This window comes from Mesoplodon bidens, assembly GCF_964165515.1.
Source record: "Mesoplodon bidens genome assembly, chromosome: 10".
Classification (NCBI taxonomy): Eukaryota; Metazoa; Chordata; class Mammalia; order Artiodactyla; family Ziphiidae; genus Mesoplodon; species Mesoplodon bidens.
The window spans coordinates 19,170,167-19,240,126 of record NC_138172.1 but is presented as its reverse complement, the minus strand read 5'-3'; the positions used below and the strand labels follow the sequence as shown (position 1 = coordinate 19,240,126).

The 69,960-nt window shown below is 42.8% G+C and overlaps 2 protein-coding genes across 4 annotated transcripts; one reads left to right on the top strand and one right to left on the bottom strand.

The window, feature by feature from the left end:
- The first annotated feature begins 21,698 nt into the window (after positions 1 to 21,698).
- Positions 21,699 to 25,217, top strand: GPR27 (G protein-coupled receptor 27). The gene has a single exon (XM_081246910.1). The coding sequence runs from the start codon at positions 21,794 to 21,796 to the stop codon at positions 22,928 to 22,930; it is 1,137 nt and encodes a 378-aa protein (XP_081103036.1). The 5' UTR covers positions 21,699 to 21,793; the 3' UTR covers positions 22,931 to 25,217.
- A 9,661-nt stretch (positions 25,218 to 34,878) lies between these two features.
- On the bottom strand, positions 34,879 to 48,325 carry PROK2 (prokineticin 2; the record flags this gene model as incomplete). 3 transcript variants are annotated; one of them, XM_081246994.1, is made up of 4 exons in its annotated part: positions 34,879 to 35,200; positions 36,864 to 36,926; positions 44,688 to 44,813; positions 48,230 to 48,325. In XM_081246994.1, 4 exons carry the CDS (start codon positions 48,323 to 48,325, stop codon positions 35,096 to 35,098), a joined length of 390 nt encoding a protein of 129 aa, XP_081103120.1. In that variant the 3' UTR covers positions 34,879 to 35,095. The 3 variants fall into 3 exon arrangements, with proteins under 3 accessions (XP_081103120.1, XP_081103121.1, XP_081103122.1); XM_081246995.1 differs by lacking the exon at positions 36,864 to 36,926; XM_081246996.1 differs by lacking the exons at positions 36,864 to 36,926; positions 44,688 to 44,813.
- Between the last annotated feature and the right edge of the window lie 21,635 nt (positions 48,326 to 69,960).

The window sequence follows — 69,960 nt, the reverse complement described above, 5'->3', positions numbered from 1 at the left end:
GTAACCTGCCCAAGGTCACACAGCTACTCAGAGGCACAGCCAGTCTCCATTTCTAGTTGCTTTCCATTGCACTGTGGCTGCCTCAGGGACACGGCAGATGGAGGAGAGGAGATCTCTCCACAGTTCCTAGAAGAACAAGAAAGTAAGATGGAGAGAGCAAGCAAGAAAGAGACGGAGACCTTCAGCGTTCATATGCAATTAACAGGAGCTGGTAATCCCATCGGCCAGACTTTCATCATCACCATGGCAACATGGGTGAGGTGGGTACTGGTTGCCTAGGAACAACTGGTCCTCTGTCTTCCACTCACATCCGGCTCCCTGGGAGTCACAGGAACAGTAGAATGTTGGAGCTGGAAGGGAAGGCAGGGATCCGCACTCAGTCTCCTCCTTTGACTGAGGTTCAGGGCCGCTGTACAAGGTGACACAGCCGCAGAGCTATAGCTAGTGCCAGGGACTCGGTGGTCAGCCAGCCTTTCCTAAGTTCACTCCACTTACTGCTATCAGATCAGTGTGGAAAGGGAAGCTTCACTCAATAAAGACAGAACGTGGCAGGGGAATGGCAAGTGGTCCCCAGGAGGTATTTCTACTGCTTGTCTAAACGGTGGCAATTCTGCACACGAGGCCTGGCCCACAAGGGGTGCTCCGCACAGTATGAAACACAGGGTCTCTGAAGTCAGAGCACCTGAGTCAAAAGCCAGTTCTCCCCAAACCTGGAAAGCTTCTTATCCCTCTGCACCTCTGTCTCCACATCTAAGAAATGGGCATCCTCATAGTCCCCACCTCTTGACATGTCATTAGGATTAAATGAGAAAACGTACACATCAAGTGCCTGGAATACAGTAAACATGCAGTAAATGTTAAGCGTTTATTCCACTTTCAGTAAACATTTGTGGCATGTCTGCTATGTAAATGCCACTGTTCTAGGGCCTTGAGATTCATTAGCGAGCAATACAGACAAAAGAAATCCCTATTTCAGGAAGCAGTGGAATGAATATTTGATACACACACACACACACACACACAGAATACATATATCTATTTAAGTGTTTGTTGAATGGGTGGAGAAACTCATTGGCAATATGCTATGTTTATGTTACTGGGCTCCTTCTCTAAGACTGAAAAGTTTCCTGTTTACAGGGTGTGATGCTATAAATATGCAGGCCTGTCTTGGATGTGGAAACTCCCGACGTTTTCCTTTCTTTTAAAAGCTCAGAGGAAAAAGGAAGGCAGTGGCCACTAGATGGCAGACCTGTCTCCCCAGATACTGGGCCTGGAGGCACAGGCCAGGGGCACAGACCCGGGGCACAGACCCTGACAGACACTTCCAGCAAAGGCAAGGGCTGCAGTTGGTCCGTCCCAGGGCAAGGCTAGGAGGGGTGGGGGAGACTAGAAACGCCTCTGGGACACTGGGGGTGTAAGGGGAGACTGTAGTGTGGTGTAAGACTGATTGCTTTAGTGAGACTGAATCCTGCCTTCACCAAGACCTTGCCCCAGATAAGCTGTATGACCGGGGGAAGTTGTATTCACCTTGCTGAGCTCCAGATTTCTCCTGTGGAACAAAGAGGTAATAACAAGAGCTCCCTCTTGTTGCTGCTTTAAGGCATGCATGAGAAAACATGTCTAAGGCTCCTTACAAGCTGCACATGGAAAAAGCTCAAGCAATGTTACAGAATCTAAAAGACCCCTGAAGGTCTGGTTCAGGGTTGCAAGTGGAAGAGAGAGGGGTAAGGGAAAGACCACTTATTAAAGCCCTTGTGATGAGGAGATGGCGGTCCTCCCAGTCACTGGGCTTGGAAATTGTGACATTGAGGTTCGGTTGTCCCACCTTCCACCTCCCCGTCCACCCATCAGCCCCAGAGTCCTTGTCCTGTTCTTCCTGCCCTCGCGCTGGTCTTCCTCTTTATTCCCAGGGGTGGCACCCGCTCCCGGGCCTCACCTGCTGAGGTCCAGCCAAGCACACTAGTCTCCCTGCTTCCGGCACCAGCCCCCCTCCAACCCGCTGTGGGACAGCAGCCTGAGCAATTGTCCCCAAACACCCATTTGACCATGTCTAAAGTGCTCCACTGGCTTCTTACAGCTCCTGGGAGAAAGCTCAGACTCTTCCCGGTGGCCACCAGGGCTCAGCATCTTCTGGATCCTTCCTGCCTTTCCAAGTCCGTGGCAGCGTTGAGGCATCGGCCCCTGTTGGTTCCTCTCCTGAACCTCCAGCCCCTCTGTTCTGCACAGCGGCCCCTTCTCCCACACAGGCCTCCTGGGCAGCCTCTTCCCCAGCCTCCCGCTCTACAGCAAGTCGCCTCCACCCCTGATCATTTCCTTCCCAGCACGTGTCCCAGCCGCACTGACCTAGCGCATCCCACACCAGAACATCCGGTCCCAGAGGGCCAGGCCCCTGCTCTGCTCTGCTGTGCCCACGGCCGGCCATATGTATGACACATCACCAGGATCTGTTCAGTAAATGAACTGGGTATACCACAGCTACTGATTGAAAGGAACAGTCTGTGCATTCATCTCCGTTTCTAGACTTTCTCTCCGGTCAGTGTATCCTTTGTGGGGATGGCACATTAGTCTTCCTAAAAAGCAACTCCGACTGCTGGGCATTTAAATTGTTACCAAGGTTTGTGCCCACTGTGTGCCCTCCCCTCCCTGCAATAAATATACGCCGCAAACCACTGACTCCTTATCAAAGAGTAGTTATTAATGCTCCCCCAGGCCAATCAATCAGCCAGAGAGGTGAGGATGACGCAGATGAGAAACGGGACCCGAAGAGGAAGGCCAGCAGGCTTCCACATGGTCTTTGGAAGTGTTTAAAGGACAGGAAAAGACAGACAGTAGAGAGGCAAGGTGAGCTGCCCACACCTAACAGCCGGGTGATTTTGGAAAACTGAGTCAAGCTCTTTGCATCTCCTTTTTTCTCATTTGAACAGTGAGTGCCCCACGAGTCCCCGCCTCGCAGTGCTGTCTGGAGGCGAGGCTCTGCGTGAGCCCTTAAAATGCCCCGCGAGTGCTGGGCGCTGTTTCCTGATGACCGTTCCTGGCGGGGAGAGCCGCACACCTCCTGCGCTTGTTTGAACACGGGTGTTCTCCTTCGCACTCTGGACAGTTACAGAAAAATGTGTAGAGCCACCGACTGTCCTGGCTTGCCTGGGACTGGGGCACAGAAAGTCCCGGAAAACCCCTCCTCGGTCCTCGGCAAACCGGGGCGGTTGGTCGTGCCAGGAGCACGTCCACAGAGCACGGGTCCATCGTGGAGGCCTCCAGTCCCCACAGCGGCTGAAAACTGCTGGTATAGTGGGAGTGTATTGCTGGTAGAGTGACCAGCAACCAGCTGGTCACTTCTTCACGGCTAAGAAGCTCGCTGCTTTACGGATAAGATCTCGTTTGGAGCTGTCAGTCTATGGCTTAAGAAATCCTGATATAGAAAATACCAACTTCCTCAGCAAACTATTCGGAGGTGATGAGCCATGTTACGAAATGACCACCTCTACCTTATTTTCCACATTAGCCTAAGTTGCTTGAGGGTGGGAAGCCTACCTTTGTGGTCTCCACAGAACAGATGGCTCGTGTAGCGGATACTCAATAAATACTGGGATGATGAATCCCTGTGTGATTAAAACATTCATGAAATGTTTTGTAAGTCATTTACTTCTTAAGAGCTGAGTAGTCTAAAATTTGAGAAGCTGTTATCAACTGATGGGCGATTAGAAAAGGAAAATAAGCAAGTTTTGAAATGAAACCACATTACTTGTTTTCTAAAAAAAAAAAAAAAACCAAAAACCTGTAATTGCATAAAATTCTTAGAACAATAACTACCGTGTGCAGAGTGCTACATGAGGAATCACGAAGATGCTTTCAAACAGCATTTTAGGCCAATGAAACCTTGCAGTCATTTAATCTCTTACCATCAGCAGGAACTGCATGCTCCCAGTAAAGAAAGATATTGTCAGTTTTTTACTTCTTTCCTGTTGATGTTCATTTGTTACATATTCTGTGCATGATGTTAATTTGCACGTTATGGTATTTCTTTAACAGTTTCTTGGTTTTTATGGTAAGATGGTGTCTCTTTCTGGGAAGTGAAGGATATGCACATATTATTTACACAAAGTGTGTTACAAAACGTGGTCCCTAGTGGGAGTTATGAGCAACATGGTAGTCCACAGATCACCTTGCATGTGTGTCTTGTGTCATAAATATTTACTATGTTGACAATGATCTTGGAGGTAATTAAGAATCATTTTTGTCCTTTCAAAACCTTCTAGATCCCTCAGAACTAAACTCTGAATTATCCTAACTTTGAGTTGATTCTCTATCATTCCTAAAATACCCAAGGGTCATCTTTTCTATTGTATGAAACATAATCTTGTCAATAAAATACAGTATCATTTCTTTCAGATGTTGCAAAAGCATAGTCAATGATGCAAAGAATCTCCTATCTTTCATTCTGAGGGAAAACCATTAATAAGACCATACTCTTTGCAAGAATCGAAATTTAGCAGTAAGAGGGCGCAAACCGTCCATAAAGGCAAGACATATATTGGCAGTAAGGAAACAAGCCTAATGATTATAATGTCCAGATGGAAATGAATAACTGAATCATTCTCTGTCAAATCAAATAGCATCTTAATAAGTTGCTGCATCATCTCTGTTGATTTAATTTAACTGGAAGATAGGAGAAAATGATTATGACCTGCAAAAATATCTTCATTTCCCATGCTCATTAACATTTGCCCTGTGAAACCCCTCCTTTTATTTTGAAGGTGAAGTTACCTCCAAAATGGTCTTTAGGTTTCTTTCCCTCAGAAGCAGCCCATGTCAAGAAAACAAAAAAAAAAACAAAAAAACAGCCCCAAACTGGAATGAAATTATTGGAATTAAAAAAAATGGAACCCCAGTGTTTGGTCAAATCTTTTATCAAAGAAAGAATTCAAACACTTCTTTTGCAGGCAAGCTGGTAAGTACAAGTTGTCATGGAAACAGGATGTATTCAAATTATACTAGGAATGACGTTCTTCATCTAACTAGGTGTTCATCTCCTCTAAATGGGGAGAAATTGTTGTAGCTGAAATCCATTATATTTCTTTCAAATCTGCATTAAAAACAATCATTCCCTTTATTTTATATACAACTACAAAGACACAGAGCCTCACTCTCATAAAAGGGAGAATTAAAATTACTTGCAAAAGAACTGGGGTGTAAATAAAAGGCATAAAATGAAAATGAATCCCATGATATAAATCTATTGACACACAGTGAAGTGGTGAAGGATGGAAATCAGACAATATAATACCACCTTCATTAACAATAGGACATATTTTTCTTCTATAGCATTAGTGACTATTTTTTACAGAATGATCTAGGCCAGTTCTCTGGAAGTTGGGGTGATTTGTTAACAGGTGTACTGTCACTGCTGCTGATTACAGCACAGGCCCTTGTTAATTGACACGCATGTAAGAAAGACACAGAAAGAAGAAAGGCAAGGCTGTGATGAGCAGTCATTTTCCAATACTTAGTAAGGCAATCATCAAGAAACAAATGGTACAAGCTAATTTTGTGGGGAAAGATTCACACAGCATGGAAGGCCCATGAAGTCACAGTATATCTAAGAGGTAGCTGGAAATTCTTTTTGGATCAAGATGTTCCTTTGGGAACATCTTGGAATTTTTTTCAGGTGAAGATAATTTCTCTACCTCCTTCCAAAAGATGAAAAAAAAAGATTTTTCATGTTTTGCAGCCTAGAATGCTGAGGTCTCAACAAAGCCTTTGTCCAAGCACTTAAGACAATGATCATTCAAATTAAAATGCCAACAGTTCCAAAATATACAAAGAGCTCTTAAAACTCAACAGTAAGAAAATGAACAACCTGATTTAAAAATGGGCAAAGACCTGAACAGACAACTCACCATAGAAAATATACAGATGGCAAATAAGCATATGAAAATATGCTCAACATCACGTGTCATTAGGGAATTACGAATCAAAACAACAACAAGATATGAGTACACACTGATTAGAATGGCCAAAATCCAAAACACTGACAACACCAAATGCTGATGAAGATGTGGAGCAACAGGAACTCTCATTCATTGCTGGTGGGGATGCAAATGGTATAGCCATTTTGGAAGACAGTGGCGATTTCTTACAAAACTAAACATACTCTTACCATACGATCCAGCAATCATATTATTTGATATTTAGCCAAAGTATTGTAGTTGAAAATATGTTCACACAAAAATCTGCAGATAAATGTTTACAGCAACTTGATTCATAATTGCCAAAACCTGGAAGCACCCAAGATGTCCTAAAGCAGGTGAATGGATACATAAACTGTGGTTTTTATTCCATTAACTGGAATATTATTCAAGGATAAAAAGAAATGAACTCTCAAGCCATGAAAAGACATGAGGAAGCTTAAGTGCATATTACTAAGTGACAGAAGTCAATCTGAAAAGGCTACGTACTATATGATTCCGACTATATGACACTCTGGAAAATGGAAAAACATGGAGACGGTAAAAGGATCAGTATTTGCCAGGAGTTAGCGGGGAGGGAGGAAGGAATAGACAAAGAAAAGAGGAATTTTAGGGCAGTGAAACTACTCTGTACGGTACTCTAATGGCAGATACAGGTCATTATACATTTGTCCAAACCCAGTGAATGTAAAGCACCAAGACTGAATCCTAATGTAAACTACAGACTTTGGATGACAAATGATGTGTCAATGTAGGTTCATGGATTGTAACAAATGGACCTCTCTGGGTGGGATTTTGACAGTGGGGGAGAAAGTGCATATGTAGGGGTAATAGGAGTAACGGAAGTCCCTGTACCTTCTGCTCAATTTTACTGTCAACCTAAAGCTGCACTAAAAAATACAGACTACTTAAAAGAATACCAACAGCAATAATAGCTACAATTTCATGACTGCTTAACTACGTTCCACATTTACTTATCTCAGCTATTCCACATATCAACTCTATGAGGTAGATACAATTATCATCCCCATTTTACACACTGGAGGCTCAAAGTGGTTAAAGAACATTCCCACAATTACACAGCAAGACGTACAGAGTTGAAACCCAAGTCAGTCTGGTTCCAAGCCTGTGGTCCTAACATGTACAAACTCTTCTCTTGAGGACAAGTTTCACCTCCCTGAAGACGTCTCTCTGTCATATGAAAAATGAGCTCGGCCTTTGACTTAGGGAAGGATTCGAATTATGCTCCCAAATGCTAAAAACAGAACACTGTGGAAAAAGTGTACAAAGACTATAGATGCTTATTAAGTAAACAATATGGGACTAGTAAACATCAGAGTTCAACTACAAATTAACAGCTGTTTTAGCATTTGCTGGAAGTTTGGTAGAACCACCTGCTTCTCGAGAGGGACTGTTTAAGAGATATAAACCAACAGATCCAAGAATCTCAAGGAACTCCAAACACCAAAAACATGAAGAAAATCACACCAAAGCAGAGCATAATCAAATTGTTCAATACCAGGAAAAAGATACGCTATGAACAGAGAAACAAAAATAAGGATTAGAGAAGATTTTTCATGGGAAATAATACAAGCAAGAGGAGAGTGGAGCAATCTCTTCAAAGTGCTGAAATTAAAAAAATGTCATCTTAGAATTCTAGGTCCAGTAACACATCTTATCAGAGACAATGGAGAAGAAATATGCTTCCAGCAAGATGGAGTAGAAATGCTTTTCTCAGTTTTTCTCACGGAGTACAGTGAAAAATCCTAGACATCATATATGAAACAAACAGAAGGTTTAAAGAAGGTGGCACACCAGCTAGGCACCTTGGGACCCAAGGAATGACATGATGGTGAGGTTTCTGGGATTTTTTTTCTTCTCCTTTTTTTTTTTTTTTTAATTTTTATTTATTTATTTATTTATTTTCGGCTGTGTTGGGTCTTCATTTCTGTGCGAGGGCTCTCTCTAGTTGTGGCGAGCAGGGGCCACTCTTCATTGCGGTGTGCGGGCCTCTCACTGTCGCGGAGCCCAAGATCCAGATGCACAGGCTCAGTAGTTGTGGCTCACGGGCATAGTTGCTCCGCGGCATGTGGGATCCTCCCAGACCAGGGCCTGAACCCGTGTCCCTGCATTGGCAGGCAGACTCTCAACCGCTGTGCCACCAGGGAGGCCCTCCTTTTTTTTTTTTTTTTGGCCAAGTATATCCCAGATTTGGAGCTGGAAAAGCTGACAACCTGGAAACGACAATGGGTACAGACAAGAAAAGCCCCAACAAAAGCCTTTCTCCCTAACCAAAGGACACGGAAAGGAGTAGCCAAGCAAGATAAACACTTTTAGACAAGAACTACTCTACACCAGCCAAACACCATGAGAAAGACTGTGACCCTACCTCTACCCAAGCCAGCAAGGCCAAGAGGGGAGCTTAGGCTTCTACCTTAACCAGGCAGGCAGAGTGACTCAAACAAACAATGACATGAGCAAAAACCCCATGATCCTACAATATCTTCTATACAAAAAATTCACTTCAAATACAACATGGTTACATTGAAAGGCAAAGGATGGAGAAAGATATACCATGTAAATATTAATCTAAAACAAAAAAGTAAGAGCGGCACTCCTAATATCAGATAAAATAGATTTCAGAGCAAAGTTTACTAGAGACAAACGACATTACCTAAGGATGAAAGGAGCAACCCACCAGGAAGACATAATGACTCCAAAAATGTGTGCACCAAACAAAAGAGCCTCAAAATACACAAAGCAGGCCCTGAAAGAGCAGAAAGGAGAAAGGTAATCCACAATTATAGTTGAAGACTTAAACACTCCACTCTCAGCAATTGATAGAACTATGAGACAGAACATCAGCAAGGGTAAAGAAGAAATAACAAAATCAGTCAACAATATCTAACTGAAATATACTGCACTTTAGCAGAATACACATTTTTTTCAAATGCTCTAGAATGTTCACTAATATAGACTACATCCTGGACATAAAACAAACCTTAACAACAACAACAAAAAAAAAAGAGCAGAAAGTCAACAGGACAGAAGCAGGTTAAAAGTAAAAAGGAGGGCTTCCCTGGTGGCGCAGTGGTTGAGAGTCCGCCTGCCGATGCAGGGGACACGGGTTCGTGCCCTGGTCTGGGAAGATCCCACATGCCGCGGAGCGGCTGGGCCCGTGAGCCATGGCCGTTGGGCCTGCGCATCCGGAGCCTATGCTCCGCAACGGGAAAGGCCACAACAGTGAGAGGCCCACGTACCGCAAAAAAAAAAAAAAAAAAGTAAAAAGGATAGGGTTTCCCTGGTGGCACAGTGATTGGGAGTCCACCTGCCGATGCAGGGGACACGGATTCGTGCCCCGGTCCAGGAAGATCCCACATGCCGCGGAGCGGCTGGGCCCGTGAGCCATGGCCGCTGAGCCTGCGCATCCGGAGCCTGTGCTCCGCAACGGGAGAGGCCACAACAGCGAGAGGCCCGCTTACCACACACACACAAAAAAAGTAAAAAGGATAGAAAGTCTATTTTTCTTTCTGTGGGTAATGCACAAAAACTTTCAATTTAACAAATATTTACTGAGCACCTCCCATGAGCCAAGACTATATGAGAAAAACTGTTAAGAAAACAAAAGAACTTCAAGAATTCATTTGAAACCACACACCATGTACACACGCAAACACACACATACAAGCAGACATCCTGAAATCCCAGGCATAGACTGTAAGAAAATTAGACATTACATTGATCCTTAGCTTGATTTTATGAGCATATCCTACCATGAAATAAATTTTTAAATAAAAAAATAAGACTAGATAAAAGATATACTGTGCCACTTCTAATCAAAAGAAAACTGGAGTGGCTATATTATTATCACACTAATTAAATTTCAGAGCAAAGAATATTACCAGGAATGACAATGGTCAATTAATAATATAAAGGAGTTACTTCATCAAGAGGACACAGCAATTCTAAACATGTTGCTCCTGACAATAACAGAACTCCAAAATACACGAAGAAAAAACCGTTAGAAGTGCTAAGAGAAATATGAAAATCCATAATTATAGTCTGAGATTTCAACACCCCTCTCTCAATAACTGATAGAACAAGTAGACGGAAAATCACTAAGAGTATAAAATATTTCAACAACATTATCGACTGACTTGGCTGGACATTTATAGAACATTCTATTTAACAACCACACAATACACATTCTTTTAAGTACACATGGAGCATTTAAGTAAGACAGACCATATTCTGGGCCATAAAACAAATCACAATAAATTTAATAGAATTCAAGTCACAGGCATATGTTCTCTGATACGATGGAATTAAATTAAAAATTAATAACAGCAATACCCCTGGGAATCTCCAAATATATATATATAAGTTAATAACACACTTTTATATAACCCATGGTTCAGAAAAGCAATCAAAAGGGAAATTAGAAAGTATTTTCAAATGAATAAATATGAAAACACATACATCAAATTTGTGGGAGGCTGCTAAAATAGTACTGAGGGAAAATTTTATAATAAGAATGCTTAGAATAGTGGTCTCAAATCAATGAACTCAGCTTCATGTTAAGAAACTGGAAAGAGAAAACTGGACTCAAATTAAGTAAAAGAAAGGAAATAATAAAGATCAGAGTAGAAACCAATGAAGTAGAAAACAGAAAAACAACAGAGAAAATTAATGAAACAAAAATATAGTTCTTAGAGATTTTAAAAATCTGACAAACCTCTAGTCAGACTGCTCAGGAAAAAACTGAGAAGAAACAAACTACCAAAATTAGGAATGAGATAGATGATGTCAAGCAGACTCTACAGATAGCAAGGGAATTCTAAAGAAAACAAAGGGCTGATTAATAAGTCTCTGAAAATGAATTAACACTGATGAGATGGAAAAATTCCTTGAAAGACACAAACTACCAAAGTTTACTCAAGAAATAGATACTAACTTGAATAGCCATATATCTATAAAAGAAATGTAACATGTAGTTAAATACCTTCCCACAAAGGAAATTCAAGGCTCAAATGGCTTCACTCATGAATTCTACCAAACATTTAAGGAAAAAATAATACCAACTACATAAATTCTTCCACTACACAAACTACACACACAAAAAAAACTGTAAAGGAGAGAATACTTTCCAACTCATTCTATTAGGCCAGCCCCACTCTGAAACAAAAAACAGACAAGCCAGTACAAGAGGAGAAAATTAGAGACCAATAACCTTCATGAATATAGATGCAAAAATCTCAAACAAAATCTTAGCAAGTAGAATATAAGAAAACATAAAAAGGATAATACATCATGACTAACTAGAGGTTCTCACAGGAATGCACATTGGCTTAACATTTGGGAGTCAATTAATATAATTCATCATTTAACAAACTGAAATAGTAAATCACCTCAAAAGATGCAGAAAACGCATTTGCCAATCCAACATTCATTCCTGATTTAAAAAAAAAAAAAACTCTCAGGGAAGTACGGATAGAATGGAACTTTCTCATCTACAGGCATCGACAAAAACCTACAGCTAATATCATGCTTAATGGTGAAAAACTGAATGCTTTTCCTCTAATATGGGGGAAGAGACTAATGAGGCCCATTCTCATCACTTCTATTTAACATTGTACTTATTGCCAGTGCAATAAGGCAAGAAAAAGAAATAAAAAGCATTGGAAAAGAAAAAGTAAAACTGTCCTTATTCACAGACAACACAATCATCTATATACAAAACCTGATGGAATTTACCCCAAAAAGCTACTAGAATTAATAAGTGAGTTTAGCAAAATCTCAGGATACAAGATCAATACAAAACTCAATAATATATTTATATACTAGGATTGAAGAATGAAAAATGGAAGTTTTTTAAAATACCATTTATAATAGGATCAAAAATATGAAATACTTATGGATAAATGTGATGAAAGATGTGTAAAAACTGTACACTGATAACTACAAAATATTGCTGAAAGAAATTAAAGACCTAAATAAATGGAAAAATATACCTTGATCATGTATAGGAAGACGGAGTATTGTTAAGATTTCAATTCTCCCCAAATTGATCTATACACAATCCCAATTAAAATCCCAACAGGCTTTTTTGTTGAATTTGACAAAATGATTCTAAGATCTATATATAAATGCTAATAACTCAGAATAGCCAAAACATTCTGAAAAAGAAGAACAAATTTGGAGAAATGACACTCCCTGATTTTAAAAGCTTATTGAAAAGCCACACTAATCAATACAGTGTAGTATTGCCCTCAAGATAGATGTAGATAAACTGAACAGATTAGCGAGTCCAGAAATAGACACACATATATATATGAACAATTGATTTTTGACAAAAATGCAAAGGCAATTGAGTGAACAATAGTAGTTTTTTAACAGAGAGGGATGGAACAATTGGCTATCCATATGCAAAAACAAAAAGAACTTCAATCCATACCTCCCATACCTCATACCATTTATAAGACTTAGCTTAATATGAAACATAAAACTAAACATAAAATTCTAAGAAAATAAAACCTCTAGAAGAAAACGCAGAAGAAAATCTTTGTGACCCCGATTTAGGCAAGGATTTCTTAGATATGACAGCAAAATCAGATTCATAAAATAATTCAAAATGATAAGCTGGACTTGGTGAAAATCAAAATCTTGTGCTTGTCAAAAGACACTATTAAAAGAATAAAAAGAGAAGCCACAGACCAGGAGAAAATATTTGTGAATCATATATCTGAAAAAGAACTTGACTCCAGAATATATTCTTAAAACTTTCAAAAATCAATAATAAAAACATATACAAATGGTATCATGAAAAAAGGGCAAAAAATTGAACAGATTTATCGGCAAAGAAGATACAGAGATGGCAGATAAGCACATGAGAAGATGCTCAACATCATTAGCCATTATTTCCAACCTAGGAGAATTCTATTCCCAGCCAAACTATCAATCAAGTATGAAGGTAAAAAAAGTGCGGTTTCAGATATGTAAAATCTTACTGAGATATATACACCACATAAAAAGAAATGAAAAGAGGGCTTCCCTGGTGGCGCAGTGGTTGAGGATCTGCCTGCCAATGCAGGGGACACGGGTTCGAGCCCTGGTCTGGGAGGATCCCACATGCCGCGGAGCAGCTGGGCCCGTGAGCCACAGCTACTGAGCCTGCGCGTCTGGAGCCTGTGCTCCGCAACGAGAGGCCGTGACAGTGAGAGGCCCGCTCGCCGTAACTGGAGAAAGCCCTCGCACAGCAACGAAAACCCAACACAGCCAAAAAATAAATAAATAAACTTATAAAAAAAGAAATGAAAAAAGAAAGAAAGAGAAGGAAAGAAGAAGAAAAAGATGTGGGCTACAGAAAACAGAAGCTCTGACATAGGAAGGTAGTGAGAGACAAACATGACGTTGAAGGGAAGTGCCAGGGCAACAGTCGTGCAGACGGCTGTTCAGATCAGATTGAAGAGAATGAAGGTTCCAGGAGAGATGTCTCCAAGGACAAAAAACAACCACCGGATTGGATGATGAGTTTGGCTGTAGTGAGTGAAACTGTATGGTTCTGTCAAAACGTTGGAGTGGGTTACAGGCACACATCACTTGACGGGGAGGAAAAACCACAATCATTAGCTCTAAGGAAAACAAAAAAGGTGTAGAATTCACAAAGTGTAGTGATCATGTATGATTAAGCTGTGAACTATACTACACAGGATGGAATTTTACAATTCCACAGCGCACTGATGCCAAGCTGACTCTAACTAACTTGGATTCATTAGAGTTCTATGCCTGTCAGGAGAGTGGAAGAAGAGTGGCAGCAGGGGGTGGGGTGGTTCTGAGAAATGCAGCTGTTTACTCATAATGCCTGTGACACTGAAATCAGACCTTCTTAAACTCACATGGAAGTCTAAGGAGAAATGTGCCAAAGTCATACCTTTTATGTGGCTTGTTTCACCATCAAAATCGGTCTGCCTTGTCTCTGAGGTAAGCCCACCTTTTATTTTTGCAGATACTCTCCCTAACAGTGGTAAGAATTCTGGCCAGTGAAAGATTCTATACTTCACCTAAATCAAAACCCAGTGCAAAGCTTGGGCGGGCGGAGGAAGAATTTATGTGTGTGGATACGAACGTGTATAGAGGGTGGGTATTTTAAAGAGTTAAACGTTCATTTTTCATTACAGGAAAGTTATTGGATAACTGGTAAAACAGAAAATCAAGAAAGAGTAGGTACATCCTTAAAGGTGTGTCGTATGGGCCTCAGTACCATAACTTAGACCATTATATAAGGATGTACTCCAAAAATCTGTATCTTAAAAATTATAGTCTCTATAATTCTCTAGAATAGAAAATAACAACAATCAATGCGCTATGTGATTTTTGAGTAAATAATAGAGGAGGGGGAGGAGAGGATTATAGAACTAGTAGCTCTGATATATACTAATTACATCATGATGCCATACACAGGAAGAGGACATTTAAGCAACAGGTTTGATCCTATCATCTTTGGCACTCACAGTAGCACCCTTGTCCTGATAGTTGCATTCCATCTTTCGAAAGCGAAATTTAGGATCACAACATGATTTAACCCTAGAGGAAGTTGAAGCGGCTATTAAACATTATATAATAGAAAGGAGAGGGGCCACATAAAAGGCTTTTTTCTCACTTGCAGCCATGGCTATAACTCTTTGACAAAAATATACTACCAAAATATCAAAAATGAGATTTTAAGTGGTGACAAGTGTATATTTTTGTTTCTTCTAAATGTTAGAAGTGTTCATTTTCAAACGATTAAAATACCGCCTATAGCATAATGGTTTTTCTCAATTCTGTACCAAGTAATACAACCTTCAGTTTAGTATTTATTTATAAGATATTGATAGGTTTTTTTCCCCCAATTATGTATTAGTCAATGCAGCCCTGTATGTGTACTTATTAAGAATTCAGCCTTTCAGGTCAGGTAGACCAGACTTTAACCTTGCTTTACCACTGTAGACTATGTAATTAACTCCTGTAATTAACACAAGACTCAAGGTTCCTCATCTGTAAAATGGGGGTATAGGGTTTTATAGAAGTAAACTAGACAGTGTATGTAAAACACCTTGGTGCACTAATGGATCTAAAAAAAAAAAAAAATCTTTCCCAATGGGTAGACACTGTACTGTAAAGCTAGTGACTGAATAAGAATTTCTTAATCCCTCCTCCCAAGTTCATTTTGGCATCAAAGCATGTAAACAGTGAAGCAAACCAAAGACACAACCCTTGTACACATAACCATATGGCAAGACATACTGATTTCTGTGACCAACCCCAGGGAAGGGCCCAAGAGTTCACACCTTAAAGGCTTATATTCACTCAGGAAGCAATGAGGAGTCCATGTCACTTTGTAGGCCGGCAGCACTCCTTTGATAAGGATATTTCCTAAAGTTAGAGGTGACCTGACTTTAACATGAAATATGGTGTTTTTTTTCACAATTATGTTATTTGCTTAGGACATCCAGAGTTGTGCAACTATCATCACTACCTAATTTTAGAACAACTTCATCACCCCCAAAACAAATGCTCCAATACCCATTTGCAGTCACTCTTCAATCCCCTCTACCCCAAGTCCCTGGTAACTACTAATCTGCTTTCTGTCTCCATAGATTTGCCAACTCTGGTCATTTTATAGAAATGGAAGCGTACAATACATGGTCTTTTGCATTTGACTTCTTCCACTTAGCATAATGTTTTCAAGGTTCGTCCATGTTGCAGCATATGTCAGTACTTCATCCCCTTTTATGAGTGTGTAATATTCCACTATGTGGAGAATTCACATTTTGTTTATCCACTTATCCACTGACAGACAATTGGATTGTTCTCCCCTTGGCTAGTATGAGAAATGCTGCTATAAACATCTGTGTACAAATTTTGTGTGGACATGTTTTAATTTCTCTTGGGTATATACCTAGGAGTGGTATATACTGCTGGTACATAGTGCTGGGTCATAGGTAACTCTATGTTTAACTTATGAGAAATTTCCTAACTATTTTCCAAAACAGCTGCATTGTTTTATATTTATACACCAGCATTGTATGAGGTTCTAACTTCTCCACATCATCGTCAACACTTGCTATTGTCTATTTTTTTGATAACAGCCATCCTACTAGGTGTGAAGTGGTATCTCACTATGGTTTTGATTTGCATCTTTCTAATGATTAACGATGGTAAGCGTCTTTCCATGTATTTATTGGCCATCTGTATATCTTTTTGAAGAAATGCCTATTCAAATCCTTTGCCCAATTTTAAATTGGACTGTTTGGCTTTTTACTGTTGATTCATAGGCATTCTTTATATATTCTAGATACAATTCCCTCATCAGATATATAACTTGAAAATACCTTCTCGCATTCTGTAGGTTGTCTTTTCACTTTCTTGAAGGTGTTCTTTGAAGTGCAAACTTTAAAAATTTAATAAAATCCAATTTATCTATCTTTTCCATTTTTTGCTCATCCTTTTGGTGTCATATCTAAGAAACTATTGCCTAATCTAAAGTTATGAAAATTCACTCCTATGTTTTCTTCTAAGTTTTACAGTTTTAGCCCTTACATTTATGTCTATGATCCATTTTGAGTTAATTTTTGTATATTATATTTGTGAGGTAAGGGTCCAACTTCATTTTTTTGCACATGGAGAAAACTGTTAAAAGAGTTTTCATTAAACCAACCATATTTTGCTTATTAGAAGTGTGACGGTATGCCATGCATGTACACATAAATGACATATTCAGTCATTCATTCAACAAATATATACAGCAAGGACAATATTTTGAGAGATGACCTGATAATTTTTCTTCCTGTTTTTCCCTTTCCTTCCCCACACTGAAGCAGATAGCAGGGTCCAGGCTTCCTCGCCAAGGAGAGGTTTACGGAAGGCAGCTTCCTGACTTTTGTTTTCCCAAACACCTAAATTCTGGGACCACCGATTCCCAGGAGAACTGATCAATTACACTATCCAGAAGAACAGAAAGAACAGTATTCCCCAATGCTGGAGTAGACAGGGAGTCCCCAGAGACGAAGGCAGAAGGGAGGAGCGAGAGGGTACTGAGAGAGAGGGGATCTGCACCGGGTTTCCCAGACATAGTGCTGAGAGGCATCTAATACGATATACATCCTCAGCCCCTATTCTCACACCCCAAGTCTGGCATGAGACAGCTAAGAATCACCAAACCACAATGGCTTGTAAGGACAGAAACAACATGGCAACAACTGACCAAACATCACTGACCTCCCATACACATGCACACACTACCCTGAATGACTGTGTGCGGGGCAATCTGGGCACTAGCCTGGAATTATGGCACATCCCAAAGAAGCAAAGGTCCATGATGAAACCCCAGAAGCACCAAGTTTACATGTTTTTCTTCACCATCAATGCAAAATGGCAACTCAGTCAGAAATTAAGTTTCTACGAAGCAGTTATATTTCTGGCCCCCTTGAGTTTATAGACTGACATTCACACCTGCCACACAAATATTGAGACATATATATATACACATATATGTGCATGCGTGTGTGTGTGCGTATGGCATCCTCCTAGGCTAGGTTGAGAATATAAAAGTCAATCAAGCATGGTTAGCCAAGGCACTTATAGTCTAGTAAGAGCAAAAAATGTATTTACCATTTATTACACACCATCTGGGTGCACACCTTGCGTTACACTCTTTTTTGTAAATGGATTGCATTTAATGGAATCTTCCTCGCAAAAGGCCTTTGAGGTTCAGAGGATGTAAAGGACTTGGCTAAGGATACATGTTAGTAATTGATGGGACTCGGATATGAACTAAGGTATATTTAACTCCAAGTCCATTTGCAGTCCTGAAGTTATGACTCCCTCCCATGGAGAGGTCGATCTGAGTAATATCCTTTGATAAGTCAGCATCCATTGGACACAGATTTTGGCTCATGTTTTCTAAGAGTTGGGATGAGACTAAGTCAAACCAACCTTCTCTAACTTGATGCTCAACATGCCCATTGGCAGATGACTAGCCAGAAGCCTGAGGCTGGACAGAAGACATCAGCCAAACTGGCTCCCGTGATTATGGGGACCGTGGCCTTGACTGAATCTGTCAAGGTCAACCAGTCTTCCAAACAGCAGACTTCCATTACCATTCATATCACCTACATGTGCAGCAAAGAAGTAACAGAACTAATTTGGGGTGGAAACCCCAACTTTTCTATCTATGTGCAAAAGGAAGCAATTTTTCTTAGAGAGAAGAATCCCACCGAGCTGTTATGCTTTGAGATGTTAACACTCACATTGGTGCCTAAGAAACTATTTTAAATTCTTCAGTGAAGCTTCCTAGAAACAATAAAGGGATAATAAGTTGATTCTGGCAATGAAATGTTAATAGTTTTTCCTTAAGTATTAATCTTCTGAACAAATGGTGACAATGAAAGAAGCAGGCATATAACTGCTGTGAGAGCCATGATTTATCTATTTCCTATTGCTGCTTCTGCTATTTGATCCTGAGAAGATGACTAAACCAAATCCCAAATCCCAAAGAGAAGCATACTGAGCCATGGAGAGGAGTAGAAAACTTAGAGAAACCTAAATCATAAGGAACTAATGTCTCTCCTTTTGGGTCTTTTAATGCAGAATAAATCTCTCCCCATTCGGGATTGTATAACCATTTGCCTTTCATTTTCTCATATACAAACTGAACCTCAGAGGTGAGGACCCTCTGAAATCATTTGGTCCAATTTCTGCTTTTGTAAATGGGAACATTTGAGATTCCAAGAGGTTAAGCGAAATGTCAAGTGATCATTAGAACAAATAATATGAAGATTTCATCTAAGTGGGAAGGGTACTGACCCAGGAGTGAGAAGACCTGGATTCTACTGCCCACTCAGCCATGTATGAGTTCACAAAATGAAACCACTGGATGAGATGGTTTTGAAAATCTCTCCCCTCTTTGAAGTGGCTTTAATTCTGTGAACATCAGTAGTGTTTGGTTGTTTGTTTTTAGAAAGGTAGCACCTTTTTTTGCACTTACGGTGAAGGGGCAATACGTATGGTGGTTGTGAGCGTGGGCTCTAGAGTCAGACTTCCTGCCTTGCAGTCCCAGTTCTCACACTTACTTTTGGTGAGAGCCTGAACAAATTAACCTCTCTGCCTCATCTGCAAAATGGAAATTGTAACAGTACCCACCCCATAAGGCCCTTAGAATGATGAAACGAGGTAACACATGTCAAGTATTCAGCACACTGCCTGGCGCATAGCAAGTGCTCAGAGAACACATGCTGCCCTTAACAGTGTCATAAAGGAACCAGAGTTGGTATCTCCGTGTGCGTTAAAAGAAGGCATCCCTTCCTCTGGGCACAAGCAGCCCAAGTGCTAAGGTCCACATCAAGGCTGGAACTCACTGTCTGTGGCTATGTGCCTGGCTCTAAAATATCAAAGTAGGAAATCACTCCCCAGTATCCTTTGCTGATAGTGGTACCCAATGAATATGTGTCTGTTATCATGTAGACCTTCTAGAAAACTCTTCAGCGGAGGCCCACTTAGATGGCAAGGACACTTTTGCTCTTCTTTTCTTTTCCTTCTTTCTGCCTGGAATGCTGAGGGAATGGCTGGGGTGTCAGCAGCCTACTGATCACGAGGAAAGGGCTAAAAGAATTTCAGAGACTCAGACTTATAGCCAATAATTCAATGCCATTAACCTCCAGACTTCTTGTTTTATGAAGAAAATAAACTCATGTACATTTTTAAGCTACTATTATCAAAATGCAATTCCTGACCAAAATACTCTCCAAAATCTACTTCTCTTTTCTGTCAACAAATATCTGTAGACTTGCCTGGTCAGCCACTTGTCCCTGGCCACTTAGGGGCCCTAAGTTAGGCCCTCATTGGCCATCACTTAGATTTTTACAAAATGTCCAAATGCCCTCAAGGTCCTTGCTATTCCAAGTGTGGTCTGTAGACCAGAGGCATTAGTGTCGCCTAGGAAATTATTAGAAAGGCAGCATCTCCAGCCCCATCCAGACCTACTGAATCAGGATCCCCAGTGATTTCTGTGCACATTAAAGGCTAAGGCTCTGGACTAGACTTCCAGACTCTGCTCTGTCATTCCTCTTAAACACTACTGTCAAAATAATCTTCCTGACGCACATCAGTAGTTTTCTAATCACAGCACTTTCCTCAAAAACCTCCAAGGGCTCCTGACTGCCTATAGACTAAAGTTTAGACTCCTCAGTCTGACAAGGCTTTCTATGATCTCGTGTCATCCTAAAAATGCCCATCAAAGTGCCTGCCATGCCAATAAATAATATTCTGCATAAAACAAAGCAAAAAATGAGTGTACCTGAGAAAGAACATATTTCTTAATTCCGGCTTCTCCATCCTAGGCATTGGGGATACAGTGTTAGGAAAAATCAGACACAGTCCCTTGCCTTCCTGGAGCTTAGAGATCAGTTGAAAGGACAGGATCTTCAAAAGCAATAAAAATACGTAATACCAAATATTAAGTGCTAAGAAGGAAATGAATGGGCAATGGTACAGAGTAAGCTAGACTGGTCAGAAGAGTGGCCCAGAGGATGGGGAGCCCGTTGAGGGGCTCGTCCAGGCAGAGGGAACAGCCTACACAAAGCCTAGAGAGAATTTGGTGCAGCTGAGGATCAGAACAGGGGCTGCCCTTTCGGGCTTCCCAGAAGACTGACATCCTGGGAGGAAGGTGGCATGGGATTCACCTTCCAAATCAAGGGAAAATGCTGAATTTCTTTTCCCTGAGAGATGCCTTCACTGGGACCACGAATGGGGCAGAGAGCAGCGTACGCTTCAGGGTCGCTGTGAGTCCAGCCGTGGAAATCAGACCGAGTGACATTTGAATCTCAGCTCTACCACTTACCGGCTCTCAACTCCCCTGACCTCCACGCCTCTGCTTCCTCAGATATAAAGCGGTTTAAGCATAGAACCAACTTTGTCATTTCTGTGAACGCTGAGGGCGTAAAGCTCCCCAGAACACTGCCACCCACATCAGTGCTGACCTGAATACTAGAGGTTACAAGGCTGTGATCACGACGATGACTGTGAATTACTATGAGCTTGCGTGCGGAGGGCTCATCCCAGATCCTCCGGTCCCACACCCCGCCCCCACGCCACGAGGCCTCCCGACCCTGCCATCCCAGGCAACCTCCCCCCGCGCACGGCCACCTCAGTGACCCCAGGGCGGGCGCCGGGCACCGCCGCCGGACCCCCGTTACCTGGGGCCAAACGCGACCTGCCGCCACCTCGCGTCCTGGGCCCTGCCTCCCTCCCGGCCGCCTCCCGGCCCCGCAGCTGCTGCGGCGGCGCCCCCAGCCCAGCCCGGCCCGGCCCGGGCGGCGCGGGATGCCTCGGCGGGGCTGGCGGCGGCGGCCACGCGGCGCGCTCCAGCAGAGGGGAGGGGGCTCCGCGGCGGCGGCGGCGGCGGCGGCGGCGGCGGCGGCGGCTGTCCCGGCGAGGGGCAGAGCCCAGAGGCGCGGCGGCGGCGGAGGAGGAAGAGGAGGAGGAGGAGGAGGAGGATGCAGGAGCTGCGGGCGGTGGCGCGGCCCGGTCCGCAGTGAAGCCCGCGGCGCCCGAGGCGCAGGGAGTGGCCGTCGCCTCCTGCGCGCACCATTCCTGAGATGGCGGCGACGCGGCGGCAGCTCGGGGAGCCGAGGAGGGGTCAGCCGGGCGCGGGCTGAGCCCCGCCGGCCCGGGAGCTCGCCGGAGACCCGCGCGCTTGGTTGAGTTCCGGCCGGCCGGCAGGCCTGCGGAGCGGCGAGGCCGGGGACGGCCCCGGAGCGGAGCGCGGCGCCCGGCCCGGGGAGGCCGCGATGGCGAACGCGAGCGAGCCGGGCGGCGGCGGCGGCGGCGGCGAGGCGGCCGCCCTGGGCCTCAAGCTGGCCACGCTCAGCCTGCTGCTGTGCGTGAGCCTCGCGGGCAACGTGCTGTTCGCGCTGCTGATCGTGCGGGAGCGCAGCCTGCACCGCGCCCCGTACTACCTGCTGCTCGACCTGTGCCTGGCCGACGGGCTGCGCGCGCTCGCCTGCCTCCCGGCCGTCATGCTGGCGGCGCGGCGGGCAGCGGCCGCCGCGGGGGCGCCGCCGGGCGCGCTGGGCTGCAAGCTGCTCGCCTTCCTGGCCGCACTCTTCTGTTTCCACGCCGCCTTCCTGCTGCTCGGCGTGGGCGTCACCCGCTACCTGGCCATAGCGCACCACCGCTTTTACGCCGAGCGCCTGGCCGGCTGGCCGTGCGCCGCCATGCTGGTGTGCGCCGCCTGGGCGCTGGCGCTGGCCGCGGCCTTCCCGCCCGTGCTGGACGGCGGCGGCGGCGGCGACGACGAGGACGCGCCGTGCGCCCTGGAGCAGCGGCCCGACGGCGCCCCCGGCGCGCTGGGCTTCCTGCTGCTGCTGGCCGTGGTAGTGGGCGCCACGCACCTCGTCTACCTCCGCCTGCTCTTCTTCATCCACGATCGCCGCAAGATGCGGCCCGCGCGCCTCGTGCCCGCCGTAAGCCACGACTGGACCTTCCACGGCCCCGGTGCCACCGGCCAGGCGGCCGCCAACTGGACGGCGGGCTTCGGCCGCGGGCCCACGCCGCCCGCGCTCGTGGGCATCCGGCCGGCCGGGCCCGGCCGCGGCGCGCGCCGCCTCCTCGTGCTCGAGGAGTTCAAGACAGAGAAGAGGCTGTGCAAGATGTTCTATGCCATCACGCTGCTCTTCCTGTTCCTCTGGGGGCCCTACGTCGTGGCCAGTTACCTGCGGGTCCTGGTGCGGCCCGGCGCTGTCCCCCAGGCCTACCTGACGGCCTCCGTGTGGCTGACCTTCGCGCAGGCCGGCATCAACCCCGTCGTGTGCTTCCTCTTCAACAGAGAGCTCAGGGACTGCTTCCGAGCCCAGTTCCCCTGCTGCCAGAGCCCCCAGGCCACCCAGGCCACCCTCCCCTGCGACTTGAAAGGCATCGGTTTATAAGTGGCTCTCCCGCCACCTGCACCCTAACCCGGCCTCTCCCTTTGGCTTGGACAGTGACGTCTTTTCTCCTCCTTCTGCCCCCTTTTTAATCTTCTGAGCTGCCTTCAAAACAGCTCTCGAAGTGCATCATCACTAGGATTGTACAGACTCCTTTTGGGGGAGGGTTTCGAAGTCCCAGCCCCACCCCAGCTTCTTGCGATTGTCCTCCTAAATATATTTTCATCCTGACAGTAGGCCCTGGAGTCTTTGTACTGGCACTGATGTCTTTTATTCCATGAGTTACTTTTTTTTTTTTTTTCCTATAAAGGCTAAACTAATTTTCTTCATGCAACCTTTCCTAAAGACCATGGCCAGTTTTCTACAGAAGCTATTTTTGACAACCTCAAGTGGCATTACATTTTGCAGTGAGGTAGAGGAACCCAGGGGGACATCACAAGTTCGATTTCTTGAGGGTCTTCTGTTGGCAGCAGGAGAAAGAGGGAAAGTTGTCTCAAGTTCCCTCTGAATTGCCATCGGTGGGGTCAGTTGGATGGCTGTGGTTCTTTGAAGGCGTTGAGAATTTTGTTCAGTATTGATATTGAATTAAAAGGGCAGAAATGGGAACGAGCAGCAAGGCAGTCATTTTTAATCAGTAACAAGTAACACAAGATTTGTTTCCTACCTTGCTTAATACTACTAGGAAATGCCCATCAGCGACAACTGCTCTTTGTATCATACCAACCTTGAGTGGAAACATTTCTGTAAAACTGTACCTTTCAAAAGAGTAAAAAGTGTTTTGGTTAGTAATGGTGTGGAGAAAATACAGTATTGCATGTTTTTGTATGTACTGATTGTGGTTCACGGATTGGGAGGGCTCAGAGACAAGCAGAGTACTAAATCAAAACTGGTTAGGTATTTTTTGCCAATAAAAATTAAAATAATTTTAGGGGAACAGTTTGTGCTTTGAAGAGCCCAGTTCTATTCTGTCTTATGAAACTAATTGCCACTTTGAAAATTGTTATTCTTTTGTTCATGGTATAAATGGATGGAATATAATGATACTCTATGAGACAAAGCATTTCCTTAAAATGTTTGCTAGGTTAAGCTGTGCTATTCTCCTGATGGTTATTTTAAATTAATAATGAGAACTATAATTTTAAATACTGTTTCTTTGTTAGACACATTGTAACCTTAAGTTGAAAGACTAAATTCTGCAAGTACTGTATTTTTTCGCTTATAATGCTACATTTTTATTAACGTATCTTCCGTTTTGAGGATTTATATCTGTATTTCTCTTTGCATTATATAAATATACCAGTATTTTCATTCTGGAATGGGTTTTTGTTCCTGTTGTTGTTTGAGGCTGTGACAGGTGGTAATATGCGTCTAAGTAAGGTACTCATGTTTTTATTATCCTTTTAGTGCATGCTGTTTAGCTGGCCATAATTTCTAAGACATTTGGAGGCTTGTTAACTTAAAATGCAAGATAAAAAATCTGCAGATCTTCTCTTCAAGGGAAGAAGCAGTATATATATATATATATACTGCTTCAAAACTTCTTTATGAACATATAAAACATGAATGTAAGCAAAGTAACCATTTTGATTAAATAATAATTAAAGTGGGTACAGTAAAGATATTGAAATTTGAGTTGCACATAATATAAACTATTAAATATTCAGTCCAAGATGGATAAGTCATAATAAGAGGGTGTGGCCAATTTATCGCAGGCGAATGGTCAGCATTATTTTATTTTGTCCATAAATGTCAATCAGTCTATGCAGACAGTCTCCTATTTGGAAAATATGAGTAACTATCAGCCTGTTTCTCCCCAGATCATACGACCACGTAGACATTAATTATCCAAGGGCCACTCATCAGAAATCTTAGCTTATCTAAAGACAGGCCCAGGAAGTAAATCTCTCCTCATCCAACATCCCCTCACCGGCCACAAGTGATCCAAGTTCAAAAAATAGAAGTCACTAAGCCTATGTGATGGTCAGAATTTTTAGCACCTGCCATGGCATAGGAACTAGGCTGTCAGGGCTAACTCCTGTTTTTTGTTTTGCTTTGTTCTGACTGGATGGGAGATTTCTAATGAGAATTCGAGTGACAAGTAATGAGAAATGACGGCCAACTGTAAAGGAAAAAGAAGAACCAAGAGATGCAGAGGAACTAGCTGTCCAGAGGAATACCTGTGCAGAAGCAAAACTCCCCTTGCACCTCAACAGCTACTGTCATCACTGAGTTTATTAGCCTGTACTTTGATTGTTAATTATATTAATAAAGAGTCATCAAGAGAAGGTTACTTGTATTTCAGAACACTCTACTCCTTGTACCAGGACAGGAACAATGTATTTGGGGGAGACTTCCATTAAAATAGCTCCTTTTCTGTCATTGAAAAGTTAATTTAGCACAACTCCTCTGCCGCTCCTCCGCAGGTGAACTAAATGGGTTATGTCTATACTTGAAGCAAAAGAAAATAGATTGCTTGTCTATAAATCTCTGCATGTCCTGGCATGGAATGATTGGGTCCAAAATATGCATTTTTAAGTCTTTTGACACCATATGTCAAATCGCTTTGCAGAAAGACTTCTATCTACTTTTAGATTTCCACCTGACCCGTGTTCATTTTTTACAAATTGAAATATCTCAAAGTGGGGAAGCAAATAACAAATCAGTAACCATAATGACGAAGAAGAACCTCCATATGCACCGTTCAGCCTTGCCACATTGGTTTCTACCTTTCCTTTTCTCTTTTCTTTCCTTTTCCTTTCTTCCCTTTTTCCTCTTCTTTCTTCCCTTCCTCCCTTATTCCTTCTCTCCCTCCTTCCCTCCTCTTTATTTTCTTCCTTCCCTTTCTCTTTCTCCCTCTTTTTGAAAGAAAGAAAATACAACACAATCATTTCTGCCAAGGCTTTGGGCTCACCATCAGCCATCTACATTTTCAAATGCCGGGCCCCTAAGAGGTAACAGGGTCCCAGGTCCTGGGGCTGAGTCAGGATGGATCATTGGGTTGGCAGGATTGGTCCTACCCTTCACTGTCTTTCCATGACCCATACAAGTGCAAAATTCTGGTTTGCCACAGAAGGCCTTTTATGGTCCGGCCCCTCCACCCCCCTGGCCTCATCTTCCCCTTGTATTTCCATCTCTCCCTTCTCTCGTTACCTCTGTATAAGCTCTCCCTGGAAAGCCCGTCCCCCTAGTCGGCCTGGGGAATCCCTCACCAACTCCTCTAGAGCAGAGGCAATATTCACAATATGTAATAACTGGGATGGCACGGGCATAACTAACCTGTACAGCCGTACCCCTGGGTCTTGGCTGAACATCAGGTTTGTGCTGGACTCAGATCCAAGACTTCTGGAAGGCCTTCCTGGCCCAGTCACCCCTCTGCTGGGCTCTCACGGTGCACACTTGGGCTCCTGGCTCCCCCGCTGGTCTCACATCCTCCCACTGCCTACTCAGGCTCTGTGCTCCAGCCACTGCAAGTCACTGGCAGTGCCCTGAACAGACCATACTGGGTCACACCAACATGCCTTTGCTGCGTTGTTTCTTGTGTCCAAAGACCTTACTTCCTCTTTTCCCAACTCAACCGCTGTTAAGCTTTCAAACATAAAGGCTGAACTCTTAGACATAAAGGGTGAACTAACCTCTACAGAGAAGGGGAGATTGTCCCCGTGCAGGTCCTGAAAAATTTCCAAGTCTCCAAACACAGTCATTAGATCTCAGTGCCACGGTGGGCTGAGTAGCAGGCTTACTGGCATTTCAAGTTGTCCATGAACTGAGATGGCTGAGGTTGTAGAATGCAGTGGACTCAAAACACTGTTCTCCATTCACCTGGTAGATGTGCCACTCTGTGTGACCCTCCAAGACCACTGGACTTCAAGACCCCCTCTGTGAGGGGCAAAGGAGGTAATGGAAAACTGTCTCCACCCATCCATATTCTAGACCCATATCATTATCCTTTTTTTTTTTTAATTAATTAATTTATTTTTTTGCAGTACGCGGGCCTCTCACTGCTGTGGCCTCTCCTGCTGCGGAGCACAGGCTCTGGACGCGCAGGCTCAGCGGCCATGGCTCACAGGCCCAGCCACTCTGCGGCATGTGGGATCTTCCCAGACCAGGGCACGAACCCGTGTCCCCTGCATCGGCAGGCGGACTCCCAACCACTGTGCCACCAGGGAAGCCCCATTATCCTTTGCATTGTTTATTAGCTATTTCTGGAGTAAACAAAATTAAAAGCAAACTTGAACTGAGTCCACGGGGTTCTTTATGCTTTTTCTCCAACTTGGACAAGACTTTTGGGATCGACTTCAGCCTAAGAACAGAGCCCTCTTGCCCTCCCTTTTCCTTCCTTTTGGGATGTTTTTGATGAGGTTGTAATGCTTGGAGCCACAGCAGCCATCTTGCAACCATGAGAAGAGATACTGTCAACATGGTGAAAATAGCAGACCAGAAAGATAAAAAGAGCAGACATCTGTTTTAAGATTGTTGATCTACTTACCCAAACATGCAACCTCATATCTCTAGATTTTAAATTTCTGGTCTTGAAATAAAAACTGCTATTGCTTCAGGCACTAATATTCAGAAAGCCTATTATTTGAAGCCACAATTAACTGCAACAATACTTAAAACAATTCCATCCTCTCCACTCCCTTGACAGATATGCCTGATATCCTGGAACTGTAGCCACAAATTTTTTAAAATTAGGCTTATTTAATTCAATTCACATTTCCAGTTATCAGATCATTCAGCCTGCTGTTAACTGTTAGATTAACCTGGCTCTGGAAAAAAATAATACAATAGATTTGACTTGATTTCTTAGATTGAAATAAATCTAGAAGATTTTTAAAAATAACTATTACAAGGCTGGTTCTATTTAATTGCACTTTATAAAAACTGTTACCATGATCAGTGTATTTTTAAGCTTTTAGTATGATAAATTTAGTTATAGAAATCTGGAAAACCACCTGAATGAATCCATCTAATCCACAGATATTTAAGTGAATAAGAAGCCAGTTTCTATGTTGGGAAGTGCAGGGGAACACAGAGGATACGAAAGGTCCAGTTCTCTTGCTGATGAGTTAGCAAGGTAATTGGAGAAACCTGGCAAATGTGCCCCAAACCATAAATCAAGGCAGAACATGAGATACACCAGAAGAGAGATCGAGAAAAGGAGCTCGGGATGATGAGGAGAACAGACCTCACAGCCGATTGCCTGGAAAGGGCCCTTAGGCAGACTATCTCTGGTTGCCCTACTGAGGGAAGCAGGAAAAACCAGAGAGGGAACAAAAAATAGTCCAGTTTCCATCTTCCCCATCTTTCTGATTCCCACATTCTCCTGACTCTGGGGTCCATTTTCAAAATAAGTGTTTCTAAGGGAAATAAAACCACATAATTCTCTCTTCAAAGTTTTCTGTTCCAACTCTATGCGAATGCTCAAGTGCCAGTAAGGGATGTGGTCGTTTCAATGGAGAAAGTTTGTTACCTAAAATCTTTTTGCAGGGAGAGCCAGCAAATCAGGTTAGAAATGTCAGAACCGAACAGAAACCAAACAGGTAGCTCTCCAGGAGACCACTCTCCTCTCTTTCCAAAGGAAGGAGGAGTAGCAGGCTTACCCTACAGAAAAAGGTATTTCGTGCTTTTGCTCAAGGGAAAAGGAGAAGAAAAGTCTTAGTAAGTATTCGATTCACCCTACATACTGGTTGCAGGCATTTAAGATAAATAAACAGCTTGAAATTTACATCTGAAAGCCTGAAGACTCAAAGTCACTTCAAATTACACAGAGAAAACATGCACAAATGTTTTAAGCTGCACTGTCAAGGCATAAATGCAACTCTCTTATTTCTCGGTAACATTAAGGAGACAGGTCAATTAAAGCTATTTTACCACTTGGCTTCTAGGAGGAACAATTTAGTCATTTACAAATTAAGTTTTAAGTGGCCAGCCTATTCTAGGGTAGAGAAGATGTAAACTGGTAGGAAAGTGTATATTTTAAAACATCACTCGAGATATTTTTATTACCTGAGTTATACCAGTCTGCGTAGCTTTCTGGGATGGAAATCTCGCTTTCTGCCAGGATGTGATATCTGAGAAGCACACACTGTTTTTCGGTTAGAACCTGTGTTGGAACCTGGAGGGTGCAATAAATGGTTTCACTTTCTTGAAGATACGTAGATGTGCTGTAATTTTGAAAGGCTTTGAAAAATTATTAAAGTTGCAATGCTGACTTAATACACGCCTTATTAAAATATTCTCTAGAGATCATAAAATTTAAAATGCATGAGGGGATGAAACTTGTCCTCACCTTTTTCATTTAACGTATTTATTTCCCCCCGCCCCATTATATTTTCCCCCTGTTATATTTTCCCCCTATAGTCCCTGAGTCCTGACCAATTTGCATTGCAATGTGCTTAGCAGAAGAAAAAAAGGAAGAACAGATAGGAAAGAACCCCTGTCACAGGTATTCATTCTGGAGAGTGACATACTAAAGAGTTTAACTGTATAGTATGTAATTCTTTTAACCCACAGTCACGATCCAGTTCATTTGCATATCTATCTTGAGGAATTATGGGATACCAAAGCTATTTCTAGAATTTGATTTGCATAATTGTTCTAATCCTTTATGAGTAGGGTGACATGTGGTCTGACAAACGATTTTTTTAAATTTGTAAGTTACTTTATAAGTTTTATAAAGATATTAGAATTCAACACCTTTAGATATATATTTATTTAATACCTGCTTCTATTAAAAGGAACACAATTATACAAAGGCGTGATTAGTCTTCTGCTAACGGCATGTTACTTTACTTTTTGCTAGTTGGGAAAACAGCTTCGTTCACTGAAAGTCTGTCTTTTGAAGTGTATTCTTTTTTTTCTAGCACCTCTTGGTGAGATTAAAATTCATTTAAACGTCGTAAGAAAATGTGCGGTTGTAATGAGCCTCAGTGACTCTGTCTCCCGAATTTCTTAATCCGTGGGTAGATGACATATTTGAGTTTGAAACAGTAGCAGCAAGAAATATATTTAGGGGCTTCCCTGGTGGTGCAATGGTTGGGAATCCGCCTGCCAAGGCAGGGGACACGGGTTTGATCCCTGGTCTGGGAAGATCCCGCATGCCGCGGAGCAATTAAGCCCGTGTGCCACAGCTACTGAGCCTGCGCTCTAGAGCCCATGAGCCACAGTTACTGAGCCCGCATGCCACACCTACTGAGCTCGTGCGCCACAACTACTGAAGCCCACGTGCCTGGAGCCCGTGCTCTGCAACAAGAGAATCCACTGCACCGCACACCGCAACGAAGAGTAGCCACCGATCGCCACAACTAGAGAAAGCCCACACGCAGCAACAAAGACCCAACGCGGCCAAAATAAATAAATTAAAAAAAATACATTTACACATTTTCCTAGTGTATGGAACAGGAATGCTCTTGTGACCAAAGAATGTGAATTTAACCATTTCTGATTTGAAGATTCTTCTTCCATTTGGTTATCAGTTTCTCATCATGGTATTTTTTCAGGACTGCGATAAAGATGAAAACTCCATTCTGGATGTTTGAGCGCTGACCATGCGCCAGCCTCACACTCTCCTCTCTGTTCTTCCCCGCCCCAGCAGGTAGGAGTTCTCACCCAGCCCTGCCTCCTGACCATAATAAAAACGAAAACCAACCAAACTGCCTCGCTGTTGCCGCTTTGGGCTGACGTGCACCTGCTCTGTCCTCACCAGAAAATCCCACGACGTGAGCCATCAATGTTGTCACGTCTTCCCAGTGTGTGTGGCAGCATCTGTCCCAACATCCAAACCAATGTGCGGGGGTTGGGGGTTGAGTCCACCTTCTGCAGGGTAACCACTGTGCAAGAACACCAAAACAAAGTCTTTCAGATCACAGAAAGAGGTATTAACCAAATGATGCACTTTTGAAAGGGATGATTCCATACATATCGATTAGGGGAGAAGCGGAAGTGTTTAACAGAGCCCTTGAATCGGCTGAACTGCTTCTCTGGGCTGCTGGGTGACTGCTTCAGGAAGTCGTTCAGTGACCCACTGGTGGGTTAGCCCTACCTTCACTCTCTGGGTCCAAAGGAGCCAGATTCATTTCTGCATCTCCCTGCTGGAGAGGAAGGGGAGTGCAATTTACTTTTAAGGCAGTGAGGCATATCACTTCTGCCCACGCTCCACTGCTAAGTCATATCTGGCTAAGGGTTGCTGGTAAATGCAGTCTCTAGATGTCCAGATGAGTGACCGGGTACCCAGGTAAAACCTCTTGGGGGAGGGGCAAGGGGAAGGAGAGAAAGAAGGGAGAAAGGAGGGGGGAGGGAGGAAAGAGAGAAAAGAGAGAGGGACGGGGGAGGGGCGGGGAGAGAGAGAGAATTTGAGAATGAATGAATGAATTGTGGAAGACAATTGGAGTCTACCAGCCATACCTTCCATTCAGGGATTTTCCCCCTCCCTAACCGAATCCAGGAGAATTAACAGGGAATATTTAACATCAGTTGTCCAACGGACTAATGATAGCAGACAACATTTAACTCCCAGAACCCAATCACAATACATAGTTAGCAATATTATTGTGAAAATTTCTTACTTTGAGAAGCAAATATTTTCTTTTAAAATTTTATACAAGAGTAAATATTCATTCATATATGCACATCCTGGGTCTGAAAATATTTTGCTCCTCCATTTTGAACTCCAACTTGGGATTTCAAAAATATATCTTAAGAGGAAATGTTTAGGAGGACAGGCTGATCAGTGAAAGGGCAACATCTAAGCAGAGAGCCGTCATAAAAGAAGGATTGATGTTACTACCAACACACAAGGCTGTGCCTGTCCATCTCACAGTGGACCCTATGGAGAAGGGACGAAACTGATTTGATTCGAGACAAGACAGGAGAGGTGAAGGTTTGAGGGTGGGGCAGGAGGTGGGTAGAGGTGGAACAAGACTGGCATTGAGACGCTAATTATTGATAAGATGCTGCATGATGGAGATAGAAGCTTCCTCATACAATTTTGTTTAGTTTTGTTGATGTTTAAAAATTTCCATAAGAAGAAGTTATTGTTTTGCTTGTTTGCTTTGAAGAATGAACCACACACACTCACGCCAGCCTCAGTACTGTCTCTAGGGAACAGGCTTGTTCTCAGTCACGTGAGAAAACGCCACTTGTGAAAACCATTAAAATGGTCCCTGACTTTATAATCTTCTGAAAAATGAAGTGAGAAAAGAGTGGGGTAAGATTTCTGAGGATAGAACCAATGATGAGTAAAGTCTGTTTGTGTTTCATCTATCACTGGTCTGGTTTGGTAAAGCTCCAACAAAAGACACAGGGATATGCCGGGAAGGATGAAGGTCTTCAGTTAGATAACCGGGTTTGTAAGGGCACAGTTTTGGCACATACTTTTCTACAGTTAAAAAAAATGCTGCTCTTAAAAAAAGGCTCAAGTCAGACATGATAGTTTTCATGAAAATCAATGTTTGCCAAGAAATCCAAAGGTCCATTTGAGTTTGGTCAGTAGCTTCTGGCATAAGGTCTATTTCTACCCTAGAAAGGATAGAATCCATTCACAATATTTATATCAGACTAGATAGTTGACTTAAGTTTTCTTGCATAAATTCTCACTTTACCTTCCTTTTAGAAATTCTGGCCTACGAAGTTCCAGCTTCAGTGAGTGATTGTCCCAGGGACTGGAAGAAACAGCACCACCTTCTTTATAGCCCAAGACTTTGTGTGCTTTGCACAGAATTATTTTAAAGGCTCTCCATGAAACATGATCATAAGGTTTTTGAAACGATGGTTTGATAGGTGCTAACTTTGGTAACAAGTTAAAAAATAATAACCAAATAGCAGGGTACCCTCCTCAATAAAAATAATAACGAAGGAGAGAGGTAACAAATGACAAAGATCTGTTTTTCTTTGGATCGTAGTGAGTCAGTAGGTACAGTTCTAAGTTTTCTACACAAGCTTCACATTTGTTCTCTTGGCTGTGTACATGTAGTCTAAGATTTTAGGTAGCGATTTAAAATATTAAGTTGGTATATGTAAAAGCAAAATTTTATAGAAGTTATATGTCTTTTAACCTGGGGGGAAACGAATGATGGACCCAATCAAGTTTTCACCACTTATGAAAAAGGACATGTTGAACATTATATAAAAAGAGCATTGAGCAAAATTATCCATAATTCCACTTGAAGTCTATTTTTCTTTTCCAACAAACTGACCAAGGAATGTTTCTTGAACCCAAACTAAACTGAACCAAAAGTAATCCTTCTATGACCAAGTATGGTACTTAGTACAGCAAAATCCCATACACTCATGGGACACGTTACTCCAGAGGTAACGTTACACATAATGTGCATTTGTAAGCCCTGGCTGAATAAATAACTACAAAATGGACAATTTTTTTTTGCAACTGTTAATGGGTTAGCACGGCCACTTTAGTCAGTTAAACACATTCCAGAAGTTGTTTATTTGCAACGTTGAATCCATTTACAACACTTGGTGGGTTTTTCAAGGCCAGGCTACACTGGCATTGCCGTACGGCCAGCACCTAGCACCCTGCCTAACCTCCCGTGATCAACACCCTGTTACTATTTGCTGAATCGAGACAGTGAAATCCTGTGAGTCCATTCCTGATTACAGTCAGTTTTGCATGTCATAATTTTCCTTCATGCTCCAAAACCTCACTGATTTAACACATTATTTTTATACTACCTTAAAACTCATGCAAACAGAACTTTCCTGTACGTAAAATGAAAACGTACACACCGTTAGTGCTATATTACCAACTTTGGAGTCTTTACCCATTTTAGAACGTGGGCTATATAGAAATCTGCTTGTAATAAAAACTGACAGCTGCGACAAAAATAAGCATATGGTATTAAAAATAAATCAAATGATATATAGTACCATCATTATTCTGATACAGAATTTTTACACAGCAATATTGATACAGGTACAAATGACGGGATGTCAGGCAATCCGTTACAACAGACCTTTGGGTTACAAATGAAGTTTAAATGACAACTTAATACCGATTTAAAAATGATAACTAGTGTTATGCCAGATTAAAATCAATACTTCCTCTTCAAGTGACATTTTCTAGAACATCTCTAACTAGGAGATTTTCGTTAAAAAAAACAAAAAACTTTATAAAAAGGAAAAAAGGGGGCTTCCCTGGTGGCGTAGTGGTTGAGAGTCCGCCTGCCGATGCAGGGGACATGGGTTCGTGCCCCGGTCTAGGAGGATCCCACATGCCGCGGAGAGGCTGGGCCCGTGAGCCATGGCTGCTGAGCCTGCGTGTCTGGAGCCTGTGCTCCACAACGGGAGAGGCCACAGCAGTGAGAGGTCCGCGTACCACAAAAAAAAAAAAAAAAAGGTAAAGAAATAAATGTAATATTGTACTGGAAAAGTCTTTAAAAAAAATCCCAAATCTAGAAATCTGGACTAAATTAATTTGACTTCCCATTCTTTCTGTCCTCATACTAGTCAAACCGCAGACCTGAAACCCACTTGCATAAGCAGGTTCAGTTAAAGTTCAGAAGCACCCCTGCCTCCACTCCCTATAAGAGAAGTTTGGGGGGTCTAGTTCAACTACACATTCTTTTTCACTGTTTAAGTATCAGGCAAAAAGCTTGATTCTCATCAGTGATTCTGCCAGCAAGCTCAAGGATGTGGATCCCCACTTTAAACTGCTAGAGGGTCAGAGGGAAATGCAAAACAATAAAATGAGAGTCTTAAAACTCACTGAGGAGTGAGGGAAAGAGACCAAGATGTGTGTGTGTGTGTGTGTGTGTGTGCGCGTGTGTGTGTGCGCACGCAGTGGGGCAGGGGTGTTTTAAGAAAAAGAAAGTTTCTGTACCAAAATATCAAATTCCTATTCTCCGCACTTCTGTGAAAATGGACAAGTTATTGGCATTAAAAAAAAGCCAAACCAAAACACAAACAGGAAAATGAGAACTGGTTCCATAATGCCTTGCACTTTACATTTCTGTTCAAAACATAAATCCGCTTTCGATTAAAAAAAAAAGAAAAGTAACACATCACTTAAAAATCAAAGAGGAAAACGTTACTTGGAAAGTTGAGGAAGCAATAGCATTTCTTTCTGGCATATTATTTGTTTGGCACAATCACAGGTAAACAGACTTTACGGACATCGTGTGGCTGTTCACATTTAAAGTTTCTCCTCTAAAGTGGTTACTTTCGGGCTAAACAAGTATATCGGTTAAACGAAGTCCGTGAACAGGCTAAGCCAGGCAGGCATGGACACGTGTGATGCATTCTCCGTCCAAAAAATGGAACCTAAAATAAAAAAGAAAACTGAGTCAGAGCAGGAAATGTTAAAAAAAAAAAAAAAAAAAACTTTGTTGAGAAATCTTTGAATAATAATAGCTAGTGTTTATTGAGTATTAACTATTCATCAAACTAGCTCAGCACTTTTTTAATGTATTATCCTTTTCCATCCTTACGACCACTCTGTGAAGATGGCAAATACTTTAATTTACCCATTTTACAGACAAGAGACTGAGGCACAGAGAGATTAGGAGCTTGCCCAAGGTCACATATCCAGAACTTGAAGCTTGGCTGGCAGGGGGACCTGAGGGACCAAGCTTTCAACCAGTAAGCTACACTGCCTTCTACTTGTTCTCATTTTAATTCTTTTTAGAGCGTCCTGTGACTGAAGCTCCTTGACAAGAACATAACGTTATGGGCACAACCACATGTATACAGTGAGCAAATAAAAATTCACTGATAATGAGAAATATATAAATTCATACATTTGTGCAAATATGTGAGGGAGTTCCCTGGTGGTCTAGTGGTTAGGATTTGGTGCTTTCACTGCTGTGGCCTGGGTTCAATCCCTGCTCAGGGAACTGAGATTCCACAAGCCGCACAGCGCGGCCAAAAAAAAAAAAAAAATCTATAAAAAACCCCCAGAGGGCCTCCCTGGTGGCGCAGTGGTTGAGAGTCCGCCTGCCGATGCAGGGGATACGGGTTCGTGCCCCGGTCTGGGAGGATCCCATATGCCGCGGAGCGGCTGGGCCCGTGAGCCATGGCCGCTGGGCCTGCGCATCCGGAGCCTGTGCTCCGCAACGGGAGAGGCCACAACAGTGAGAGGCCCGCATACCGCAAAAAGAAAAAAAGAAAAAAAAAAACCCCCAGAAACCATACCTCCCCCCGCCAAAAAAAAGATGTGAGACGAAGTCAAAATTCTGGGTGGGGCAAGGGGATAATAAGAGGACAATTAGGGAAGGAGGCAAGCTCGATTTGCAGAAATGCAATAAAGCAAATCTGGGCTTAGGGAGAACCAGCAGTGAAAGGTCAGCTTCATTCCAAGAGCCGTTCAATTGCTATTTCTAAGAGCCCTGCTCATGTCTTGGGTGAAGCTGGGTTGAGGAGGGTCAACCAGCAACTGGTGTGGTGGTTCTCTGTGCCTCAGCAAGTGGAGGACCCTCGAAACACGTATGCTTTCTAGAGGCAAAGAGCAAAAACCATTCTTCCCCCTGTAGGGGTGGTGCCCTCTTGAGAACCTGCATGCTTTGCAAGTGATAGGGAGAAAGTTTAACCCCAGGCCTGGCTGGAGGCAATGGATATTCAAAGAAATGGGATGGCAAATTACCCAATTCAGGGTAACATGAGAGAGTCTTACAGACTCATGCCTCTGGGATCTTTCTACCTTCGGTATCATTCTAGCGTATTTCCTATTCTTTCCACCAAAAGAGGCCGCCCCACACCAGTGATCTGTCCTTAGGAGAAAATCTGAGATGCAACTTCCAGATGCCCTCTAAATCATTTCTTTATACATCAAACAAAAGGCTGTCTGCAGACAGTGGCAGAACCATTCTAACCTTATTTTTAGGTTGAACTGATCGGAGGGACCCAGTTCTATGGGTGTCCAACAACGGTCAAGGCTAATTACTCTGGGCATTATCTTTGGGTGCTCCCATGCTCATGTTCTCCTTACCTCCTTTTTCCTTTTTCTTCTCTTCCTCTTTCTTCTTTCCTGCCTTCCATTTCCAAAATGGTTCTGGAAGGGCCAGGGAGATGGTTGAGATCATAAATACACAGGGAAGAAAGGGAAGCAGTAGGACGGCAGGGGAGGTATGAGGTGAACAGGCAGAGCCATTCCGCTTCCGTTGTCCTTTTGCAAGGGCGTTATTTTCAAGGCTCTAATGACAGCGTCTACTCAGGGGCACCTTGGCCATCGGCTCCATGCAGACGCGTGCTAGAATGGTTCTGTCACTGTGTGTGCCGGAAGGCCCACGGATAGCTGGCTCATTTGTTGCCACCGAGACTATGTCAGAGGAGGTGGAGGCGGCAGGAGTGGCCTGGACAATTACAAGTGGACGGTATGAGGCGCTATACCTATGACCTCCAGGATCCTTTCCGGACCCTGAGGTCTGAGAGATTCCTTGCACCGAGCCCCAAACTACTACACGAACCAGTGGTTCTCAGTTTGGGGCGACTCTGCCCCCAGCCCCCCAGGGGACATCTGGTAACGTCCAGAGACATTTTTGTGTGTCACAAATGAGGGGAGGGGGCAGACCGGCACCCAGTGGGTACAGGCCAAGGATGTTGCTAAACATCCCACAGCTCACAGGACAGTATCCACAGCAAAGAATTATCTGGTCTAAAAAAAGGTCCAAAAAATGTCAGCGGTGCTGAGGTTGAGAAAAATGAACACAGACAGCGATATCCAAGGAGCCTGGAACAAGTGAGCTCTAACTGTAATAAGGGTGTCCAACTGTATACATGGAGAACACCGAGCATGTGTCTTTTATTCATTCATTCAACAGGCATTTACTGAGTGTCACCAACATATCAGACCCTATTTTTGGTGCTGCAGATACAGTGACGAACCAAACAGGAAAGGCCTCTGCCCTCCATGGAACTTAAATTTTAATGACAGATACCCAGTAAGGTAGTTTCAGGTACTAAGAAGTGCCCTCTTGGTTTCAGTGTGGTGCTCTGTGCATCTCGACACCATGGTCACTCTTTGGCCTGTCACGTGGGTCGTCCTCAGCAAAAGCAGCAGAAAAAAGAAATAACGCTGGCAGCCTGCCACGGGCCGGGCCACATCAAGGCATCATCTATGAATGTCACACCAAAGCGGGAGCCAGATTTCTGCCTTGTTTTGACACAAGCCAAGTGGCCTCCTCTTTTTTTTTTTTTTTTTTTTTTTTGCGGTACGCGGGCCTCTCACTGTTGTGGTCTCTCCCGTTGTGGAGCACAGGCTCCGGAGGCGCAGGCTCAGCGGCCATGGCTCACGGGCCCAGCCGCTCCGCGGCATGTGGGATCTTCCCGGACCGGGGCATAAACCCGTGTCCCCTGCATCGGCAGGCAGACTCTCAACCACTGCGCCACCAGGGAAGCCCCCAAGTGGCCTCCTCTTGAGGTGAACTAACGCACCTGACTGAGGTTACCCAGATAGAAAAGGAAAGTGTCACAGTCAAACCCAGCTCCATCTTCTTCCGAATCCCACCAGGCCCAGACTCCAGGCTCTGGGAAGAAAGGGACTCTTGTCTCTGAGGACACAGCACTCTGCTTGGCACGTAGGCATTTAACAAATATTTTCTCGAATGGGTCCTATCTCCTGCGCCCACCACAGGCTGTGACCTCCCTGAAGGTAAAGGGGTGAACTTCTCAGGTCCTGGAGCTCCCCCTTCACCCCGAGCCCCCCTGCCTGGCACTGATCAATGCCACCGAACTCGGAAGCCAAAGGCTCTCGCTTACATAGGGTCCCTCCAGGGTCTAGGAGGGGCCCTGGCAACGTGCTCACTAGGTCGTGTGCTTTTGTGAAACCTTCAAAAATATCTCTGTGTTATTCTTTTTCTTACTGAGAGCACCAAGATTGTGGAAGCGTCAACCTAGATCTGCTCCAACTGAACTTAACATAATGATTAGATTCTCTTGCAGGTCCCTTTATACCTGAATGCCCTTTTCTTATTTTTATGCTTTTTCAAGATACAGTCTGTGTTTCTCCCTCCTTCCTCTGAGCCTTTCGTCACTGGACCAGCCTGTAGCAGTTTTCTCCTCCATCTATGGGCTCTTAACCACACAGACCTCGATTTCTGACACGATACACCCCATAGATAACTTGCCCGTTTCTTGACTGGTCCATTCACTGCTAGCTCTACATTCACTGTATGACAAATCTAATAGGTGTCTGACAGTCACACATGCATGAGAAAGTGTTCATGGAAGATGCATCTTCGGATGTACAAATAGAGCCAAGGAGCTCATCACTCAGTACCAACGTGATGGTTTACTTTAGAATCAACTATACACTCAAGCCAATGTTTCTAACAGTCTAGGTTTCCAACCAGCAAATTCTAGAAGTTACCGACGCAGAACCTTCAGCACTCTTGAGAAGGCATGATTCCCAATACATTCACAGCACTTTTAAAGAGAAAACAGTCCTGATATGAAACAGAAGTACTATTCGTGCTGTCTCTCAAAACAGAGCCAATTGTGTTAAAGAAGGAAACATAATGGGATACGTGCAGAAAAGCCTAGTCACGTGACATAAAAAGCACTGGCCCTATTACAATTTTAATCTTAATAAAACCAGGCTTGTTACAACTTTTTCAATAGAAGTACATAGCTCAAAAAAATTCAAATGGTGTAACAGTGCATAAAATAAAAATGACAAGTCCCACAGCTTCTGGTTTTAATAGCTATGAAGAGTGCCACTGTATCTTAATTTGGTAAAGTTCTAAATTGTTTCTTCTAATTTTTTTGGAGTATATTCACATAACCCTAAATCATGCAGTACTTTATCTGCTCCCATCCTGTGAGTAGAGGGTTAACCTGGGGCCCGGGTTGATGGAGGCCGACCTGACACGGACCTGGGCCTCCCACTGCAGTGTGTCCCCAGAGAAAGTAAAGAAAAGCAGGCAATGGTGGGTCAGCCTCACTGGTTGGGTGAAACTGCACTTGAGTTGGGGGAGCCTTGAGCCTCTGGAACTAGGGGGATCATAAAAGATTTGCAAGAAATGAGTGGTAGTTTCTATGAGTCAAGGGGACCCCCCCAACACACACACACACGCGCGCGCACACACGCGCGCACACCCTGGCAATCATGCACGGCAGCCACAGCACTTGTGTGGACGAGAGGGCAAAAGAAGCTGTGTGCTCGGGGAGCTGATGAGTTCCCAAGGAGGCGAAGATGCTGTACCTCCTATGCTGTGTCCTGTAAGGCTATGTAAATGAAGTATTAGACAGGCATGCTCAACCGGGGTGATTCCAGCCGCCTCCAACACCCCCGTCCTCCCCGCCCAGGGAACGTGTGGCAAGGTCTGGCGGCACTTTTGGGCACAGCTGGGACGGGGTGTTACTGTCATCTAGGGGGTGGAGGCCAGAGGTGCTGCTAATAAACATCCTACAATGCACAGGGCGGCTCCTACAACAAAGCGTCATCCAGTGTAAAATGTCAAAAGAGCCCAGGTTGAGAAACCCCGTATTAACCTAAAGCATATTCATGTCTTGTGAGTCTCTCTGCCAATCTGAACCTGTAATCATGGCCATGAAGCTGTCCTGAGAGAGCAAATGCAGACAGTGGCTCTTGGCATCTGTGACAGCAAATGAGCATACTTTGTATTCTTCCACCCATCTTTCGCTAAATTTTGCACTTATATTAGTTATATTTTAGTCAGTATTTAACAAAATTTTATACTCTATTCGGAAATTATGTCTATAACGTTTCACCATAAGTTGGTTCTGAAATAGAAACAGCGAATCACTTTTTAATTCTTCCTTTTTTTTTTTTTTTTTTTACATGAACAAGACCCAGGTTTTAATCAGAAATATTTTGCTTCAGGAAAGGAAAATGTATTACTCAAGTTTTAAAGTGCAGCTCAAAAATAAAAATAGAAAACCAAAATGAGGGCTAAAAATGTTAACATAAAAAATGGAATGAAATTTAAAAACAAGATTAATTTTTTGAAGGAAACATAGTTGTTTAAATTTAAAATTTTTTCATAAAATAATAAGCAATAAGAATAAAAGTACTAGTCACATAATTCTAAACTTCCAAAGCCAATGAGTAATCAGAATGGGATGGACATGGCTAATCTTTATAAACTCTAGAAGTGTGGGTATTAATAGAAAAGAATGTTTCTTAAACAACAAAGTATTCCCAGTAGACATATGATTTAGTAATGCATTCTTAATCATTAAAAAACTAATTGTTAAAAATCAATACACGTTAAAACTATTATTTGCCTAAAAATGTGTTTAGAAAACATGCATCCTATTCTTTTTAAGTAGACATATTTTATTCTATTTTTTAATTATCAAATGTGAAGTTAAAAACTTTACAATTACAAAATCATAGCCTAGCAGTGACTGTAAACTCTAAAAGTTAATTGATACATCTGAAACAAAACAGTAAAATAAACTCAGGGGCTACCAGTTTCTACTTACAGGTCTCAGTTTCATTCAACAAATACTGTTCACTTTATCAAAATAAACAAACATCTGTGGCTAATGTCAAGACCAAACCAGAATGGAAAGTTTAAAATTTGAGCAGGTGTAGTCCTCACCTATTCACAGCCCGCGTTTTTAAAGTACCAATACCCGGGACCACAGTCAGAGTTAATCTACTTTTTTTTTTAACCAAACAAAAAGAAAACAGGGAGGTAAAAATAATAAACACATCGCATTAAAAAGAATTTTCTATCTACGTTTTTACTATCTACTAATGAGCTCTAAAACTTCAGAGTGGAGTTTCACCAGGATACGTTTATTAAAAAATGTTTGTTCTTGAGTTGTTTTGAACAGAATATAATTGAAAGATACTCTTGAAGAACTACATTTTCACCGGGATAAATTTCGCCCAAGACAAGTAACAACTCTGGGACTAGAACTCGGTCATTGAAATGACCTATGAAAATGTGTTTTCAAGACAGAAAAATAACCAATATGAAAAGCTGTAACTTTGAGGTCTAGAAACACATTTCAAGTGGGCATCTGAAAAAGGGGTAAGTTCAGATCTGACATTAAAATCTTATTTTTTCAGGGCTTCCCTGGTGGCGCAGTGGTTGAGAGTCCGCCTGCCAATGCAGGGAACGTGGGTTTGTGCCCCGGTCCGGGAGGATCCCACATGCCGCGGAGCGGCTGGGCCCGTGAGCCATGGCCGCTGGGCCTGCGCGTCCGGAGCCTGTGCTCCGCAACGGGAGAGGCCACAGCAGTGAGAGGCCCGCGTAACGCCAAAAAAAAAAAAAAAAAAAAAATCTTATTTTTTCAGTATTTCAGTTTTTTTATCACTTAATTCTATTAGGAAAACACTACTCTGTTATTATAGACTTCGTTATTAAGTGTGATAAAAACACAGCACAGAGATGTATCTGGGTTTACGGCAGGAGAATGACTTTGTTTCCTTTCAGAACTGACCTTGCACTAAACCTCAACTAGAAACTAGAGGAACCCGGGGAGGCAGAATCTGGTTCTCTTGTCAAAATATCTCAGATTTGGAAAACTCATCGGAACTACAGGATGAGACAGGTGCCAACTCTGGACCATTGTCCCTCACCTCAGTGAGCATCTTCCCCACACAAACCAGTTTGGGTTAACTGCACTGAAAAACATGTTCAAATTAAACACGACGACAGCTTTCACGGATGTAGAAGAATATAGTGGTTAAGACCACACAGAAGATGGAGCATCAGACAGAAGTGAAATCCACAGCCTGCCCTCTGACCTATCACCTTGGGACCTCAGCCACTTACTGAGCTCCTCTGAGGCCGAATGTTGTTGCACGGAAAATAGGACAAAAGTAAATCTTTCTTCGCAGGCTTCCTGTGAGTATTACGTGAGAAACACATCCACAACACTTAGTATCCAGTGTCTGGTACACCACTGCATCCAACGAGCGGCCGAGCGGCACCCCAGAATGTGTCACTCTTCACTCGCTTTAGCAAACTGGCCCCAAGATTCTAGTACCTGGGGCACGTGAGGTTATACTAACACTGTACGAAAACAACGTAAGTCTTTTTGGTATTTTTTTTTTTTTTTGCGGTACGCGGGCCTCTCACTGTTGTGGCCTCTCCCGTTGTGGAGCACAGGCTCCGGACGTGCAGGCTCAGCGGCCATGGCTCACGGGCCCAGCCGCTCCGTGGCATGTGGGATCTTCCCGGACCGGGGCACGAACCCATGTCCCCTGCATCGGCAGGTGGACTCTCAACCACTGCGCCACCAGGGAAGCCCGACAACGTAAGTCTTAAAGGAGGGTGAGTTAAGAGTCAACTTTTCAGCAACAGCGACTCCAATGGACAAAAGATGACTCTCGTTGGATAAGGCTGATGATAAAAACTGAGATCAAGGTCAAAGGCGGCTGGGGCTTCACCACCCCTCCCCACCCGGGGTGGGGAGGCGGGGTGGAGTCTGGCACGGAGCCAGACAACTAACGGTTTAAAACATTTCCTGTCTCAAAATGGCCAAGAATAAAAGGTGCATATCATGCTTACAAACGACAAGACCGGCTCACGGGGAGGAAAGGTCTAAACACAACAGGAAGTGTTTCTCAAGGAAACCACAGGAGAGCCCAATGCCGTCCTCAGATGGGTCCAATCAACCAGGGTCCCCACTACAGCGCACAGAGCGAAACCCAAGCCAATATACGTCCTTCCTTATTTCATTCCAAGAGAGTCAAAATATTAGCTGTTATCTGTAACTCTGGAGGCTGGGAAAGATGTTTGGCGCTACTACAGTTTTAAACCCTAAGCCACGTGTGGGAAAAAAAAAAAAAAAAGCAGAAGGTGGAATCCAGCTTGCTTTGAAAACGGTCAACCTATTTTAAGACGAGAGGATACCACGTGTAGAGAGGACACTGCAGGGGACTGAACTCGCTGCCAACGAGCCACCAGGCCTGGGACTTGTCCTTCAGCACACATCCCTGCCCCTGCACCCCACATAACTGTTGGGTAAATGAAGATGTACCACTAGAAGAGCAAGGCACCTGCAACCTGGCATCCCTGGGGGATCTGGCTGTACACATACTGTATTTCAAACGTTTTGAATCTGAAGGGCAAGGATTCTCCAGGCTCCACAAACTTCTCTGCTCTCTCCTGCCTGCCACCCACCCCCTTCCAGAAGTCACGTACAGCTGCCCGACCCCTGCAGTCAGGAGAGTCTGCAACCCCTGGGGACACAACCTCTAAAGCCCTGTCCAGTCCTGCCACCGGTCCTGCCACTTTTTGGCAATAACTTTTCAAAAGTGGTGTTCAGGGCATCGTGATATTGAGCTGTTAGATCATAAATTGGCAAGTTAAATATCATGAACCTCCATGGTTGTGAACAAGGCATCCTGTGGAGAGAGTCAAAATATAGGACTTTCAAGTTAAGATACAAGAGTGATTGCATCATGGATGATTTTCTGCAAAAACCAAAACACAAACTTATTTACTTCTGCCTTTTTGGTAAGTCTGACGTTAAAAGTCTTTTCAAGAGCTTGCATACTCTGATTTCTGCAAAGAAGCATAAACAGTATATACATATATGTATCTCCTAAAATTTTTTAAGCAAATTTAAGTGTTTGAAATTATTTTCATGAAATGTTTCTAATGCCACGAGAAGCATGATATGTAAATGATTAATAGAATAAGCATGGTAAAGGATACAATTCTCTCAAATGGAAAGGGAAAGGAGTGAGGAAGTGGTTTTCCACTTCAACTTCTCTGATTCCCAACTTCTAGCACGTTACCCTGGGTTTCATGTCACACAGGCCTTGCTCAGAGTTGAGTTACTGCAATGTAAGAGAACCACCAAGAACACAAATACATATACTAACTTTACGAGTCAGCGGATGGCAGCTGTCTCCCACTTTGCCCATCGGTGTGCAAATCCGTATGCTCTTAACCCAGATACTAACAGCACAGCACATGCCTCCACCACACTGGGGGTCCTTGTCGCAGGCCTGAAATGTAATAAGCAAACAGATAAATACAGATAACAGGAATGACTCAGGCTAAGGGGATCTAAAATTAGCAGTAAAAAAAAATGCCCTTTTAATATCCAACCGCTATGATTTTAATAATCTTACATATAAAAAAAGAACTGTTATCTTCATTTGCTTGAACATATTTACAACAAAATCTGACCAGAAGTGATTTTCCCACTTGGGTAAAAAAAAAAAAAAAAAAAAATCGCCTAAATAATGGCCCACACATTATGAAAATCTTAAACCACAAGATTTTTAAAAAACAAAATGAGCTCTCTTTTTCTTGTGCTTCATGGATGAATCGGCTTTGAATTTGAAGAACATGTCTATATTAGTCTTTTACCATACATGGCCATTAGGAACTACATAAATCGAATCACAAGATCTTATGACTATTAACTGCAGAATACATTGGGCCCAATTTTAAAAAGGGATTTAAATCGTCTCTAAATCTGGCATGAAATGCTCCAGACCCATAAAGGCACTGATGTAGATTTTTGAAATACTACTCATTTTCTCTTTCAAATATTTGCATTTTGGTTCACGAGATTTGATGTTTCTTACACCACTGACTTAATTTTCACCATTTTCTTTTGAAAGAAAGAAATCTCACAGGTTGAGAATGGACAGACCAAGACTTTTTGCCTTATATTACTCTTTTCCAGGTGAGTAACCTGCAAAAAGGAAATTATTGGCTTAGGATATACATATGTGTACATTACAAAATTACCTGAACTATCCTATAAGACCCATGCAAGCGACAGATGCAATTATCAACAGTGATTACTCAAGACCATTGTTGCTGATATAAAAAATTGTAAATACATATAATCAAAGAATTAACTATGGAAGAATTTCCATACTTGACTAAATAGAAGTAAATAATGAAGTCTAAACTTATTTGCATGAAAATAGATCTGAAGAACTATTCTTCTCTCCTAGAACCAACCATAAATAGGATGCTTTGTTTGAATGGTGTGCAGTAATGTTTTGCTAGTGATAAGGTAAAAGCATCCTGTACTATATACGTAAGAAGCTAAAAAGTGTATAATTTAGACACAAATTTTAAATGTAGATTTAATGGAAACAACTAAAACACTTCTTCAGAGTTCTTGGTTGTGGGGACAGCTATAACTTCTCAAAATGGAAATATATGGGCACACTCTTATTCACTATTTTTTCGTCAAAAGTGATCAACTATCTTGCTTTAGAGTTGGTTTTCTTTCCTCCATAAGAATTTTTTCTCGAGCTATTTAAAACAAATATCTGGATTTAAACTACAATTTTCATCTTGGGGTGTTTGAACATTTATAGGAAAATATATAAACATACCTACTTTTCCAATTTTTATTTGAATGCCAGAAATCTCACATATGTAGCCATTACATTCCATAAATGAGACGTTCAATACACAATCTTTTCCAACACTGCTTTAACAAATTTATGTGGCCATACAAATCAATTTAAAAATAATTACATATACTACCCCCAAAAAAGTAAATATTTAAGGTGGAGGTTTCAGGCAATATTTTATTTCAACAGATGCTCAAGAGCAGGAATTCTGAAGCCCCACTAGCTCTTTTAATATGACAATCAAAATTCAGCCAAAATCTCTTAAAATTCAATCACTTGGACGTTTAACAGCCTAGAGATGACATATCTAGATAAGTTATTGAGTTTTTTATTTGACTCCAGATGGTTCCTGTCATGGAAACATAACTACATTTCTTTATTGCCATGTTGTTTTAGAGAAATTTTTTAAATTCTTTTTTTTGTAGCACTGATTTAAAACAAGAAAAACAGCACACATAATTATATAATAAGCTCAGTCTAAACCTTAACAGATAAACATTCAATGTGATAAAATTTCATTTTGTAACACAAAAAGCTTCAGTTCTCAGAAATACAAAGAATTGCATAGGTTTATATATTTTTAATTAGACAGCTGTTTCCTAATGCCCTTCATATTTAACCCACTGCTGATCTATTCAAATAGCGTTGTTGTCTTGTGAATGGAACAAAAAGATACTTATATCACAAAGGAATCTGGGACTCAGAGGATTAGGAGAAATTTAAAATGAGCCAGCAGGGGAAGAGGGGGAAAAAACCCCATCAGGTTTCAATTCTCATGTATTCGAAAGACCTGTAAAAACTTTTTCTCAACCACAGGGACTGACAAAGCTATTCAAATACATTTGTAAAAATCTCTACAAACTATTCTAATAAATATCACAATGCTTATAATTAAGCATCTCTTGGCTGTAACCCAAATATCTATTAGCTGCAACCAAATACTGTTCTAGTATGAGGACTTTCAATGGGCTATAAGCCTATTAACTAACATGGAGACAACAGAGCTTAATTTTCTCAAGACAATGACATTTCCCTTAAAGTTAAATGTTATTTCATTATCTGTGTATCATCATTTCAAACACAGAAGTTTTATTTAAACCCTATTGTGTGCACTTAGATATTTGAAATAATTTAATGGAGGTGTAAAATAATTTCAGATTTAAAAAAGAAGAGTTAAGCATTTAACGATCAGGAAATGGTAGCGATTTTGCATTGTTGACGTAGACTAGACATTTTTATCTTGTGCTGTAAACTCATCCTTCGGATCCACACAAAGAAAATTGTTGGTGGACGCAGAAGAGAACTGAACTAGTTCCTACTTCTACAAATGATGAAGACACCTCTCTAAACTCAACATCTACATGGCAACCTACTCCATAATTAAGCCAGAGCACTGGAGGTGCTTTATCAATAACTGGAAGTGGAAAACTTTACAGGGAGAACCTCGGGACGCTGGAAAAACAAAAAACAAACCAAAAAACCTGGAACCCAGAAGGCAGCGGCCACATTGCTTTTCCAAGTGCACATATGTGCTCGGACCAAGTTATTTCCAAGGGTTTTTGCGGAGGATGCTTCGGGGAGCAAACTCCTTGACTACAGAATTAAGGCTCCCGGGACTGGGGGGTACTGGTCTTGCCCCTCTGCATTTCAGGACACTAAAATTTTAAGGATAGAGCCTGGAACGTCTGGGGAAAGTGCTTGAGAAAACCGCGAAAGGAAACTTCTTTCAGCTTAAGAGAAAAACAGACCAAACACGAGGAGAGAGGGGGAAGCAAGCGGGAGAAGGTGGTGATGAAGGTGGTGAGGTGAGACTGTGGTCACTTTTTCCTCCAGGGAGCGCCCGATGTCCCGGCCGTCCGCGGCTTTGGGAGCAGGGCACTTTTTCAACTGCGCCAAAGGGCGACTGGAGCAGGAGTCCCCACCCGGGATGACCCTCCCGGTGGCCCCCGCCTCCCCGTTGCGGTCGCCACCCCGCCCCCCACCCGGTGCCTCTCGGGCGCGCGCGGCCCGGGCGGACAGGTGCACCGGGGGCTGCTTACCCCGGTGATGACGGCGGCGTCCGCCGCGGGGGGCTTGAGCAGCAGCGGCGGCAGCAGTAGCAGGAGCAGCAGCGGGGCGCAGCGCGGGCTACTCATGGCGCCCTCGGGCCTGGGCGGCGGTTGGGGGGCCGTTGGGGGCGTGCGGGTTGGAGCGCGGAGCGGGCGGGCGTCTCGCGCGAGCCTGCCGGCGGCTATAAAGCCGAGCCCCGCCGTGACTCACGCCGCCGCCCGGGCAGCCGCACGCGCGGGGCCCACGGCGCGGGCACACCTCCCGCGCCCACCCGGCCCGGCCCGCGTCCTCACCGCGCACGTGCTGCCGCGGGCCCCCGCGCCCCCGCCCCGGGCGCCACGCAGGCAGCGCCCGCCGCTGCCTTCCGCACGCGCCGGCATGGCTTTTGTGGTTGGGGACACCCTCCTCTGCTATCCTGGTTCCCCCAGTTCCACGTGCTCAGTGCCGCAAACTTGCAGCTCATTTGCTCTCCAGATGTTTAGGGAGCGCCTACTACGTGCTAGGCGCTGTGGACACACGGGGGGAGCAAGGGAGGTGATAAGAGCCGCTCAATTCGTTCATTTTTGTATGTCACCTACTGCCCCTGGGTCCGTCCTTAGGGTCCAGTAACCGAACAGAAAAAGACATCAAACAAACGCCCTGGGAACGTGGAAGACGGGGTGGGGGTGGGGGAGAACAAAGGGAGGGCAAAATTATCCCACATCCCTGACGACACTGAGGCGGTCTGTCCTCCCAGCTGTGGGAGTCCAATTTCTTTCTTTCATTTCAAATGCTGTTCCTTTCTGCTCACATCTGTTCCCGACCCTCTGCTCTCTGATTTTCCTCGCATGCATTTCCTCTCTTTAACATCGCGCCAGCTTCAGGCAGAGCAGTTCAGAATGATGCCAAAGCGGAATGAGATCGCCAGGCTTCGGATGCCAGCCTGAGGCCCCTTAAGCTCTAGGTAGGCAGCTCTCTCTTTTACTTTCTAGCCCAAGATAATCACCCTTCAGTCTTTATAAGATGCGATACGGCGGTACTGGGATTCGTTCATTCCTGTCAACATGACTTGAGTGCCTACTGGGTTCTAGGCCACCTACGAGAGGACCAGTGACAGATTTGCCTTCCACCTGTGACCTCGAGCCTAGCTCCAAGAATCTCAGACTGTTCTTCCTCAACGAAATTGATTTCAAGAATATCTAGGTGTGACCATACCAAACTTGCGGCCACCGAAGTTTTGGGAAGCCCAACTTTCTTCCTGAAACCTCAGCTTTCCCTGGTCTCAAAAGGACCACAAACTGTTGAAAAGCAGATGCGTCTTCCAGCCTCTGTAATAAATGCAGTGAGGAGAGTGGAGACAAAGTCACTTTCAGACTGTGGGGCTCCCCCATGGCAAAGCATTCAGACTAAACGTGGAAAAACAAAACAAAACAAAACAAAACAAAACCAGGCAATTATCCGAATGAACACAGCTGAGTATTTGGAAAACTAGATCTTTGACTGATTTTAAAAAGCTTTTTCATGCGTGTTTTTATGTTTGAGAAATGTCTTGAAAGAGAAAGCAAAAAAGCATCAAACTTTTTTTTTTAAGTTTTAAAAAATTCTTAAAATTGGATCCACGGTAAAGTAAGTGGAACAGTAGCAAGTGACAGATTGGTGGAAAGTTTCCTTTTCCAGTCTCCATGCCAACGTTAGCATTGGAATGCTGCCGAGTAAACGTAAAAACCAGTCAACATGGATTTTAACATTCCTACAACTTTTTTTTTTAATGGTCTATTTCATATTTGTTACTACTGAACGCCAGCTTGGGTATTCCCTGCTTCTCCGAGTGTAGAAAACCAGATACGTATTCATAGGAAAATCAGTTTTCAAAAGTAGATGGCTTCATACACTGCTGTTTGGAAAACAATCCTCATAAGGCTGTTTTTTTGTTGTTGTTGTTTTTTGTGGTATGCGGGCCTCTCACCGTTGTGGCCTCTCCCGTTGGCGGAGCACAGGCTCCGGACGCGCAGGCTCAGCGGCCATAGCTCACGGGCCCAGCCGCTCCGCGGCATGTGGGATCTTCCCGGACCGGGGCACGAACCCGCGTCCCCTGCATCGGCAGGCGGACTCATAACCACTGCGCCACCAGGGAAGCCCCATAAGGCTGTTTTGAAACAAGGTTGGAAACACTTAACAAATAGGGTTGGTTTGGTTTCATATTGATTCTTTTGATCCTGCTGTTTCTTTGAATTGTTTTAATGCTTTAGAGGAGAAATGAAGGCCTCTGATATGACAGATCTTTGCATCCATGGCCAAGTTAGAAAACTGAAGTCTGAAAGTTAGTTCCATCTTAGAAAGATGAAAGGTTGAGTTTAATTAGTTCATAAATATCAGCTAGGAAGGCCATTACCGAAATAGAAATGGATGAGTAGTTTAACTATTCTGTTCTCTTCCTTACTGTTAACTGTGCCACATGATCAATGCAGCCATGGGATAACTATAGAAGGAGAAGCAAACTTTGTGTAGTTCGGAGTGTAGCCTCCCGTGTTCTAGCAGACCATCAAGGCTCAGCTGAATTGAAGGGGCACTACAGGAAAGTCCACAGACCCCAGGTTTGTGAATCAGACTGACCTGGATTGGAATTCTCAGGGACCAGTGGACAAGTTGCTTAAATCTTTTTAAGCCTGTTTTCTTAGTTGTAAAATGGATAAAAAATACCAACCTCAAGGTATACAACCTCCATGGGGTTTAAAGATTATAATACCTTAAAGTGCTTAGCACAGTCCTTAAAACATACTGGGAGCCCTGTTAAGCACTGCCTCTTATTAAGTCTCTGCCTTTGGTGTCCTCTGATAATGTCAGCCAACACTGATAGTTTCTTCTCTCTTGCTCACCAGACTAGATTATGCACTCATTGGGATAAGGATCCTTGTGTCTAATTTAGCACACACTCCTCTTGGCACATAGGCATATGGCAGGCCCTCAGGAACTGATGATCACTGAGAATATATCCTATGGAGGATAGTCTGGAGACGGGTTACAAGAAAGAGATATACAGTGTGGACACATTTAATTTACATGAATCAAATATAGTCATCAAAAAGCTAGAGGGATACATGCTTTACCTGGGGCAGTTGATTCAGCCTGCCACTCTACTCAGGGGACATGTGACTGAAATGAGGTAAACTAGGAGATACTAACCTCTCATTACAGTCACTCTGGGACTCAGGCTGACCAAGCCTCCATCTCAACATGTGCTTCATGATTGCCAGTGTAGGGTGGTGTAATGGGTTAAATTATGTCCCCACAGAAGGCTGTTTTCAAGTTCTTACCCCACAGTACCTGTAAATATGACCCTATTTGGAAGTAGGGTCTTTGCAGATGTAGTCAATTTAAGACAAGGTCCTATCGAATTAGGGTGGGCCTAAATCCAATGACTGGTGTCCTTATAAGAGAAAGAAGAGGGATACTTGGACACAAAGACACACAAAGAGAAGGCTAAGTGAAGATGGAGGCAGAGATTGGAGTGATGCATCTACAAGCCAAGGAGCCCCAAGGATTGCCAACAACCACCAGAACGTGGAAGAGTCAAGGAAAGTTTCTTCCCTAGAGCCTTCCAAAGAAGCAGAAGAACATGGCCTTGCTGACGCCTTGATTTTGGACTTTTAGCCTCCAAAACTGTGAGAGATTACGTTTTTGTTGTTTTAAGCCCCCCAGTGGTGGTAATTTCTCATGGCAGCCACAGGAAACTAATCCAGGTGAATGGAGCTGGAGGGTTGCACACCAGCTCTCAAATGCCTCTGCCTGGAATTGACACCTATCACTTCTGCTCACGCTTAAAATTTTTTTTGCGGTACGCGGGCCTCTCACTGTTGTGGTATCTCCCATTGCGGAGCACAGGCTTTGGATGCGCAGGCTCAGCGGCCGTGGCTCACGGGCCCAGCCACTCTGCGGCACGTGGGATCCTCCCGGACCGGGGCACGAACCTGCATCCCCTGAATCGGCAGGCGAACTCTCAACCTCTGTGCCACCGGGGAAGCCCAGGGCCACCCTTCTTGTTTGGAGCCATCATCATCTCCAGCCTGGATGACTAGCATCGCCTGCTTACTGGCCCCCTGGCCTCACCCTTGCCCTCCACATCCTATCATCCCTCCAGCTGCCTCAGCTCTTCCACTCCAGCCATACCAGCCTCCTGGAGGCTCCAAAACACAAAGGCAGGCCCCCACGCTGGGAACTTTGTTTTGAAACTTCTCTTGGTCAGGACTGCTCTTCCCCACAATAGATGGGAACATGACTGAATCCCTCCCTCCTTCCACCCTGACCTCAGAGGCTTCTCCCAACCACCCTGATAAACGTGCAACTGCCCCAGCTCTCCAGATGCCCCTCACTCACTCCTTTTCACATTTTGCTTTCTCTTCTAGCACTTAACACCTTCTGGTGCTGTTATTTACTTATATATTATATTTACTGTCTTGCTACACCCCCCTCACACATTACCGGAATAGAAGCTCCACAAAATTGGGGATTTAAATAAAATATCTTTTGTTCACCAATTTAAGTCCAATGCCTGGAAGAGTGTCTGGCACATGGCAGGCGCTCGATAAACATTTGGTGAACAAATTACTGAAAATGTGGAGAAGAGATTGGATGGATGGGTGGGTGGGCGGGTAGGTGGATGGACGGATGGATGGATGGGTGAATGAAGATGCATCTGATGGGAGGCTACTGTAGTGGTCCAAGGGGCTTCTGCTACTGTTATTGGCAGTAAAGAGGGAGAGAAGTGAACTGATTCACTCAAGCAGTGAACAGGCAGAGCCTACTATTGATCGAGATAAACAGTGGAAAAGGAAAGGTCAAGATTCATCACCAGGATTCATCTTGTATAACTGATCAACAACAGGTATGCTGGGGTGCAGGAAATTACCTGGATGTGGGGAAGGACAGCCAGACAGGCCTGGGGTGCACAGAAGAGGCTGGGCTGGAGATAAAATTCTGGCCAGATATATTCCCTTTAAATTATTTTTTATTTGTCCATTTCATACAATATAGCCAGGGGTTGGCAAACTGTGATCTACTACCTGTAAATAATGTTTTATTGGAACACAGCTACACCACGATTTTGTGTTGCCTGTGACTGCTTTTAGACTACAAGGGAAGAGTGGAGTGCTTTTGAGAGGAAGATTGTATGTCCCACAAAGCTAAAAACATTTATTATCTGGTCCTTTATAGATTCTGCTGACTCCTGCTTTAGGTGATAAAGAAGAGGAGTCTGGAGTTTCTCTACTGATCCTCAGAGCAAATTTATTTCTTTTTCTTCTTCTTTTATTTTAGGGCAAATTCATTACCACCATATTTTCCTGGGCTTGTTATGGGCTGTACTTTTGATGATCTCTCTGGTTTTTCAGTTTAATTCACTTGCTTCCTGAGTCTGGGAATTTTCCCCAAGTGCTACCTTCCTGATGGACACCTACCATGTTCACCTTGTTAGATGTAATTTCATCTCAGTTGCCTGTTACATAGTAGGTGCTCAATATATATTTGTCGGTAGAATTTGAGATAGAAGGGCAATAAATGTGTGTTTCGTCTGCCATCTTGAACTGGGAGCCTGAAACCTTTTCTCACGTATATAAACGAAGAGCACTTTCATTACTCTTGTACATGAAGTTCTACTTTTAAAAGTGATTCCAACTTGCTTGACGACTTACTTTTTTTGTGTATCATCTTCGTATGACTTCTAATTATCACAGCATAATAGGTGGGCCTGATCACTTAATAGCTCGGTCCCATTTTTCTTTGTGTAAATGATTTTCACTGAGATGCATTCAGAAAAAGTAAAATAGGTATTCTGCTTGTTTTTTCACGCTTCATCCTTTATCATTGTACTATTACACGGTGGCTTTTCTTGTTAATAAACCCATAATATCAGTCTGAAATACCTTTAAAAATAATAACCATGCTTTAAATGTGACATAAGAAAAATGGAATTGCTTTTACAATTCTAAGTAAGACATCTATTTTAATCTATTTCAATGCTGATGATTTCTCTTTATTTTTAAAGATAAATCACTATGCTTCCATTTGAAAGCCAATTGTCTACGGAGGCACTAAAATTATTTGGTCTATTCAAGTGATAATGTACAATAAAGCTTACCTATTTTTAAATAGTTGAAATATTAATCCAGGAGAAAGAGTTTTCTTAAAACAATTAGTATAAAATACATTTGAAATAATATGAGGGGTCAGGATGATCATTTGCTTCTAAAAGATTTAGGTTTTATTCATTATAATGCTGAATGTCTTTAAAATTCATTTTTAGCTTGAAGAGTGGCCTAAGGCTAAAGCTGATATATCATGTATTTCATCAAAAGAGAGGGATTGTTATGCACATCTGTAGCATATTTGGCAACTTTCCAGAGTGAAAGAGAAAGTCTCATATAGTAAAGAGTTTTTTTTTAAAGATAAAAGACAGGGCTAGGTCATTACTTCTTTATTATTCTAGATCAACATTTATTCATTATCCCACACTAAATTTCATTTAGCAATTTGTTTTTCTCCCCTAAATGTGAATCATATTTATTTTTCTTCTGACGGAAAAGATGTGAAATAATAAGGCATCTGGGTAGAGGAATTTTTTTTTGAATTTTATTTTTTATACAGCAGTTTCTTATTACTTATCTATTTTATACATGTTAGTGTATATGTGTCAATCCCAATCTCCTAATTTATACGCCCACCCCTTCCCTCCTTGGTGTCCATAGGTTTGTTCTCTACATCTGTGTCTTTATTTCTGCCTTGCAAACTGGTTCATCTGTATCATTTTCGTAGATTCCACATATATGTGTTAATATACGATATTTGTTTTTCTCTTTCTGACTTACTTCACTCTGTAGGACAGTCTCTAGGTCCATCCACATGTCTACAAATGACTCAGTTTCATTCCTTTTTATGGCTTAGGAATATTCCACTGTATACATGTACCACATCTTCTTTATCCATTCGTCTGTTGATGATCATTTAGGCTGCTTCCATAACCTGGCTATCGTAAATAGTGCTTCAGTGAACATTGGGGTGCATGTGTCTTTTTGAATTATGGTTTTTCTGGGTATATGCCCAGGAGTGGGATTGCTGGGTCATATGGTAATTCTATTTTTAATTTTTTAAGGAACCTCCATACTGTTCTCCATAGTGGCTGTATCAATGTACATTCCCACCAACAGTGCAAGAGGGTTCCCTTTTCTCCACACCCTCTCCAGCATTTGTTGTTTGTAGATTTTCTGATGATGTCCATTCTAACTGGTGTGAGGTGATACCGAACTGTAGTTTTGATTTGCATTTCTCTACTGATTAGTGATGTTGAGCAGCTTTTCATGTGCCTCTTGGCAATCTGTATATCTTCTTTGGAGAAATGTCTGTTTAGATCTTCTGGCCATTATTTGATTGGGCTGTTTGTTTTTTTAATATTGAGCTGCATGAGCTGTCTATATATTTTGGAGAGTTATCCTTTGTCTGTTGATTCGTTTGCAAATATTTTCTCCCATTCTGAGGGTTGTCTTTTTGTCTTGTTTATAGTTTCCTTTGCTAGGCAAAACCTTTTAACTTTCATTAGGTCCCATTTACTTATTCTTGTTTTTATTTCCATTTCTCTAGGAGGTGGGTCAAAAAAGATCTTGCTGTGATTTATGTCAAAGAGTGTTCTTCCTATGCTTTCCTCTAAGAGTTTTATAGTGTTCTTCCTATGCTTTCCTCTAAGTGTTTTATAGTTTTATAGTCTTACATTTAGGTCTTTAATCCATTTTGAGTTTATTTTTGTGTATGGTGTTAGGGAGTATTCTAATTTCATTCTTTTACATGTTAACTGTCCAGTTCTCCCAGCACCACTTATTGAAGAGACTGTCTTTTCTCCATTGTATATCCTTGTCTCCTTTGTCATAGATTAGTTGACCACAGGTGTGTGGGTTTATCTCTGGGCTTTCTATTCTGTTCCATTGATCTATATTTCTGTTTTTCTGTGAGTACCATATTGTCTTGATTACTGTAGTTTTGTAGGATAGTCTGAAGTCAGGGAGTCTGATTCCTCCAGCTCCACTTTCCCTCAGGATTGTTTGGCTATTCAGGGTCTTTTGTGTCTCCATACAAATTTTAAGATTTTTTGTTCTCGTTCTGTAAAAAATGCCATTGGTAATTTGATAGGGATTGCATTGAATTTGTAGATTGCTTTGGGTAGTGTAGTCATTTTCACAATACTGATTCTTCCAATCCAAGAACATGGTATATCTCTCCATCTGTTTGTGTCATCTTTGATTTCTTTCATCAGTGTCTTATAGTTTTCTGAGTACAGGTCTTTAACCTCCTTAGCTAGGTTTCTTCCTGGGTATTTTATTCTTTTTGTTGCAGTGGTGAATGGAATTGTTTCCTTAATTTCTCTTTCTGATCTTTCATTGTTAGTGTATATGAACGCCAGAGATTTCTGTGCATTAATTTTGTATCCTGCAACGTTGCCAAATTCATTGATTAGCTCTAGTAGTTTTCTGATTGCATCTTTAGGATTCTCTATGTATAGTATCATGTCATCTGCAAACAGTGACAGTTTTACTTCTTCTTTTCCAATTTGTATTCCTTTTTATTTCTTTTTCTTCTCTGATTGCTGTGGCCAGGACTTCCAAAACTATGTTGAATAATAGTGGCGAGAGCAGACACCCTTGTCCTGATCTTAGAGGAAATGCTTTCATTTTTTCACCATTGAGAATGATGTTTGCTGGGGGTTTGTCATATATGGCCTTTATTATGTTGAGGTAGGTTCCCTCTATGCCCACTTTCTGGAGAGTTTTTATCATAAACGGGCGTTGAATGTTGTCAAAAGATTTTTCTGTATCTATTGAGATGATCATATGGTTTTTATTTTTCAGTTTGTTAATATAGTGTACCACATCGATTAATTTGCATATATTGAAGAACCCTTGCATCCCTGGGATAAATTCCACTTGATCATGGTGTATGATCCTTTTAATGTGTTGTTGGACTCTATTTGCTAGTATTTTATTGAGGATTTTTGCATCTATATTCATCAGTGATAATGGTCTGTAATTTTCTTTTTTTGTAGTATCTTTGTCTGGTTTTGGTATCAGGGTGATGGTGACCTCATAGAATGAGTTTGCGAGTGTTCCTTCCTCTGCAATTTTTTGACAGTTTTGAGAAGGATGGGTGTTAGCTCCTCTCTAAATGTTTGATAGAATTCACCTGTGAAGCCATCGCCATCTGGTCCTGGACTTTTGTTTGTTGGAAGATTTTAAATCACACTTTCAGTTTCAGTGCTTGTGATTGGTCTGTTCATATTTTCTCTTTCTTCCTGGTTCAGTCTTGGAAGGTTATACCTTTCTAAGAATTTGGCCATTTCTTCCAGGTTGTCCATTTTATTGGCATAGAGTTGCTTGTAGTAGTCTCTTAGGATGCTTTGTATTTCTGCGGTGTCTGTTGTAACTTCTCCGTTTTCATTTCTAATTTTATTGATTTGAGTCCTCTCCCTCTTTTTCTTGATGAGTCTGGCTAAAGGTTTATCAATTTCGTTTATCTTCTCAAAGAACCAGCTTTTAGTTTTATTGATCTTTGCTATTGTTCTCTTTGTTTCTATTTCATTTATTTCTGCTCTGATCTTTATGATTTCTTTCCTTCTACTAACTTTGCATTTTGTTTGTTCTTCTTTCTCTAGTTCCTTTAGGTGTAAGGTTACATTGCTTATTTGAGATTTTTCTTGTTTCTTGAGGTAGGCTTGTATAGCTATAAACTTCCCTCTTAGAACTGCTTTTGCTGCATCCCATAGGTTTTGGATCATTGTGTTTTTGTTGTCATTTGTCTCTAGATATTTTTTGATTTCCTCTTTGATTTCTTCAGTGATCTCTTGGTTATTTAGTAACATATGTTTACATGTGTTTGTGTTTTTTACATTTTTTCCCCTGTAATTTATTTCTAATCTCATAACGTTGTGGTTAGAAAAGATGCTTGATATGATTCCAATTTTCTTAAATTTACCGAGGGTCACAAAATTGATTTGTGACCCAAGATGTGATCTGTCCTGGAGAATGTTCCCTGTGCACTTGAAAAGAAAGTGTAATCTGCTGGTTTTGGATGGAATGTCCTATAAATATCAATTAAATCTATCTAGTCTATTGTGTCATTTAAAGCTTGTTTCCTTATTAATTTTCTGTCTGGAATATCTGTCCATTGGTGTAAGTGAGATGTTAAAGTCCCCCACTATTACTGTGTTACTGTTGATTTCCTCTTTGATAGCTGTTAGCATTTGCCTTATGTATTGAGGTGCTCCTATGTTGGGTGCATATATATTTATAATTGTTACATCTTCTTCTTGAACTGATCTCTTGATCATTATGTAGTGTCCTTCCTTGTCTCTTGTAATATTCTTTATTTTAAAGTCTCTTTTAACTGATATGAGTATCGCTACTCCAGCTTTCTTTTGATTTCCATTTGCATGGCATATCTTTTTCCATCTCCTCACTTTCAGTCTGTGTGTGTCCCTAGGTCTGAAGTGGGTCTCTTGTAGACAGCATATACATGGGTCTTGTTTTTGTATCCATTCAGCAAGCATGTGTCTTTTAGTTGGAGCATTTAATCCATTCACTTTTAAGGTAATCATCGATACGTATGTTCCTATTACCATTTTCTTAACTGTTTTGGGGTTTTATTTGTAGGTCCTTTTCTTCTCTTGTGTTTCCCACTTAGAGAAGTTCCTTTAGCATTTGTTGTAGAGTTGGTTTGGTGGTGCTGGATTCTCTTAGCTTTTGCTTGTCTTTAAAGTTTTTGATTTCTCCGTCAAATCTTAATGAGATCCTTGCTGTGTAGAGTAATCTTTGTTGTAGATTCTGCCCTTTCATCATTTTAAATATATTGTGCCACTCCCTTCCGGCTTGTAGAGTTTCTGCTGATATATCAGCTGTTAACCTTATGGGAGTTCCCTTGTGTGTTATTTGTCATTTTTCCCTTGTTGCTTTTAATAATTTTTCTTTGTCTTTAATTTTTGTCAATTTGATTACTATGTATTTTGGCATGTTTCTCCTTGGGTTTATCCTGCCTGGGACTCTCTGTGCTTCCTGGACTTGGGTGGCTATTTCCTTTCCCATATTAGGGAAGTTTTCAACTATAATCTCTTCAAATATTTTTTTGGGTCCTTTCTCTCTCTCTTCTCCTTCTGGGACCCTGATAATGTGAATGTTGTTGCATTTAATGTTGTCCCAGAAGTCTCTTAGGCTGTCTTCTTTTCTTTTCATTCTTTTTTCTTTACTCTGTTCTGTGGCAGTGATTTCCACCATTCTGTCTTCCAGGTCATTTATCCGTTCTTCTGCCTCAGTTATTCTGCTATTGATTCCTTCTAGTGTTTTTTTTTTTTTTTTTCAGTTATGGGATGGTTCATCTCTGTTAGTTTGTTCTTGAATTCTTCTAGGTGTTTGTTCTTTAATTTTTCTAGGTCTTTGTTAAACATTTCTTGCATATTCTCGATCTTGCCTCCATTCTTTTTCCAGGGTCCTGGATCATCTTTGCTATCCTTATTCTGAATTCTTTTTCTGGAAGGTTGCCTATCTGCACTTCATTTCATTGTTTTTCTGGGGTTTTACCTTGTTCCTTCATCTGGTACGTAGTCCTCGGCCTTTTCATTTTGTCTATCTTTCTGTGAATGTGGTTTTCATTCCACAGGGTGAAGGACTGTAGTTCTTATTTCTGCTGTTTGTCCTCTGCTAGATGAGGCTATCTAAGAGGCTTGTGCAAGCTCCCTGATGGGAGGGACTGGTGGTGGGTAGAGCTGGGTGTTGCTCTGGTGGGCAGAGCTCAGTAAAACTTTAATCCACTTGTCTGCTGATGGGTGGGGCTGGGTTCTCTCCCTGTTGGTTATTTGGCCTGAGGCGCCCCAGCACTGGGGCCTAGAGGATCTTTGGTGGGGCTAATGGTGGACTCCAGGGGGGCTCATGCCAAGGAGTACTTCCCAGAACTTCTGCTGCCAGTGTCCCTATCCCCGCGGTGAGCCACAGCCACTCCCTCCCATGCAGGAGACCCTCCAACACCAGCAGGTGGGTCTGGTTCAGTCTCCTATGGGGTCACTGCTCCTCCCCACTGGGTCCCGATGTGCACACTACTTTGTGTGTGCCCTCCAAGAGTGGAGTCTCTGTTTCCCCTAGTCCTGTCGAAGTCCTGCAGTCAAATCCCGCTAGCTTTCAAAGTCTGATTCTCTAAGAGTTCCTCCTCCCATTGCCGGACCCCCAGGTTGGGAAGCCAGATGTGGGGCTCAGAACCTTCACTCCAGTGGGTGGACTTCTGTGGTATAAGTGTTCTCCAGTTTGTGAGTCACCCACCTAGCAGTTATGGGATTTGATTTTATTGTGATTGCGCCCCTCCTACAATCTCATTGCGGCTTCTCCTTTGGCTTTGGATGTGGAGTATCTTTTCTGGTGAGTTCCAGTGTCTTCCTGTCAATGATTGTTCAGCAGTTAGTTGTGATTCCAGTGCTCTTGCAAGAGGGAGCACATGTCCTTCTACTCTGCCACCTTGAACCAATCTTAGGTAGAGGAGTTTTAGGCACAAACCAGTTTAACAGAGTCTTTATTCCTAAATGTAAAGCCAGCTCTCTCTATGCTTTGAGTATGGATGGCACTCAGTAATTCTCAATACATCTTCTATAATAGCCTCAGTTACCCTATGGGGAAGCTATCACAATCCCCATTTTACAGATAAAGGGAAGTGAGATTAAGAGACAATAATTATGTTACACAGAATCACAGTAAGTTCTAAGTAGTAGAGCTGGGTTTCAACCCAAGTTGGTTTGATGCCCAAAACTTCAATATTATAGCTTCCCTTCCCATTTATATGCTTTACTTAAACATTGCCATAAAAAATTTAGGTACCAGTAACCAGAAGAAGCAATCACTATGCTATGAATTTTCCTCAAACTCATCTTAAAACCTCTTCTCTCTCAACTAAGAGATCAAGACTTAAAAACAAAATGGCAGAAAACAGGTACAATTCTGGACTTTGTGTTTAGGGGGAATTTTTCCAGAGGGTTCCCTAAAAAAACAGATTCAGAAGAGCTATTATTTTTTTTTATAAAGGAAAGAGGCAATCAACATTTCTGTTCTGCAGTTTCATTTGTCAGAGTTCTAAGACAAGACTGGTACCTCTGGTCTCACAGGTAGCCTATCAAAGGCATCCTGCTTGTATTTTTAGGCAGAAAGGTCAGCAGAGTGAGCTTAAGGTTGGAGGCTGAGGGCTCTAACACAGCATTTGCCTGTGAGTGTTCCTTCTTAGAAAAATACTGAGCTTTATGATCAAATGATTTTGGACACTTCTTAAGGACTCACAATTCATATCAACACATTAAAGGCCCTAAGAAGTCCTGCAAGAAGACACCAGCCCAACATGGTGCAACAGAGCATTTCCAAAACATGTGGGGATAGAGCCCTTTTTCCACGTATCAGAGATAAAATTTTAGGCAAATCTAAATCCCCTATCTTGACCACATGCCAGCCTTAACAAAAAATCCACTAACTTTAGAATAAGTGTTCTGAATATGTAGACAGTCTTAGATGAGCTCATCAGTCAAATACAAGGAATGTTCAGATACTCTGATTTATCTAACTTGCTTTACAGACGAGGACACTGAGAATCCAAAAGATTTCATCTCATAGGAAAAAGAAGACAGAGCTGGGAGTAGGACATGCTTCTCTTGCTTCCTAGTTCAGGGTGCTTTGTTTTGTTTTATTTCATTCTTTGACGACACATGAGGTATGGGTACCCATCTACAAACCAGTTATAAACACATTTTCCAAATACAGGAGACCATGTTGTAGATATTCCTGCCCTGTATGTTGAGTCATGGCAGTCGCTGGTACTATCGTTTCTACAGTAAGAGAGATGGCCAGCAAATTGTGCATTCATGTTAAAGCACCCTGGTTCTCTATCCACTGGTGTCATTTGCCCTTCACCCAGTTTGGCAGAGTTTGGGTTTGCTAAATGTATACATAAGTATCATCAACATTTGGTCCATGAATTTGCAAAAAGGATAGCAGAGGCTGGTGGGGGGAGGGTGTTTGTTGGAAAATTACTTTTGGTGGGATAAACTCTCACTTGGAGAATCCTAGGTGGTAGATTGGTAACTCATTTGTTTACTTCTAAAATGTTTTTGACTTGGTAGATGCAATTCACCATAACGAAAGTATTTCCAAGCCATAACCAATGATCCATAGTAATGGTGCTTTTATGATCTCATTACAGCAATCTCCCCCCCCCGCCCCCGCCATCTCCTGGGTTGGGCTGTTTAACAGACCGTCATCATAACAGGTGGAGATGGAGGGAGGAGCAGACAGGGAGTGTGGTCAGATGAGTATGGGTGCTTCAAAGCGTTTTCCTTGTACAGTGGGTGGGGCTCTAGAACCCCGCCTTGTCTGAGGGGCTCACAGTCCTCAAAGCTGATGCAAAACCCCAAATTTTATCCCAGCACCAAGTGCTTCCAGCTGTTATTTTTAAATTAATTAATTGCCAGTCTGATTTGTACATTGTTCTCCGATACCCTGTTTGTGTAAAAGAGTAGATTTCCATTTTTTTTTCTAGCGGAACAGCCAAGTTTTGATCAGAATCCTGTCAGATGAAATTCTTCCTGATTTCCTTTCTTTTATATGCAGAGGGGGCAGTGGGAACTGTGAAGTGAAAGGAGAGGCAATTTTATTCACCAGAGACCCTGCTATATGCCTGTAGGGAGAAAAGTGCAGTGAGAACCAGCAACCACTGCATGTTGCTATACCAGATGGTTCTTTGTGGAGCCACAGTTTCACCACTACCATGTTCAAAGCCCTAAACTGTTTCCTAAACGAAGAGCTCATCTCATTAAGTCCACACTCCTCTGAAAAGCGTGGAAGATTCCCTGTGATTTGAACCCAGCCTTCCTGTTCATTAGTCTCACCTTTGAATTCGAAGCAAGCAGGTTTCTTTCCTGGAGTCACACAAGCCAGGAGCCTCCATCAGCATCCCTGCTTCCGCCTTCACTCCCGCAGGGTGGTCCCTCTCCTGTCTTGCTACTTATTCACTCTTCAGGGTCAAAGCTGTGCATGGTCTCCCTTGCAAAGGACGGCAGTCAACATTTAACTTTCTCTTCTAAAATCTGAGAGCGTGTGGAGTGTAGCCCCCGACCACTTGAGAGACGCGTCTACATCTGAGTCAGGTCTCCTTCACCTGCTCTCTTTTACTTCATGGCTCTGAGCCTCAGCTTCCTCATCTTTAAAATGGGGATAATGATGGCTCTCTCCTCAGAGGCTTGCTATGAGAATTAAATGAAATAAGGAGTACATGTGATCCATCAACTGCATCGCTGTAAGAGTTCAATAAATGTAAGCTATGAGCATCCTTATACCTACCTAATAGGTAGGAAATGACTGGTAGGTAGTAACAAGAAGAACTGAAAGTATTAAGTGAGACCATGTAAAATGTTTAGCAGATTGCATGGCATACAGTACGTCCCCAATCTTTGTTTGTTAGCTATTATATTACAAAGATGATAATGATGCTAATGTCATAGAGTAAGAAAAAAAGGAAGTGACATATCTAAATATATATGTGCCTAGCACAGTGCCTGGCATATATGAGTCTTTGAAAATGTCAGCTATTACCATTGCATATCCTTCTGTGTTATTATCTACCTATTTACTAAATGTGTTTGTAATTTTTCTGTTTTCCTCTAGTGTTAGGCCTCTACTGTTTTGTTTTGTTTTTAACTTTTGAAAGTATGTCCCAATTATAAAGAGTCATGGTATATCAACCATGATGAGCTTGTTAAGTCAGAGTCTGAAATGTACAACTCCCTGCAGTTCACTTTATATTTTGAATCCTACTATTTACTTTTATTAACTATCATTATACATTTATGAAAAGTTGGGGCAAATTTTGGGTTTAGTAATGTGCTGTCAAAATTTGGGGGCTCTAGTCCACAGCTCCCCTTTTCCCCTCCTGAGGCAGGGCAGATTTAACAGATACTGAATCAACTCAGAGATGTAGGCTGTGGAAGGGAAAAAGGCTTTCCGGTCTGACCTCTGAGGCCTGCGTGTTAAAGTTTTTTAACATTGATTTGTATTTAAAGAGTGTTTGCTCTGCAGTCAGACTTGATGACGTCCAGTCCCAGCTCTGCCATTTCTGACCTGACTAGCCTTGGGAAAGATAGTGAAGTTCTCAGAGCTTCAGTCCTCTTAACAATGAAATGAAGCTAATACTAATAATAATACTTGCCGTAGAGGGTGGTTACGAGAAATAAACAATATGCCTGACGCACTGTAAGGACCCAATAAAACATTTGCTATTATCAGAAGAAAAGGGTAATATGCCAGTCTCAGTGTCCTGGTCTTGACAATTGGACTCTGATGATTGAAGACGCTATTGTTGGGGGAAGTGGGTGAAGGGTAGTAGGGAACCCTTTGCATTTTTTTTGCAATGTCTTTTGAGTCTAAAATTATTTCAAAACAAGGTGATAAAAGAAAAAAGAAAGAAAGAAGAAAAGGAAGGGAGGGAGGGAGGAAGGAAGGAAGAAGGAAGGAAGGAAAAAGGAAAAGGAACAGCCCCAGAGTACAGTTCAGCAATGTTGACCATCATCATACCTGAGGGCGCCCGGCCTGAGAATATGCCTGCCTGTCTCCAGGGACAGGCAGGTCTCCCTTAAACTTGGCAAAGAGCACATTCAGACCACACAAGCCACTGCCCTTGCTCACTCTGGATCCCTGCAGCCCTCTGCTTAAACAGGGGACGAGAGGCTCTGGGAGCCAGAGGGCCTGAGCGCTGGTCCTTGGGCACTGGGGGTTTATATCCTACATCAACAGATTGGCATTCTGACTTCACGACCCACACCAAGGAGACCTGGTTATCACAAGTGCCCTGCTCCCTCTCTGGAGGTGCGGATAGGTCAGGCTCTGAGTCTGCAAGGTTCAGGGAGGCCTTGGATGATCATCACTGAATCCAGGTGAGGTCAACTTGTGACCTCTTTTGGGAGACAGCCAGGAAGGCTTCCCCCCAAAATGCCTCCCCTCCCAGTTCTGCAAATGGAGGGTTTGGGGCTTTTCCAGTTCTGGCTTTAATCGCTCCCGATACAGCACAGTGCAGTCCAATAGAGCTTTCCCCAGTGATGGAAATATTCCATATCCATGCAGTCCAGGACAGTACGACCAGCTACATAGGCTTACAGAGCACCTGAAATGTGGCAGGTGCAACTGAGGAATGAAACTTTCAATTTAACTTAAATTTAAATAGCCGCACGTGGCTAGTGACGACTGCATCGTATGATACAGACATAAATTAAAAATTTTCTACACTGCTGTGAAGATGTTTGAAACATAAGGCTGGACAAGAATTCAAAAAATGTACCAATATCTCTACCCATATCCTTTTTGAGCAAAATGTCTTAAGCTACGAGAGCCTGATGGTAGGAGAAAAATACACAGCCCACAAATACCAGGGATGACCCACTTCCATGGAAGATATGTCTGTCAGGCAAATATATGAACCAGCTCTGATAAAAGTGATAATAGCAAATATTAAAATAAGCACTCACTAGATGCCAGAAATTGTGCTAAGTGTTTAGTATGTATTACCTTCTATAATCCTCCCAACATCCCCAAACAGTTATTATTAGACCAACATCTAACATCTCGAGCGCTTCTCATGTGTCACACGTGATTCTAAAGCCTTACTTGCTTTGTCTCATTTAATCCTCCCAGCCCTGTAAGCTAAGGAGTAATATTACCCCACTTGTAAGCCCTGTGGCTTTGTGCAAGTTTCTTAACTTCAGAAAAATGGAAACATAGAATCTAAACATAAAAGTATAAAATATGTATGTACATTAAAAAATACTAATAAACCAAGGGCCTGTGTGGCCATCATTCAGCTTCAGCATTTGAACACTGCATGTGCTTCTGAAGCCCCTGTGTGTCCCTCCCCAGATACACACCCTGATTTTTTTTTGTTAACCACTTCCTAGCTTGTGTTTTGTAGTTCTGCCAGTGATGTAGACATCCCTAAACAAACACGGGCTCTTCTTCTGTTTCATTTCACAAGCATCTGAGTCCTTATTCTGTTCCAGGTTCTACAGAACTTGACTTCTGAATTCCTCAGGAAGCTTTAAGTTGTAAGTACTAATGAAACCCCATTCATTCTGGCTTAAGCAAAGAGAAAGATTTTATGTACTCTAGAAAGTAGAAGGACCAGGGGTGGGTCCAGGCTGGTCTTCATGTTTTGGGTTGAGTTGGTCTCCTCTGTCAGGCTCTCTTGAATGAGGTAGCTCCTGCAGCTCCAGGCTGACACCGTCTCTGTTTCTCATTTACCAAAAGCAGGGGCTAAACCTTCCTCTCCAATAATTCCAACAGAGATCCCAGGATTGAGTCTCAGTGGACCATTTTGGGTTAGGTGTTCATCTCTGAACCCATCACTATAGCCACAGGGACGGCCTGCATTGTTGGGCAGGCTTGTGATATGGGGGTGGTGGGGTGATGATGGTACACATGTGAGGGTAGTCCCACCAGACCACTTGAACTTAAGGTGTGAAACAGGTGGTTCTCCTAAGGAAGATAAAGGTGATGGTAACAAAGGAAGAGAGGATGGATATGCACAGGTAAAGGCAAGAGATGCGCGTCCCACTTCTGAGCCAAGAGGGATACTTTGTACACATCTCAGCTACTGATGAGCTACACGCACCTTCCCAAGACACAGGAAGCAATGTAACTGCTCCTATGAGAACCTTCTCGACCTCTTGGGAAAACAGACGCTATCTCCAAAATTATTCTATTTCTAAAGGAAGACATGACCAAAGTCTTTATCTTTGGCTTTTCATTTTTATAGACCATACTCTTTGACTCTAAAAATGTACTTTATATGTTTAGTATGTCTCTAACTTCCTACTTGATGACTACATATATTCTCTGTATACCAGAATGAGGTAAACGAAAAAAAAATTGGTGGGTGCTATTTCAGAGACGGATGGTACAGAGATCAGCAGAAAAAGCTAGAAACAAACACAAAGCAACCCATGATACTCATAATAAAGATAACCACCAAACAATGAGACTTTATGGGGCTAAAATTATGAAATATTTATAGACTAGTTCATTTTGTTTGCCACTGCAAACTAGTTTTCATTTTTCACATTTCTCTCTTTGTTTCTCTTAGAAGCCATGGAAATAGCCCCCTCCGTTTCTTTCTTCTCTGCAAATGGATTCACCTCAGCATTTGCTGACCTTTTCTTGACATATTCCCTTTGACTGTGGCCAGTTGCAAAAGAATGCGAAGAACCTGATCATGAATGCTTCCAGAAGATAACGATGTCCAGCCTGACCTTGAATCAATGATGGCACAATCACTTTGTAGAATTTTAAAATACATACATCAACGACGATTCTTCTACCTTAAAACAATTATATTCCTCAACAAGACTTTTGGAAAGAAAAACAGTATGCTTCATTCTATAGACCTATTTACCTAAAATTTGCAAGCAAATCCCACTTTTGTAAACAGAATCACTGGTTAAGGTCCAGGGTAACTCAGAAATTTTTTCAGTGAATCATGGAATAATTCTAATTTTAAAAGGGAAAAATACTTCTGAGCTATCTTGCACAAGCTTACTATGTAAGATATCTTACATGACTTATCTTACATAAGTTTCTCCATTTGTAGATGTGGAAACTGAGATATACAGGGAGAAATGACTTACCTAAAGTACACGTAGAGCGAGTTTCTTCTGTGATTTGTACATATATATGTACACATATACCTGAGTGTGTATATATACGTGTGTATATATATGTGTGTATATCTGTATAGATTACATATGTATGTATATATTGATATGTATATACGTGTGTGTGTGTGTGTGTATGTAATTGCAGATTTTGTTTTCAATGTTTACTTAAAAGAAGGTCGGTCTACAGGACCAAAAGAAGATTATTTTCTTCACCGCTCTCTTGTAGTTTGGATATAATTTATCATTAATTATAAACTTGGTAGATAATTAAGATAAAACTTATAGATTTAAAAATGGCTTTTTGAATGAAAAAGGTCACATCACCAGTGCTTTGCAACTGGGGGCGATTTTGCCCCACAGAAGATATTTAGCATTGTCTGGAGATATTTTTGTTGTTAGAACTTGGAGGAGGGGGTGCACCTGGCCTCTAGTTGGTAGAGGTCAGGGATGCTGGTAAACGTCTTACAACAGGACTTCCCTGGTGGCGCAGTGGTTGAGAATGCACCTGCCAATGCAGGGGACACGGGTTCGAGCCCTGGTCTGGGAAGATCCCACATGCCACGGAGCAACTAAGCCCGTGCACCAGAACTACTGAGCCTGCCCTCTAGAGCCCGTGAGCCACAACTACTGAGCCCTCGCACCACAACTACTGAAGCCCGTCTGCCTAGAGGCCATGCTCCGCAACAAGAGAAGCCACCGCAATGAGAAGCCCACGCACCGCAACGAAGAGTAGCCTCCACTCGCTGCAGCTAGAAAAAGCCCGCATGCAGCAATGAAGACCCAATGCAGCCAAAAATAAATAAATTTATATACATATAAAAAAAAGTCCTACAACACACAAGACAGCCCCCGCAGCAAAGAATGATCCAGCCCCAAATGTGAATAATGCCGAGGTTGAGAAACCCTGATTTAAATGAACCCATTACTGCAGGTAAAGACTTCCGCAAAGATAATAAACCCTGTTCTTTTACTTATTTTGTTGGCGCCGTGTCCAAGTGTCATAGGAACCCTGTATCTGTTTGAGAAGACTTTTGACCCCCTTTTGTACTTATTCTGTTTCTTCCTTCCTGTGAAATTGAACTTCACCTCTCTGAGGTCAACTCTCCGCCAAGGCTTGAAAGCTGCTTAGGAATAAATTCAGCTGCATATAAAAGAAAAATCCAACTTCCTCTGGCTTCACCAATGGGAGTCTTGTTCTCCTCACTTAAAAGAAGTGTGGAGGGCTTCCCTGGTGGCGCAGTGGTTGAGAGTCCACCTGCCGATGCAGGGGACACGGGTTCGTGCCCCGGTCTGGGAAGATCCCACATGCCGCGGAGCGGCTGGGCCCGTGAGCCATGGCCGCTGAGCGGCTGGGCCCGTGAGCCATGGCCGCTGAGCCTGCGCGTCCGGAGCCTGTGCTCCGCAACGGGAGAGGCCACAACAGTGAGAGAGAGGCCCACGTACCGCAAAAAAAAAAAAAAAAAGAAGTGTGGAGATGGCTGTCCAGGGCTGGTGGGCTGGATCCATGATGCCATCAGAGATGGGGGCTTCCTCCCCACTTCCGCTCAGTTACCCTTAGCACTGTGGTCCTCATGCATGTCCCCGCGCGGTGGCAGGATGGCTGCTCCACCAACAGCCCGGGGGAGGAGGGGGAGAGCCAAGGGTAAAGACTGCCTACAGGTTGAGAATGTCCGCCTCTGGTAACCAGCCCAACTAGGTACTCAACCGTTAGTCTCTAATACAGCACTCTGTTCGTTTCCTGTGCAGCACTTACCATGTTTGACAACAATTTTTATCTGGTTTCTCGCTCTCGGTCTGTCTCTGCCCCCCCACTAGATGATACACTTTCTAAGGGGAAGGTAGTCGCCTTGCTGAGGCTCTGCCCACCTCCCCACCCTGACATCACTTGTACCGTTTCTGTGCTCTCCTCCCTTTGCTGTGAACGGTGGAGCTGCTCTCAGGCTCCTGGAAGGGATTTCTTCTACCTGTGCAGGGAGCCAGGAGTGCCGGACTGTT

What these genes read in the sequence shown, in the direction of transcription:
- GPR27 (XM_081246910.1), top strand. Translation starts at nt 21,794, where the DNA reads ATGGCGAACGCGAGCGAGCCGGGCGGCGGCGGCGGCGGCGGCGAGGCG.